At 37.5% G+C, this 72,089-nt stretch overlaps 1 protein-coding gene across 3 annotated transcripts; it reads right to left on the minus strand.

Annotated features, from left to right (window-relative positions):
* Positions 1–5,470: 5,470 nt before the first annotated feature.
* SLC36A4 (solute carrier family 36 member 4) lies at positions 5,471–50,210 on the minus strand. Of its 3 annotated transcripts, XM_060160207.1 has the most exons (11): positions 50,049–50,210; positions 39,159–39,282; positions 37,903–37,993; positions 36,360–36,448; positions 35,244–35,339; positions 33,112–33,196; positions 28,038–28,265; positions 25,976–26,074; positions 22,794–22,963; positions 14,436–14,605; positions 5,471–8,331 (listed from the first exon to the last, which is right to left on the minus strand). In XM_060160207.1, exons 1-11 carry the CDS (start codon positions 50,098–50,100, stop codon positions 8,024–8,026), a joined length of 1,512 nt encoding a protein of 503 aa, XP_060016190.1. In that variant the 5' UTR covers positions 50,101–50,210; the 3' UTR covers positions 5,471–8,023. The 3 variants fall into 3 exon arrangements, with proteins under 3 accessions (XP_060016190.1, XP_060016191.1, XP_060016192.1); XM_060160208.1 differs by lacking the exons at positions 39,159–39,282; positions 50,049–50,210 and having other exon boundaries at positions 36,389–36,448; positions 37,903–37,973; XM_060160209.1 differs by lacking the exons at positions 36,360–36,448; positions 37,903–37,993; positions 39,159–39,282 and having other exon boundaries at positions 50,049–50,182.
* Positions 50,211–72,089: the final 21,879 nt, after the last annotated feature.

A 72,089-nucleotide genomic window follows, 5' to 3' on the forward strand; every position in this document is an offset into this window, starting at 1 on the left:
TTAGAGGATTAAAATGACAATTATAGGTGATTGGGGATGTAAATGTTTGATGGCTCCATCTGATAAACCTGGATATTCAAGTCAAACATGGACCCAGAATTAATGGAGAGATTTAATGAGTAGTACCTTGAAAACTCTAAGTCCACAATCAAATCGAAAGCTGACAGCTTATTTGGGGTAGCGGCAAACAAATTCTTAATCTACTCTGGTTGCATTGTCTCTGTCAAGCACTTGTTTATATTGTATTGCTGCATCTTGATGTGGCTTTTAAACATACCCACGGTTTCTTTGTTTTGTTTTCTCTGAGGCATTTGTACCCTAGCCTGTTTTGTTTTGTTTTTTGTTTTTTCAATGAACAATTTGATTGCTATGTGTCTTGGCATGTTTCTCCTTGGGTTTATCCTGCCTGGGACTCTCTGCACTTCCTGAACTTTGGTGGCTATTTCCTTTCCCATGTTAGGGAAATTTTCGACTATAATCTCTTCAAATATTTTCTCAGGTCCTTTCTCTCTCTCTTCTCCTTCTGGGACCCCTATAATGCGAATGTTGGTACGGTTAATCTTGTCCCAAAGTTCCCTTAAACTGTCTTCATTTCTTTTTCTTTATTCTGTTCCATGGCAGTGAATTCCACCATTCTGTCTTCCAGGTCACTTATCTGTTCTTCTGCCTCAGTTATTCTGCTATTGATTCCTTCTAGTGTATTTTCCATTTCAGTTATTGTATTGTTCATCTCTGCTTGTTTGTTCTTTAATTCTTCTAGGTGTTTTTTCTTTAATTCTTCCAGGTCTTTGTTAAACATTTCTTGCATCTTCTCTACCTTTGCCTCCATTCTTTTTCTGAGGTCCTGGATCATCTTCACTATCATTATTCTGAATTCTTTTTCTGGAAGGTTGCCTATCTGCACTTCATTTAGTTGCTTTTCTGGGTTTTATCTTGTTCCTTCATCTGGTACATAGTCCTCTGCCTCTTCATTTTGTGTATCTTTCTGTGAATGTGGTTTTCCTTCCACAGGCTGAAGAATTGTAGTTCTTCCTTCTGCTGTCTGCCCTCTCTGCTATTCTTCTTAATTTCACTTTCCATTTTTAGGTATTTCTACAAAATGATCACCTTGGCAATCACTTTTCCCAACAGTGATAGCTTCTGATTGTTGATTTGCACTGGGGTCCCTCTCTGGCATATACTGTGATGCACTTTGACAAGAGGTAGCTTCTCGGAACAGCCAGAGAATACTCTCCTGCATGAGAAGATTCCAAGAAACTGAATGTATGAGTCTTAGCAGCAAGGATCCATTAGGCATCAAAAGTTCAGGAAAATACCCTCAGGTATCAGGACTAGATATTATATTTTAGACAGATACTTTTTTAGGCAGAAATTGTCCACTTGCATTCTAAGTCAGATGTAATCTTTTGTACAATAGGCAGAAAGTGTAACCTCATTTTTTTTCCTACAGAACAATCTGCTTTTATAAAACATGAAGACATAAAGGCTTGCGAAGAAGGATTTTCAATCTTTTCCTACGTATAGACTTCACATCCATTCCCAGAATCTCCTGAATATGTTTTTAAGGCTTGACTATTTCATAGGGTTTTCTCTAAGAGACTCAGACTTGAGTGCTTTATAGTTCTGTAGCTGGCTGAGCTCACATACAAAGTGGGAAAAGAGTGTCGTCGGCCACAGTCATTCAATAAATAGACACAGCGTTGGAGGGGCCAGTACAAAAAGCTTGACTTGGCCCCTGCACCTGAAGATTTTATTAAGTGCCAGAACTCTAATATGGGTTTTTCCTTGTTATTTTTGTCATTTCATTCATTCATCCCACAAATATTTTTTGAGCTTCTCCAATGTGACTGACACTCTTCTAGGCACTGGATATTCAGTAGGGAACACAAATGACAAAATTGCCTCCTTCATGGAACTTATATTCTCTAGGGGAGGACAGACAGAGAGGGAACCAAAAACTGAATATATGTATCTATACACACACACACACACGGTATGCTTGTAGAGCTCCCAATTTAATAGAGAGATGGACACAGAAAATGAATTACCACAGTGTGGAAAGTGGGTTAATGAACCCAAGGTCATTTGCTAGTGTGAAGGAAGGAGTACACAACTCGTTCTGGCTGGGGGAGAGGATAGATGGAAGGCTTCCTGGTAGATGGCATGCCTGAAACTGAATCCTGGCCAAGGATTGGCCAGGAAACAATGGGGGGGGAGGGAGTAGAAGGAAGTAGTTTCAGCACGAAGACATGATGAAGTCATGCAGATGAAAACCAGATGGTGTATGGTGTGTTTGTGGTGCAACCAGCAATTTGGTGTAATTTGGAGGCTGAGGCAGGGAGTGAGTGAGGCCCTTGATATTTGCACAGCTGAGGTTGGGGAAGGAGAGAAGATTTACGGCAGGGGAGTCTGTAGCACCTAGTCTGTGCCCTCGTGGAGTATTGTTAGGTACTGGAGCTACAGCAGTATGTAAGGCACTGTAGGTCCATGATCTGAAGGCACTTGCTTCTGCACTGCCCATTTTTTGTTCACTTTCTTGTTCTACTGAAGACCTGCTCAGCCTTGATCCACGCCCAGCATACCTTTCCTCTCCACTCAGTGCAGGCTGGGTGGTCAGTGTCCAGCCCTCGTCCTGTAGCCCGGATCTAGATCCAGGATGGAGGATGGGGAAGTTACTCCCTAATTCCTTGGCAAGATGAATGTATTAACTTTCATTTGAGAAGCATTCTATTATCTCGTACCGGTGGTCCTGTGCTTCATGGCACCAGGTTAACAGTGAAGATCAAAGACCTTCATACCATTTAAGCCTTCAAACAAATCTGTCTCCATAGGGGAACTCTGAACCAAACCTGTTCTTCAAAAACTGATGTACCTTTTCTAAGAATTCTTTCCCCTGGGGTCTGTGGACCCCTTGAAATGTGAACCCCATAAATGTATATGCAAAATTTTGAGATAAAGTGCGTATCTGTTAAGAACAAACACTAAACATTTTACATTAAAAAAAAAACTAATTTTACAAGGTGGCCATATTTAATTTTTCTCCTCCAGCAAGTATTCCACAGGGTATTTCATTGCATTTATACCTGTATGTTATGTACCCAGTCCTATCCCCACTCTGTATTTTTTTGTTTGGCTGTTTGTTTTTTTGTTTTTCTTTGGTCTTTATGTTCCTTCTGTTGCTTGACAAAAACATGTAACTACTACTACTAAAGCTTTATAAACTCCTTGTTCCTCTCTCAAAATCTTATTTCTTTTTCTCTCACAGTCTTCCTTTAACTAGTCACTTAAAAACAGTAAAACCCATCTCTATCTCCTAGCACTATGGTTCCACTTTCTGCCGATCCTCCTTTCTTGGTCCAAAAGCATATTTTTACACAGCTGTAGTTAAAAATTAATTGTATGTATTTATTCTTTATCAAATTACTAATCTTCAATATAACATTAGTATAATTAACATGATCCCCATTGTATGCTAGGCTAAGATATCAGAATTTATGATTTCCTTATTGTTGAACATTTAGGTTGTTTTCAGTTTTTCACTATTAAACATAATGTTGCCAATGCACCTTTAGGTATAGGGTCTTTCTCTTCTGATGAACTATAGTATGTCCTTTAATTAAGTTCAAAGAGCAGAATTATTGATGTAAAAGTGTAAATACCTTTATGGTCTCTGACTTGGGGTTGGCATAATGCAAGCAAAATGTATTAGTGGAGCTGGTACATATTCTTGACCTTAAGAGAGTGGTAAATGACCTCATGGATGCAGCATCTGCAGACTGCCCTCCCTGCATTCACTCTGAAGGAAGTTCTGGTCATGGTTTTGAGTACGACCTTTCATTTTTAGTCAACTTCTGCTCTTAAATCCCAGAGGTGCATAATATCAGCTTCTAAGATTGAGGGTCACATGACAAGGAATTAACCACAAAGACTTATTAAAATGTTATTATGAGAATATACTAGTGCCCTTTCCAGTTTATGACCTTTTTCAATGTCATTTAACCTTATAAAAGAAAAATTTATTTTAAAAGGTATTTGCAAGCAAAATAATATTTTATTGAAAATTCAGAAGTTACAGTACTTTAAGACATTTTTTCATATTATAAAGAAAAATAAGTTAAAAGAGAAAGAATTAACTCAAGTGCACTGATATTTAGTTTTCATTCAAACAAACATCATTTTGAAAAACCAAAATCCATAGCTTAATTTATTCACGGTATAAACACATATTTTCCTATTTCTCATCAAGAAAACTAATGGAATAATCTTCAGAGTAATCTTTCAACACATCACCTTCCTGGATCCAATTTAAATGGCAAATTAGTATCTAACTCCACAGACTACTGGAGTGTGTGTATGTGTATACATAAGAACTAGGTAACCTTGATATAAAATTTTAAGAATGAGAGTGATTTGTCACTTCATTTTATCATAGGGCAATAAACAGCATTTCTAAAGCATGTTTTCTTATCCCCTAGGTCAAAACCAACCACTTTCAGAAAGGTGTTTAGCCTAGTGAGCACTAGTGGCATAAGTAAGATTAATTATGGTTAATCATACTGCCAAAGTGTTAGCTATTACAGTCAGCCATTTAGTATTAAGAAGTATCTTGTTATGATTTTTAGATCAAAGTCTCTCAACTTTTCTTATGAAGGGGAGCTAGTTGAGCCAAAAAGATTAAAAGACTCATTTTTTAAAAACTCATTTTATAGTATCAATGGTCTATATTTTTACCAAATTATTTTCTCAACAGAACATATTCATTGAGCCACTGGTATCACTTACATAATTTTATTTGTTATTTCCATTAGCTCTATTATGTATCCTCTCCCTTTCAAATGAAGAAAGGAGTGGGTACATACTTTCAGTAAACAAATGCAGTACTAAGCTGCTGTACTGCCATCTCTGGCATGTCAGTCCCAGAAGATGCCACGGGGAAGCTACAGTGAGCATGTCCACAGTTGGACATGGCACTAATGTAGGAAGTCAATTAATATCCCAATTAATATTTGTATAGTACTTTACAGTTAGAGAGCTTTTCTGTAACTACTATGAAAACAGTGAATGAAATCACCCCATGTTAGGATACTTACAACATGCACGTTTCATAAAATGCTTACAAAAATGTTAATTGCATCACATAGGCAAAAGGCAGAAATTGTTTTAATAGAGGAGAATCCAGAGAGGACAGAATTAAAACATAATGTAGCACTTGCTAACACAGTGCTTTTCTTCATTTGGTAACACCATACAAATTTGTCTTTAACTAAGAAAAAACTAGGTCTTACTTCAGTTGTGGAGAAATCTGGCCATGGCGGGACAAGAAAATACTCTGATAAAAAATAAAAAAGGTCTGAAAGCCACTGTTTTGACAAGTTGACTCTGAAACTGGTGAAACACTTTTGGCTGTTAAGGGAACAGTGATGACTGACTTAGCTCAGAGGTCATCAGAGGTGAATACAGCTTTCCTTCACCCCCCCGCCCCCGACTCCACTAGTAGAAAAGGCTCGTAGGCACCTGATTAGCTTTCAGAGAAGAGGGTGCTTTACTGTGGTGGCAGATGAAATGCTGAAGTCATTTAAGCAATAATGTAATGGACCAAAGATACTGGATACAAAATTTGACAGGTGCAATCACTCTCATTTTTCCAGGTCCCAAAGTAAAATCAACAGCTGGTTTAATCAAAATATCTTCTCCAAGCATCTTAGAAAATGTTGTGACTCATTAAAACTAAATTTTCAGAGGAAAAATACTGCTTGATTTTTTGCAAATAAAACACATCATTAAAAATCCTTAAGTAAGAGTGCGTTTATACATCTAAATAGTATTTCTTGTTAAGAATTAAAACCGCTCTCTCCCTTCTTAGCCCCTCTTCCTTTCTGCATTTCAACTTTTCTCTTGTATTTAAAGTACTGATAATTTAGTGAATTGAGTACTGTATGTCGAGTCAGCACTCATTGCTTAAGGAAGCCTGGTTGATAATGTACTCAACATTTGTTCATTGAATTTAAAATTTATATATTACTATTATCAGCTATTTGAAATTTCATTAAATGTGATAAATTCCATAAGGAAAATAAACAAAGGCGAAAGTATAAAAATAAAATATCACACATAGACTAGAAATACTATCTGAAGACAGCTGACAAAAACCTAATAGTGCTTTCTATTAAATAATAGTCTTCAAGTCATATTATACCAAGTTATACATTAAAAAACACCTAATTTACTCTTAGATTCAAGATTATATAACATTAGTTTCAATGACAATTACTTTGCCTATAACTTCTTCCGCATTCTCCCGTGACTAAAGGTTCAACATAACAGATTTGACATAAAAGTGTCACAATTATTGGTGATTCTCAATGCAAATATTTTTTAAAAAGTTTTGATTCTTAAGAATCTGTACCAAAATAAAGCTTCTGATATATCTTTGGATTATACTTGATGACTCAATGATGTAAGCAAAAAAATACTCGAGGTAACATTTACATATAAAAATACAGAATATATACACTACTGTGATCTTGGTGATATCTTACAGTATTACAAATTAGAGTATCACCAACCTGACTAAAAAGTTCGATGAGTTTTAAAGTATGAATTAAAAAAAATATATCAAGATTCTTAGTTTTAAACTTAACCATTTTCATATTCCATGCCCACTGAGATTCTTTGTTTTGGTTAATAACTGGGCTTGAAGAATATGGAGGAATAAAAGGTATTTCTCTGGAAGAAGTCTGGAGTGTCTCAGTATCTAGCAGAGAGTTTATTATTGTCTTGATTTTTTCCTAGGCCTGAATCTTTCTCTTATTCTGCCCATTCAGATCAATGGAAGGCTATGATAAGGAAAGCCATGAGGCCGAAAAGAGTACACAAGTCCTGTATTGTGTCAGATCTCTATTTTTTGCCATTAGGAAAGATAGTGCCTACAAACCTAGAAAGAAAGAAACAATAAGGAGAGCTGAATCCACACACAGGACAGCTGGGCACCTTCTACCATCCAGCAGTTAAACCAGCAAGGCATTTCTATTCTGTTTAAAAAGCATTGCTTCTTTCCCATGTTGAGGCTTACATGGCCATAGTGCAGGCTTTTTAGAGTTCCCTGACTTTCTGCTCAGGTCACATATACTTGTCAAAGATCATGACTTACAAAATACTGAAATATAATTAAACAGACTTAATACTAAAGTTAAACAACATAACTGATTCTTTTTCTAGGATGTGAAGTGAAAGATAAAAAATCCTGGACTGGGAATCAAAAGATCAGGTTCTCTTCATCTCAAGGCTGAGTGGTCTTGATCAAGTTACTTAACCATCCTGGCTATTCATTTCCTCAGGTAAAAAAAACAAGGGAATATGTATTGGATAACTTTTAAAGTCTCTCAAATTTGGTTGAAACACTAAGTCAGAATCTTGCACAGTGCCTTTTGGTTTTCAGTATGAAGATCAGCTACCATTAAAGAATAGTGTAAAAATAATTCTGGTTTGGGGGATTTTCTGATTCTTACATTATGGCTAATGAGAGTTTTCTAAACTTCCACGGGGAAAACGTAAGTATTTGGCTCTCTGATAAAAACATAATCGAGATATTTCTACATTATATACAAAGTATACTTTAAAATTCATTGGGATGGTCAGATTTTAGTCACCTATACTTCTTTTGTTCTCTTATTGTTGAAACCCTGTTCTCTCCTCAACTGGGTGGCAACAGAGTAGCATGGAGGTAAAAGAGAGAATCCTGGTTAAAGTATTTGATTGAGAGAAGAATAACAGAAGCATTTTCATTCTTTAATTTTTTTAACATTTTAATTTTTTCAATTTTCAGAACTAAAATTTTTGAAATTGCTGCTAATACGTAAAACCACAAGTCTGTCGTAGTTTATCAGTATTGGTAAAGAATTATAATTTATTGCCAAAATATCAATGTTGTGCCGAAAGAAAACGGTTTTTAAGTGTATGGCAATGTGTTCCAATGTTCTTATTTTCATCATTTTCAGACTTGAGGCTCATAAGTCTGCTTCTACTATTTCAAACCAGATGTAATGCATGTCGAATTCAAATTTAAAGAGGAACTTTGTGGAGTGCCAGTGAAAACTTTGACAGTAGGATAAATAATTTCTTCAACAGTCACATATGCACCTAACAAGAAACCAACAACTCCAGTGAACGCGATAGAAATATTTTTCAGGATCATCCATATACTGTAGTGCTCCTTAGAAAATGTAAGAATTTCAACCAGAGGCGGCAGGATCAAGGCCAATGTGCTGCTGCTCACAGCTCCGACGAAGGAAATCACAATGTCTAAACGAGGAATCAGAATCGCTCCAGCACCTAGAAAATTGAAAATACAAATTTTCCTTATGTAAATATTTAATACTTATATGAACACTAACTGTACATACATTCACTACATTAAAATTAATTGATGAGGGGCTTCCCTGGTGGTGCAGTGGTTGGGAGTCCGCCTGCCGATGCAGGGGACGCGGGTTCATGTCCCAGTCCGGGAGGATCCCACATGCCGCAGAGCGGCTGGGCCCGTGAGCCGTGGCCGCTGAGCCTGCGCGTCCGGAGCCTGTACTCCGCAACGGGAGAGGCCACAACAGTGAGAGCCCCGCGTACCGCAAAAAAAAAAAAAAAAAAAATTAATTGATGCAAGTAGGCACTACTAAACTATTGCTTGTGGCAGAATCTGTCACATTCTGTTCTGAGCTAAAAAAGAAAACAAAGAGAGAAACCAAAACAGTGAGTGATATTTCTCGGACTTTGACTTATCAACAGAGTTTCTTACATAAACGACTTTTAATTTTTGCTATGAAGTTCTGGGTGAAGAATGTATTTTCATTACTCTGCCATATAGCTCATTCTATAAAGCACAAAACCTGGGGTGGTGTGATATAAATAAATCATTAAATAAATGAGAGAGAAGAGATAGCTATTCCTTACATTAGAATTCCAATTAACCAAAATAGAAGAAACAATGGAAATAGAAAATCATTATTAAGCAAACACCACGGTAATAACTGTTGCAGGAAAAGTCGCTGAAGGATGCTAAAATTAGTGGGCAAAAACTGTATGAGAACAGGATATCTCTCTACAAGATATTTATCAATTATAAAGGGAAAAAGAGTACCTTTACAGTGGAGACATCTGACAGACACCACCTTAACCAAGTGATCAACGTTAACATCACCAGTAATAAGAAATACTGATGCCACGATGTGATGTACTGAGAAGTGCAAAGCATCACCTGTGGCACTCTTGTTAAAAATGCCTAACTTCAACCTAATCATAAGAAAGCATCACACAAATCTACACTGAAGGAAATTCTGCAAAATTACTGACACTTCAAAGACATCAAGGTAAATAAAGAAAGATAAAAAAAGATAACTGTCAAGACTGGAGGAGACTAAGTAGACATGACAACTAAATTCACGTGGGACCTTGGATTGGCTCCTCGATCAGAAAAAGGGTATCAGTGGGAAAACTAGCAAAATCAAAATAAGGTCGATTAGTTAACAGCAGTGTATTAATGTTAATTTCCTTAACTATACTGTGGTATGTAAGTTGATAACATTAGAGGAAATTGAGTAAAAGGGCTTATGGTAATTCTACTTTCTTTTACAACTTTTCTAAGTGATTTCAAAATGAAAAGTTAAAAAAAAATAATGTACCATTATTGTCAACAGGATTTTAGTCCAAGCTACCATCAAGTCTTCTGCAAGTTTTGATCTGGAACTTTCTTGATCTTTATCTTTATCTTACCAAATACCGATAGAAGGTTTGCAAAAATCAAGACTTATATTCGGGACTTCCCTGGTGGCTCAGTGGTTAAGAATCCGCTTGCCAGTGCAGGGGACATGGGTTCCAGCCCTGGTCTGGGAAGATCCCACATGCCGCAGAGCAACTAAGCCCGTGCGCCACAACTACTGACCCTGCGCTCTAGAGCCCGCGTGCCACAACTACTGAAGCCCGCGTGCCACAACTTCTGAAGCCCACGTGCCTAGAGCCTGTGCTCCACAACAAGAGAAACCACCGCAATGAGAAGCCCGCGCACTGCAACGAAGAGTAGCGCCCGCTCGCCGCAACTAGAGAAAGCCCGCGCGCAGCAACGAAGACCCAACGCAGCCAAAAATAAATAAATAAAATAAATAAGTTTTTTTTAAAAAGACTCATATTCTTTCTCCAAATTGTCCTTAGATGGTTCATTGAATGATCTGTTGAGGGTTGGAGCTGCCATCAGAAATAACAGCTGAGTTTGCTCACATGAAAGCTGTGACAACTATATCACCACTGCCACCAAAGGTGACTACGTAACCACAGTTCCAGCTGTGAGGACTCTAATTATGTATGTGTTGGCTTTCTTTACTTGTCTTCAAAAGGTATCAGTTTTCTCTCCAATCTTTGTTATCCCTCTTTTATTTCTAAGTTTACCTCCTTTTGCTTTTCTTTCTTCTCTGTCTTTGTCTCTTACTGAACTTTCTGTGGTATATATACAATTTAATTCATGCTCTTTGTAATTAAGTCTTGAGTTTGCAGTCTACGCTTCTTAATTTTCAGTTTATGGTTTTCTCCCCTCCCCTATTCTCTTTGTGGCCCTCGATGTTTTTCAGGAGGATGTGGGATTAATTTGGAAACACCACATTTCTTAGAACCACAATTATTTACCACTTTTTATTTAAATTATTACAAAAGCTAAAACCCTAAAAATTATTTTGAAATCACAAATCTAGCTGCACACCTACAAGGCTGAAGTACAAGAAACCTTCCTAAGTAAAACAACTGAATTTGAAGAAGTTGGAAATCTAATCTAGAAATACTTTATAAAGTGGACCCCTGTTTAATGGATGCGTGCTACATCCTTTTAACACTTCTCTCAAGGGAACTATAAAGTATAACTCTCAAACACAATTAGAACCTTTTAAAATTCATTGACTATACCCATTTTGTGGAAACATGCTTCACCTACTTATAGTAGGTGGCAGTATTTAAAAGGACAACCATACAAACATGACTACAACCTTGCCATCTGAAGAATGGAATCTATTTTTCATCATTAGTGTTTTCCGATAATCCAATATGTTACTAGTAAATCAAGTGAAATGTTGGAAAACCATGCGGAGGAACACTATAGTATTTTAGAATTTACGCATTCAGACTAAAATTCCACTTATCAAACACTTTTAATTTTTTTTTTTTTTTTGTGGTACACGGGCCTCTCACTGTTGTGGCCTCTCCCGTTGCGGAGCACAGGCTCCGGACGCGCAGGTTCAGTGGCCATGGCTCACGGGCCTAGCCACTCCGCGGCATGTGGGATCTTCCCACACCGGAGCACGAACCCGTGTCCCCTGCATCGGCAGGCGGACTCTCAACCACTGCGCCACCAGGGAAGCCCTATCAAACACTTTTAAATCATGAAATTTATTGATTAAAGTCATTCTTTCAATGTTATATAACCAATAGATATCTGCAAGTAAAAAATGGCTTTAAACGTTATTTGGTAATGTTATTAGTCAGACAAGGAAGAGAAATATATACACTTTAGGCAAATCCAACATAGAAGAACTCAAAAATCACAAAAACAGTAAGTCAAAGGAAAGCTTGGGATAAGGATAGTTTATTCATTACAAATATTCGCTATAGGATTACTATAAATAGGTTGCCCCATGTCATTTACAGACAGTTGTTATGAATATATCTATTAAGTACTAATTAAGCTTATCCAGTATTTCCCAAAACTATATTATAGAGAAAAAGAATGTATCCTTAAGGTACAAAGTTTCCTCTAACATGAAAAAAAAGCCTATTTAGGTCCATTTTTTTGCATCTAAATGGTGAAAGCAGATATATCAGAAAATAAAATGCTTGATATTGTAACATCAACAACAAAACTGTGAGAAACACTCTAGCACATAAATTTTAATTACACAAAGAGTGAATGGTCCTCTCCATATACCTACTGACTCTTAAGATAGAATATTAGGGTACAGAATGGTACTTTTTCTCATCTGCAGTGACAACTAACTTAAATGAAGGATTTTAGTATGTCTTCTTAGTATTCTACAAACTACCAAAGATTTATGCTTTATGTCGTCACAGTTTACTAAAAGTAGAAAGCACACTCTCAGATCCAAGGGCTTTTCAAATTAGAAATAGTAGAAGGATCAATGAATTGGACAATAACAGAAATAAGCAGTATTTAACATATTTTGCAGGTTCAATTCAAACAGGGAATCAAAATACTCGTGTCAAATCAAAATTTAACAGCTTTTTCTACAGGTCTGCTTTTAAAATAAAAGGCATTTATTGTAGTCCAAGGTGGCCTCTGGCCAGTTTCTATCCACTCTTCTCCCTCACCTGTGCAATGCCTATCTAGCAGGTAAGTGCCTACAGGGAAATGCAGGAAGAGTCTGACCCATCCTTTCAAGCTTTTGAGTTCCACCAAGAAGATACTGTGAAACAGTGATTCAAATACTAAATGGAGACTTGGACATAACCAGTATAACCCAAGCTGATGAGCCCACTACTTTGAAGACCCATCCTGTAAACGTGGATTCAGTACTTGGAAGGGATTATGGGACGCTGAAACATGCAAACCCAGCTGAGCCTCCACTCTCATTGCTAGTGCTGCACTGCCTGCTCTACAGATATGACAAGGTCCCATCAGCTCTCCACGCATTCATCAATAAAGAGCCTGACCCAGAATCTTATCAAGTGCTTTGGAGAACAGATTCAAAACAGTCCCGTCATGAATATCACTTGGCTTTTACTTTAATTTGGAAGGATGGGCCAAAGGCGTAAATGAAGCTCAGTGTCCAATGATGTGTTTCAGGGAAGTAGGACAGAATATGGCACGCTCTGTGTTCTCTTTGTTCAAAGTATGCTGTAAATATAACCCTCATATATGGTTAAGTAGGTTTACCTACTTTTAACTAAAAGAAAGCAGCAGCAAAGAAAAAGCTGCAATCCTCTGCGACATGAACTCAGCTCCTGAGGAAAAGCCCTGGCTTCTGGGAATAAACCCTGGTAACAGATGTGCAGTATGGTCTGTACCTCAGCAGACAGGCAGCTCAACATAATGACAGCAGCCCATGTGCAGAAACGGATGAAGTTATGAAAATTCAGTAACTAACTCTAGAAGGAGACATACTATCAGAATAGAACTGTCTTACATCTACTGATAAAAGGACTTTGACTGAAATAAGTCTTTGTATTTAGTAGTTATCAAAATGTAAATAAAAGCAATGTGTAAAATATATTCCAAAATGTTTTAAAGTAACTTTTTCCTCCTGTATGTTTCATTAGTCGTCAAAGTATGGGCTTATTGACGTCATTCCTCAATGTGATTTCCCTTCTTAGTTTACTTATTTCATTTAAGTGATTACTTTGAAAAATAAGTTTTATCTAATTTTCCCAGTTTTGCTTTTTCTTTGAACACAATGTAATACACCCAATTCTTTAAATCTAGGCATAAGCTCCACCCCAAGCTGCTCAATGTAATTGACAGAGTTGCCCAGAATTTCTAGTTCTAACATTCTCTAACCTTGAGTGGGCCAAGATGGTTATTCACATCTTCTATAGAATTTCCAAAGCTGCTTGTTCCCCCAAATCCCCAGTAATCTGGTCCATGGTATCATTCTAAGCCATTCCGTTAGTTCAGTGTTGCAGTCATCTTTCTATTTGAGATTATCATAAAAGTGGTGGCAATAAAACAATTATTTCTAACTACTTTGTTAATATTTTTAAATGTCTTATCTTCATTTCACAGTTGAGGAAAGCAGGACTCAAAGGTGGTTTGTAACTTACCTAAAGACACCAGCAAGTAAGTGGGAGGCCTGAGTTTGAACCGTCAGTTCACTGTGACTGTAAAACTCATACTCTCTCCACTATCCCAAACTCAAGCTCCCTCTCCACGAGCCTCCATCCTTAATTCTACCTTGTGGAGGCATTCTACAATGTTAAACTTTAATAAGAGATTATACACACTCCTTCAAATAATAAGTAAAATAAGCCACTGAAATTATTAAAGACCAAAACAGAAAAAAACCCATTCGTATAGGTAGACATGGAGAGTTAAAATGTTAAATATACAAAAGTTAACAGATACAAAAAAGTTGAGGAAAACTAGAAAACCAAAGTAAAATGTGTACCAACAATATAAGGGGTCTTTTATGCATCTGATTTAAATATACTTATATTTCAATCATGAGTGAGGTCATTTCCAAAATAATAAGTTGATTAGTTGTTTTAAGTGTGATAGGAACTAGTTTGTGCTTTTCTTCTATAGATATAGAATAACAGAATTTTAAACCAAAATGTATCCCAGCTAGGTGAACAAAATTGTTTTAAAAATATAAAAAAATATACTTTTAAGTAGCTTCATTATAAGGAATTCAACAATAAAAATCATTATGCTATAAATATGCAGTGATACTTACAAGTAATAGTAACCAAGAAGGACCTTATAGCAAATTCACAGATTTGCTTCCATTTAGCATGAAATTTGGATGTGATCACAGGGATAATTATCTCTGCTGGAACATAGAACTGAATTGAATATGTCACAAAGATGCCGAAGGAATAGAGAATTTTCACTGATTGATATAACCTGTTAAAAAATTTCAAAATTTAGTCATTCTTTTATTTCCAGCTTTACTGAGGTATGACTGACCAATAAAATTATAATACATTTAAAGTCCACAACGTGATGATTTGATACATGTATACATTGTGAAAGAATTCCCACAACTGAGTTAATCAACAAACATATCCATCACCTCACATATTTGCCTTTTTTTTCCGTTTTGGCGATAACACTTTGATTCTGCTCTCTTGGCAATTTCAATTATATAACACATATCAACCACAGTCAGCATGTTATACATTAGATCCTCAGACCTTATTCACCTTTTAACCGAAAATTTGTACCCTTTTACCAAACTCTCCTCTTCCTCCCCATCCACCAGCCCCTGGCAACCACCAGTCTATTCTCTGTTTATTTGAGTCATTAAAAAGAAAGTTAGATTAAGACAACAACATGCATGAACCTGGCAGGCATTATGCTAAGTGAAATAAGCCAGAGAAAGACAAATCCTGCATGGTATCACTTAGATGTCAAGATTATAAACAGTTTCCTAAGCTGTCGTCAAGCAAGAAGGAATTCGGTAAGTCTCCTTCTATAATGTATTCATCATAGGAGTGAAGGAGGAAGGAAGAAAGCTGAGTAGAAATAGATTTGAGGGAGGGGATATGGGGATATACGTATACATATAGCTGATTCACTTTGTTATACAGCAGAAACTAACATAACGTTGTAAAGCAATTATACTCCAATTAAGATGTTAAAAAAAAAAATGAAGTCCCAAAAATACAAAGTGAAAAAATTGTAAAAAAAAAAAAAAAGAGAGAGAAATAGATTTGAAAATACTACAAACAGCATAATTAAGGCAAGAAGGAATGCCTTAGGGCCAGCAACAATACTATCTTAATTTTAAAATGATTCAAGATATATTTCTCAGCTTGATGCTTAAACATAAATGGTCAAGCTACTGAAATGTACAAAATAACCAAAAGATTGCTTCATATACTCTGATACGTAATTGTGGAGAATTAAATGAATATTCTTATCAGTTTATTATTACAACATTTCTTTTTTTCTAATTATATTTTAACTTACATGTTTTAAAAATATGATTACCAATATATCTAAAAATATATCATTATGTATATAAATATAATTACTTTTCTATTTATATAAAACAAATTGTATGGGTTAAGAATCTGGTTATTATTAATACCATTCCGTAATAATTATATGTAATTACTATCACTTGGCGCTACACAGAGTAGAAATGGGAAATAAAATGGTTTGGGTCTTTTAGAAGCTGGTATATTTACTAATCATCCACCAAAGAGTAATATAGAAATGAGTGTTTAAGAGAAGCGCTATAGTCTTTTAAAATCAACTCTTCCACTTTTACTTCTTTTTTAAGAACCCACTAATTTCTATGTTTGTTATCTACATTTTCAAGTACTATTTTTCTCTACTCAACTTTTCTATATCTTATCAACCTTTGTTCTCATTTTGGTTTTAAGCATGCATCTGTGGTAATTGTCCATAGGTACTAAGATTTAGAAATGAAGAGTTGAAAGAAGAATCTACCCAGTAAACTGTCTCTCAAAAGGATAAAAAAACTTGCTTAAAGTGATAGGAATTTTTTTGATGATATATAAGAATATAAAACAACTTTTAAATAACATATGGTATACGTTAAAAGGTATTTTAAAACTCAGTGCCAGGGACTTCCCTGGCGGTCCAGTGGTTAACACTGCCTTCCAATGCAGCAGGTGTAGGTTTGATCCCTGGTTGGAGAACTAAGATCCCACATGCTGTGGAGTGCAGCTAAAAATTTAAAAGAAAGAAGAAAGAAAGAAAGAAAGGGAAGAAAGGGAAGAAAGGGAAGGAAGAAAGGAAGGAAGGAAGGAAGGGAGGAAGGAAGGGAGGGAGGAAAGAAAAAAAGAAAGAAAGAAAGAAAGAAAACAAGTCTTAAAAACAAAACAAAACAAAACTCGGTGCCAAAGTTCTTGAAAGTTAGAGGCTATGTTTTATTCTTCTCTGTATAACCCCCCATGCACTTGGCAGGGGATAGATACTTATTAAATGTTAATTAAATTAATATTAATGATCAAAAATGGGTATGGATAGGTGATTCTTAGAAACTACGTCAAATCATTATCACAAATAAAAATACTTCAAAAATGAAATGACTCTTGCTTGAAAACAAAGTCTGTTATACTGGTAGCAAAGAAATGTAGTATCTTAGTAAAGAGCAGAAATATATTTTTTAAATAATTATTTTGCAGTCAATATATAGAATCAGATTATGGGGGAGAAAACAACTCAATAGTCCAGTGAAAACATAAGTTTTGAAAACAGAGGATTTCAAAAACTGCAATGTTTCTATTCTTTTCCCCACATTGGCTAAGAAATCAATACCTAAACAAAATTCATAGATAAGAATATCTTAATTTTTTTAAAGCTAACCTGGGAAATAGGTGGCTGACTGATTCTCTTTCTCTCAAGGTTGAATACAGAAGCTACTCTTGGAAAGAATCTAGTAAGTCACTTTCCCTCTTGGACCTTTCATGACTGTCAAGAATCTCGAGGGTTAAGATCTGTCAAGAAGTCTTTGTGAGAACTAGCTACAATCCTGTAGCATGTTCACTAGAATGTAAGCACTACGAGGGACAGATTTTTTTATCTGTTCACTGCTGTTATCACTAGTGCCTGGGAACACTTCCTAGTACAAAAAACACATACAATAAATATCTTTTAGATGAAAAATGAATTTGATAGACGCCCTACATTTTAAATGTAATAATATTCACTGTGAGGAAGAAAATGACAGATAGAGGAAAGGAGAGGCACAAGCCGTTTGGGCCAGGATTCCTAGATACAGGCAACTTTAATATTGGAAGATCATGAAGAATTACTGAGGGAAAGGACAGAGGGAATAGCCCAGAATATACAAACCTTCTTTTTCCAGTTTCCCTAAATTTACTGCTCTACTTCTTTGTTTACTGTGCCTCTTGGTGAGTCCATTCTTGCCTAAATATTTTCATCTCAGGGGACAAACTCCTCAGAGTTCAGCTCCCTGATTGTGTGGTAGGGTCAGTTAAGGTGTAGTGTAGCTTGATTACCTGCCACTATTTGTGAGTTTTATTTCCCAGAATACTCAGCCTCCTATAGCTCCTATATGCTGCAAGCATGAGCTCAGACTGAAGGTTTGTTCTGTTTTGGGGGGAAAATGAAGTCCCAGTTCAATATTCTAAATAAATTAAAATACCTACTCCATACCTTCCTGGTTCTTATATGCTTCTTTCCTATTTTTGGTTGAATCTCCCCTATCCATTGTGTGCTTCTTCACGAAGAAGTCACCTAACTGCTTCTCAGTGTTTGTCTATATGAAAACCTAATATCCTTGATATCTGTTAGTGGAAGTGTGTCTGCTATTTGGGTTACTTTAGTGGAAATCTTGGAAAACCTCTGCTAAAACATCATTCAACTAAGACTAGTAGTAATAAGAGAAATGCTTTTATGCCTAGAATACTATTTAACAAACGTTTACTAAGTGCCTCTTAAATGCTGAGTAATGCGCTAGATTGTGGAGATGCATCACAAACCCAGAAGATGCAGGGTTCCCGCCCTCAAAGTGCTAATGTTCTAGCTCAGAATTGTGAATTTACTTCATTATCATCTTTAAAATACACCCTTTACTTCAAAAGCTAAATGCAATATATTGAACAATATTATTCGTAACTAGTTTTAAAAAATGATGCCTCCCTAAGATTGAGGGTAATAAATAATAATAACTTGAAGCCTCTCTAATCCATACTTGCTTTATTCTGGGGCTGCTTGCTAATTCAATCTTTTCTTGTAGAGCTACCCCGTATGAACTCTGAGACTTTAAGTCAATGTGGCATCAAAGGCCCTTTACAGCTTCCCATAGCCAGCGGCTATGAGTTCCCTAGGCTCTTGTGACAGTCATTGGATTTCACGCCCAGCCGACAAAGAGTACACTGTATGTTCTCTAAATTGCTAGGCCTATGGCCTGAAGCACGGGTGGGCTGCATTTCAAGAAAGGAACATTAGCTATAACCCCATGACTGTTCTAGTCCAAACTTCTCATTTTGGAAGGCTATCACTATAACAGACAAGCATCTCCTCTCCAGCATCCCCCAGCCATGGCTAGTATTTTAACTGTCCCAGCTGAAGACCATAAAGAAATAAGACTATAGGCCACAGAAGGCATATATACACAATGAGAAGGTGTTACAAGTTCTCTAAAGGAGAGTATCTTGACTTGCTTTCCTGTTTTTTCCAGATTTTTGTTTCTTAGGATACAAGGCTCTCCTCTTCTAAATAAAAAAGCAGGTGTCTAGCTAGGCTTTCTTGAATAGAAACTACGATCTGATAGTCCCTTTTTAACCAAGGCTTGCGACTAGTTCCGTTCTAACTGGGGAGCCACAGCAATTAGGGATAAGGCAAGAGGTGGGAAGGAGATGCAGAAAAAGGGAAGGATTAATTAAAGCTACTGCAGGGACAGTATCACTCGCTCAGGATTTAATTGTGAATACCAAAAGCACTCCCTCCACAGCCTTGCCCACTGCTCCTTCACCATGTTCTTAATTCCCTGCGGACAGGAACATCTCAACTTGACATGCATGCACTCTCACCTTCGCCCTTAAGACTTTCGGTAAATACTTTCGTGAGTAAGAGTAGGGAAGAATTCTGAGATTGTTTCCCCACCTACATTTTATAGTTGACATTAAAAGTACTTGTCAAATTTATTTATAAATTTGTTTTCAGGATTTAGTCTGAATATTATTCCAAGTGGAGAAAAATACCATCCTATTTTCTAGACATTATATTGTCTTTGAAAGAGGAACTAAGCTACCATAATTTTTAGCCTTGATTCTCTTATATTAAGCTACTTAAGTTTCTACTCCACATTAAACTGTTACAAAAAAAAAGAAGCACATTTGAAGGAAACAAAATTACATAATCAACTATAAAATAGGTTAATGAAATAAATGCTGAACAACCATGTATCTTGTTTGTAGTCATGTCTCCAGCTTGAAACAAATGTATGATATTAAAACATGTTCCATCTTGAAATACCTTTGTAATGTCATAGCTAAAGTAAAACTACAATTAAAAATAAATAAATAAACACACTGCATGTATGCCTCTTGTGCAACCTGGAAACTATTCTAGGTACTTTCTCTCTGTCATAAATAGTTCCCTACATACCTTTGTTCTAACAACATTCTGGACTCCAGTGAAGACCCAGGATTCAAATGATTACTGAATAGCAGTCAAACTCTCATTAGGAAGCCAGCCAAAATATATACTATTTATTTTATTTTTTTAATGGGAAACAGTGCTTTATTTTTTCTTAACATCTTTATTGGAGTATAATTGCTTTACAATGGTGTGTTAGTTTCTGCTTTATAACAAAGTGAATCAGCTATACATATACATATATCCCCATGTACGTATACCCCCTTGCATCTCCCTCCCACCCTCCCTATCCCACCCCTCTAGGCGGTCACAAAGCACTGTGCTGATCTCCCTGTGCTATGCGGCTGCTTCCCACTAGCTATCTATTTTACAAAATATATACTATTTAAACTTAAGGTTTCACAGACTTCTACCCAAGCAGCTAAAGGAGTGGTGTGATTTCAATTAAATCAGCATTTATTCTTTGCATTTATCAAAACTAAGGAGTTACCTTCCATTTCATAAATAAGGTAGCAAGTCTGCATTGTAATGACTGCCAATATCTTTTTTAAATCTCCAAAGACCAATCTCTGGAAGAAGAAAAAACCCTGTATATTGCTTCATTTAGCAGAATATGGTTCTAATATTAAAGAAAATATTAAGATGTATATAATATTAATATGAATATTAATACTATTTACTTACAGTTGACCCTTGACCAACATAGAGGCGAGGGGTGCCAACCCAACCCGCACAGTTGAAAATTCACATATAACTTTTGATTCCCCCCAAAATTAACTACTAATAGCCTACTGTTGACTGGAAGTCTTACTGATAAACAGTCAATTAACGCATATTTTGTATGTTATATGTATAGCTACATATATTTTATAGATTTATGACATACCTAACTTTTTAATTTTTTTGATATTTCTAGGCTATGTAGTTTCTGAGTTTTTTCAAATTGTCGCAAATCTCAACAAGTTTTTCAAGGAGGTGGGTCAAAAACATCTTGCTGCAATTTATGTCAAAGAGTGTTCTACCTGTGTTTTCCTCTAAGAGTTTTATAGTGTCTGGCCTTACATTAAGGTCTTTAATCCATTTTGAGTTTATCTTTGTGTATGGTGTTAGGGAGTGTTCTAATTTCGTTCTTTTACATGTAGCTGTCCAGTTTTCCCACCTCCTAGAGTAATGAAAATAAAAACAAAAAGAAAACCATAAAGAAGACGAAAAGACAACCCTCAGAATGGGAGAAAATATTTGCAAATGAAGCAACTGACAAAGGATTAATCTCCAAAATATACAAGCTGCTCATGTAGCTCAATACCAAAAAAAGAGACCACCAAATCAAAAAACAGGCAGAAGACCTAAATAGACATTTCTCCACAGAAGATATACAGATGGCCAACAAACACATGAAAAGATGCTCCACATCACTAATTATCAGAGAAATGCAAATCAAAACTACAATGAGGTATCACCTCACACTGGTCAGAATGGCCATCATGAAAAAATCTACAAACAATAAATGCTGGAGAGGGTGTGGCGTAGGGAACCCTCTTGCACTGTTGGTGGGAATATAAATTGATACGGCCACTATGGAGAACAGTATGGAGGTTCCTTAAAAAACTAAAAATAGAACTATCATATGATCCAGCAATCTCACTACTGGGCATATACTCAGAGAAAACCATAATTCAAAAAGACACACGCACCCCAATGTTCACAGCAGCACTATTTACAATAGCCAGGACATGGCAGCAACCTAAATATCCATCAACAGAGGAATGGATAAAGAAGATGTGATACATATATACAATGGAATATTACTCAGCCATAAAAAGGAATGAAATTGGGTCATTTGTAGAGACGTGGATGGACCTAGAAAGTGTCATACAGAGTGAAGTAAGTCAGAAAGAGAAAAACAAATATCGTATATTAACACATATATGTGGAATCTAGAAAAATGGTATAGATGATCTTATTTGCAAAGCAGAAATAGAGACACAGACATAGAGGACAAATGTATGGATACCAAGGGGGAAGGAGGGATGGGAGGAATTGGGAGATTGGGATTGACACATATACACTATTGACACTATGTATAAAATAGACAACTAATGAGAACATACTGTATAGCACAGGGAACTCTACTTAGTGCACTGTGGTGACCTAAATGGGAAGGAAATCCAAAACAGAGGGCATATATGTATATGTACAGCTGATTCATTTTGCTGTACAGTAGAAACTACCATAACATTGTAAAGCAACTATATTCCAATAAAAATTAATTAAAAATTTTTTTCTAATATGTTAATTGAAAAAAATCCACATATAAGTGGACCCATGCAGTTCAAACCCATGTTGTTTGAGGCTCAACTGTACAATGTGGCCTAACTGTGTTCAGAAAGGACTTGGGGCACATACAGTATTAAAGGTGACCAGTAAAACAGTGAGGGCCATGAGTGATGGGTTGTATTATTTAATCAGGAACCCAGAGTGTTGTATTTTTGACAGCAAGGATAAGTATTAAATTTTTTTAATAAGGTGAGTGTATATTAAAAGATTCATGTTTTGTATGGACACCAAGGGGGGAAAACAGCGGGGGGTGGTGGTGGTGGTGTGATGAATTGGGAGATTGGGATTGACATGTATACACTGATATGTATAAAATGGATAACTAATAAGAACCTGCTGTATAAAAAAATAAATAAAATTTAAAAAATCCAAAAAATAAAAATAAATAAAAGTCATGTTTTACTCTTATATGTTACTCAAATTTGGAACACCCTATAATTCTGAATCTTTTAAAAAAATCCCACAAGAATATGTAAAATCACAGGTGAGCTCTTCTGAAGATTATGAAAAAAATTTAGATTACACAAATAAAGAAATCACAGTAAAGATTTTAAATGTTTAAATCATAAAACCAAGAATACACCTTTAGCATGAAACATTGGTAAATTATACTACAAAATACACAAACTAGGTTAACAAACTCTTGTCTACCTACCACACATCTTGGGGAAGATTTAAAGTTATGCTGCCTTTGATTTCATCGTGGAAACACATATATCCTAAGGTAGCTAATGTTACATACAGAGTTGTAACAATTCCCATGCCAATATTCAATGCTTGGGTGAAGCGTTTTGATTCTTTCATTTGGTTTTCCAGTGGAAGGACCTAAGAAGAGAATGCAAATAATTTAAAACAATCTAATATCCCGTCTTATATGTACACAAATTAATCTTTCTATAGTTTATATGCAAACATAATTGTTGATGTATTTTTCTACGTGTTATATATTTTTTCACACTACAGATTTTTTTATTCTTAAAATAAAAAGATTTGAAATCAGCTCTTAGTAGGCAAAACTATCTGTCAGGTTTTTTAAAATAAACTTCTTACTCTGGAATAATTTTAGATTTACAGAAAAGATGCAGAGATAAACAGAAGACTCCCATATATTCCTGACCAGTTTCCGCTATTGTTAACATTTCACACTACCTAAGTACCTGTGTTACAGCTAAGAACCAATATTGGTACATTACTATTAAACTCCAAACTTTATTTGCATTTCACTAGTTTTCCCACTAACGTCCTTTTTCTGCTCCAGGGTCCCATCCAGGACAGCACATTGCATTTTGCTGTCCTGTCTCCTTAATCTCCTCTGGTCTGTGGCAGTTTCTCAGTCCTTCCTTATTATACATTACCTTGACAGCTTTGAGGAGCATTGGTTAGGTATTTGGTACACTGTCGCTCTATTTGGGTTTGTCTGATGTTTTCTTCATGACTAGACTGGGAAAATAGGTTTCAGAAAAGGATACCACAGAGGTGCAGTGCCCTTCTCATCACCCATGCTATCAACGTGATTTATCACTGGTGAAGTTAATTTTGATCACTTGGGCAAGACAGTGTTTGCCAGGTTTCTCTGCCTGTAGAGATTTTTCCTCCTGCCTCATCATACTCTATTCATTGGAAGTTAAGTCACTACAGACAGAGGGGATTAAATTAGAGCTCCAGGAGGGGGGGTATCTACATAAGTTATTTGAAAATCTGCCCTATGTATTTATTTATTTAATCATTTATTTGTATAAGTATGGATTCATGTATATTTGTTTTATACTTTGAGTATGAATCCCAAACACTATTATTTATTTTGTTGCTCATATCGTTCCATCTTTGGTCTCATGAATTCTATCAGGTTGGGTCCTGTGTCCCTTTGACACGCATCCATTCTTTCGTTTTTTGAGCACTTCCATACTTTCTGGCACTACAAGATGCTCCAGACCCACATTGAATTTCCTTGCTTCAGCCCTACAATCAGCTCTTTCTCCAAAGAACTTTGGTTCCTTTGTTGGAGAACTGTATTTAGAACTCAAGATCTGGGCGCTGAGTGTGCTCATTGCTACTGGGTGCCACTGCTTCTAGTTCTCTCAGCAGACAGAGTTAGGAAATATATGGATGTATACTAACCCATGTATATACATGTCTATAACTGTTCCTATATCTATCCATCTGTATCTAATGTCCGTCAATTTAATAAGATGAATATTTTCATTATGGGGAAAAAAAAACCTTTAAAGGAAAAAAGGCTAACTGAAAGGTTAATTTTTTAGGCAAATATTTGGAGATTTTGACCATACAATTTGACCATGCAGTGAAAGACACTAAGTAATAATAACGAGTATTTACTGAGTACTTACAATGTGCTAGGTATTTTTCAAAAGCTTTGCATGTAATACATCACATCGTATTTACAATAACCTCATGAGATAATAACTAATTTCATCTCCACTTTTCAGGTGCGTTAGTCAGGTCTACGTGGAAATTTTAAGTGATTAACAGAAAACAGAACAGTGAACAATTTGTATGTTCCGGAGATAACCCAGACCTGAAATAAGAAGCTAAAGCCAAGAACGGTGTCAATGCAGCTAGAAAAGGAGGAAGAGAAGGAAATGAACATTTACAGAGGCTCCCTCAAGCAGCATTAAGTGTTTTACACATAATCTCCTTTATGGAATAGATTTGGGGAAATATGAAAAGAAGACTCAACATGTCTTAATTACTGACTGGAATGGGGAAACCAGGGACACAGTGAAAAGAAATACTCCAACATTTCAAGCTTGAGTGACTGGAAGTAAAACTAAAATAAATAGAGAAATGAGAAAGTGAAACTGGTTTTAGATTAAAAAAAAAAAAAGGTTATCTGTCAGACTTCGGAGTTGTTGAATTTGAGATGTCAGAGGAACAACACTTAACTGGAAACGTCCAACAGTTAACTAGAGCTTACTAGTTAAAGCAGAAATGAAAATCTACACTTATGTCTGTAACACAGATAAGTGGAGCTGTAAGAATTAGTGAGAATTCTATAAAGGAGAATTCAGAGAGAGCAGAAACCCAAGTAAAATGGCATAAAATTGTCTTTTAGTTCTGTTTTGTCTGCAGTTCATATAAATAGATGTTTATGAGTGGTTTTGCTCCCATACCAAACCATCAGGCTATGAAACATAAGGTGTGGAGTACACAGCAATATTCAACTTTCCCCAAATCTACATATTCTAGGCTTGAAATGAACTGGAAGCATCTTTAATGGAAATATTTAGGATCTCAGAATTCTCAGGATGTTTGTATCTCTTGGTATTAGCTTTATGATGACATCATTTCTCAAAACAAGTATGATACGTATAAATCTAAGAAGAGAATTTATATTTGACTCTTCTTATGCAGTAGTAACTTTGTAACAATTTCAATTCATTTAAAATCATCTAGTCTATAAAATATGATGTTTGGGATTTGTCTGAATATAACCCAGACTTGCTAGAGTAGACAGAATACAGGTCAAACAAAATTAGCCATAAGTTAATGGTTTTTGAAGCTGGGTGATGCTTACATAGGCGTTCATCACACTATTCTCTAAGTTTTGTATAGGTTTGAAAATTTCCACGATAAAATGTTAAAAAATCATCTATTCAAGTGTTCTCACTTTACAGATTAAGAAAAAGTGATACATCTAAGATAAAAGTCTTGGTAAGTAGAAGTAAACTATAATTCAAGTCTATCGTACCAAAATGCAAATCGTTTTATAGGAATAAAAAAATAGAAACAAAAGAAAAACAGGCATTTTTAAATGTAAATAAGCCCTTGTATTAACTTAAGATTTAAATAAAACAGTAATAAAGACTAAATCCTTACCACTCCTATGCCTTCAAAAGCAAATACAGCAGTACCAAAAAAGAGAGGGTATTTTTTCCAGCCAGCCACTACTGGAAGGTTGTGGGGATCTGGCATATTCTGGAGAAAGAAAAAATAAGATGTCAATAAGTTACATCTTTACTTACTTGAAAGAATTTAAAATGGAAGAGCGAAATCATATACTTCTGAGCTTCACAGCAGCAAACATGTATTATAAATGTGAATAACTCTTTCAATAAAAACTTTAAGCATCCTATGTTAAACGTAGCCAAGCCGTTAGGATTTCACTGCCAAAAGCAATTGTTTCCCTCAAGCCCATACATTCCATCTGAGCTAAATGCTCCTGATTACCTGTTTCCACCTGTAAGTCCCAGGCTGTTCTCACTGGGTATGGCTCCTGCCACAATAGGAAATATATAAGCATATTCAACGTCTGAGCTGAGAGCCATATAGTCAGTTATCAACCACTGCTGACGGTATCCAATGAAATTCATTCCCCACTCTACTTTCCTTGTTCTTTTGGTCTCTAAGATTTCCCGACTTTGGCTTTCTATCTCAATATCGCTGTGCTGTTCTCTAGAACAGGTCTCCTCGTGGTTTCAGCATCTTACTCTTTGACCTGACAGTTGCCATTACCCTTATTACTTGTGCCTATGCCTTGACTCTGGCTTTGATTTCTTGGTCCTGACTCATAGCCTTCTTCTAACTCTCATTATCTGGAAGCTCACAGACTGCACATCTTGTTCAAGATCCCTGGGTCCACACTGGCCACTTCTTCCAGCTAGCCCAAGTCTCCTCACCAGCCTGTGTTCTCTGCCTTTACCTGACTAGAAGTGGAATTCAAGGCCAATGAAAGAGGATGAACAAAGAAACTGAAGTGTGACAGCACAGGGAAAATTTGGGGAATAGATTTAGAAGATCTGAAGCATAGGTAGAACTGTGTGATATAATGGTGAAACATAAGCTAGGGTCAAAATGAAAAATTTATTAAAATGTTTGGATTATTGGATAACGCTAAACTGTACTTCAAGGTTCCCTCTACCTAAGGAGCCTCCTTTTCACATGGTTCCCTCTACCTAAGGAGCCTCCTTTTCTGCTCCACTAACTCCTACATGTCCAGCCAAGGGGTCACGAACTCCAGAAAGCCTTGTGAGATCTTCCTGCCTGTCCCCTTTCACTCTCACATGCTATAACAAAGAGTCTACAGGCTTTGGAATTAAGATGGGGCAAAAAGGAAACATAGATCCATCATAAAAGAATTTGTAATGAATTGCTAATGGAGATTTTAGGACAACTGCTTTGGCAGCAATGTATAAAATGGACTGTATCAGGAAAAAATAGGATTCTCCACCTTTTTTGAGTCACTGGCTCCTATGAGAAATGAAAGCTATACAGCTGCTCAGTAGAAAAATGCATATATACATACAGAAACACTAAATCTTATAAATAATTTTAAGGGATTTGCAGATCCCCTGAATCCCATCAATAGAATATTTTAAAGAAACTTGGCTAAGGATCTGCAGACTGCCAACAATGAAATGAATTGAGGTTATTGCATACATCAGATAAAGAGGTTACAGCCTAGTGTAGTGGCAGTGAGCTGAAGTGGTGGCAGCAAATAAAGATTCAGAAGAGAAAGAAAATTATAAAATCACGTCTATATTCCCGTCTCTTGTGATTGGTTTAAATCTTAAAGGAATAAACAGAACACTAATGAGTTCTTTGTTTCACGTTAGGTAGTGCACTAAGGCACGATCCTAAATCTCACAGCTCTAATAAGTCAGGTATTACTATCTTCTGAAGCAACATCATACAGCCCAGAAACATACTTACCAGGATTCAAAACCAGATCTGACTACAAAGCCTATGCTTTCAATCTCTGTGTCATATATTGCTTATTCAACTAAACAGTATCCCCGAGAAGGAAACCAGAGTTCCCTGATTATCTCCTGTGTGACACATATGAAGTAGAGTCTTCACTTATCATTACTTTTACCTCCAAAGTGAAAAATATTTACTTGTTAAGAAACATATGACACGGTTAAAAACATGTTATACTTACCCTAACAATGTACTGATAAATTATCACAAGACTCACAGCCATGGAAACGTTGGCAAGGAATGAAAGCACAAATAGATTCTTGAGCTCACGAATGAAGACCAGAAGAATCAGAAATGGAAGAAAGCAAAGCATATATATCCTTAGGTCAACAGTTCTTCTCTCACATGGATCTGATGAATTGGTACTATTCAAAACAAACACTTTACTCTCCAGGAACCCTTCATGAACCTATACAGTATTACCAGGAGAATAAGGAAGAGGGGGGGAAAAGACTTCCATCAACTTATAATAATAAAGGAGAAATATGAAGAAAATTATGATCTATATACACTCTATGATAAATTCATTTACAATAAATAAAATACACAGTTTTAAGATACTCTAGTGTCTTAGAAATACATATATCAAATTTAAGGATAATTAAAATAGGATAATCTTCTTTGCAAAATAACTTTATCATACTGTGAAAAGAAAGTTCACTAGAACATTATGAGGATGGATTTACTAATTTATTGTGAAGCTTTGTGAATGCGGTGCTCATGATGCCTAGAAAGGCTCAACTGCTTCTCAGATAATCAAAAGTGGAAGCATGCTTGTCCAAAATGGCCACTGGGTATTCTACTAACATACTTTTCTCAAAGTAAGAAACAATCTCTAAGTACCTCTTAGAAATGTACAGTACTCAAAATTAAATTTAGAAATCAGAGCCTAACTTTAAAGGTATTTTATAAAGCAACTGCTGATGAATTATCATCACTGTCAATAAATATTTGTTAAAAATCAACTATCTTCATGCATGCTAGACACTAAATAAATTTTTATTAGAGCAAAAAACTTCTACAAGATAAATCAACTTTGCCTCAGAATTTATTCAGCCACGTCTACAAAACTATATTCAACTTTCAAAAGAGATTCAATGATTATAGGCTCCATTTATTAAAAATTGTCCTTGATTCACTTAATCACATAATCCAACTTAGAAAAACAGAAATGAAATTATAGAGGACTTTAAAAATAATCTTTAAAACTCACAGCACAGGCAGATCAAACTATAATATAAATTCCAGTGAAAATCTATTTGCCCCAAATACTGTACCCTCCTTTAAACACAATGGAACGCAAAGACTTATCAAGTCTCTGGATACATAAATTCTTAAGAACCAGACCCTATAGTAATAACAGCAAGTATTTTCTGAGTACTTTCTATGTGTCAGGTACTGAACTAAATGTTATACAACATCTCATTTAATCCTCAAAACAACACTCTGAGGTGGGTGGTAGTATTAATATCAATTTATAGCTGAGGAAACTGAGGTTTAGGGAGGGTAAAAAAAAAAAACAAAACACCCTATATAATATCAAGCCAGTAAGTCCTGGTTCTAGGATTCAAACCCAGGCCTGAGATCCCACAATCTAGCTTGTGACAGGTACATGTTTACCTGACCAAAATGCTGCAATCCTTAAAGAGGGGCCCTGCCCAAGTAGCCACCTGGCCTCCACCTTGACATCTCTCTCTCTCTCTCCTTAAATACAGTAACAAAAGGCCAAAAAGTCAGAAGTACAGAACAAAATCCTGATATGAATAATAATTTAAGTGTTTAATTTTACACTTATCCACAATAAGCAATGTTTAGTGTCACTACAAATGTACATATCATCTTAAACTGCAGGGAATATATCTACTAGTTTTAAGTTATATTGGCAATTTATAACTCACACAGGACTAACAAACTCTCAGGTTACACCATGTACCATTTAAGAAATGCATAGCTCTCATTTATATTGTAATTGTCCATTAAAACTTTTAATTTTATTTTCTATAATTTGAAATAGAAGCAAATATGATAATTCACATTACTTGGCTTTTAAGAATGTATTTTATTTGTTGACCCAATTTCCTCTGTAATCAAATTATTTACAGCCAAATACTTCTGTATCAAAGAAGTACGTCCAATAATCAGATTAGATAATGATCAAAGTTAAGCTCTAACAAGGATACCTGGTAAGAGAAAAGCAGTTATATAACCAATTTTAGAAAGGACTGTTTGAGTCTTTAGGTGCTTGGGAATTTGAAATCAATTCTACCACAAATCTCTCATAATAATTAGTATTCTTTGGCAGAAAGATGATTATAAAAATTCTCAAGATTAAAAAATAAAGTAAAATAAAAATGTAGATACATACCCAGAGCAAGATTCAGGTAAACATTTGAATCCTTTGGTGCCCTCTAGAGACAGAGACTGGCTATCTAATAGGACTTCCTATGATCTCACATGTTTACCAAAATGCAAAACACTGAAATAAATATTATAAAATAAAATTACTAAATTCAGTTGTTTCCATTGAGATCTCAAATTTACTAAATTCTACTATTTATTAACTTTTCAATTCAGTAATTTAATGGTTAAAATTCCAAAGGCAGATTATGTTCTTCAGCAAAGCTAAAATGTAGAATTAAAGACACAATACGCTACATTTGCATACTGCATATAAAATGCATAATGCATTTTATAAAGGCTTTTGCAAACCTTTTGTCAGCTGAGCCTCACAATAAATTTATGAGGAACATGGGGAGATTCTGCTACCGTTCCCATTTTACAAATAAGGAAACCGAGGCTTGAACGAGGCACAAGAGGGTCTTACCCAATGTGTGAGTTAAAACTGAGAGCACGGATTTGAATTCAGGTCTTCTGACTCTAAAGTCCATGGTCTTTGGTATCACAACATTTTTTTTTCTCTGAATGTAAAATCCCTTCCCAACTCTTCATGCTCATACACACTATTTTGTCTACCTGACATTTTCTTGAGTGTCTTAGAGTGAGAACAGAGAGGAGCTACTATAACCACCACGGACTAGAATCACTGGAAGCACCACAGTTCTTTTCCCCCTGTCGATTGTCCACAGTGGCTTAACGGGATCAAGAACAGCCATGTGACAGTTACAAAGCAGGAGATGCATACGTTTGTATGCGAACTAAACTCTTAATTCTTTGATTCGATGAAATACTGAACCTTTAATTTTATGTAGATTAAGGAGGTAAAAATCTTACAAATTTTAACTGTAAAAGTAGTAGCAATTAGTAAGGTTTAATCAAACCATGTGTCTTTTATTGGAGATTGCTATCAAGTGTGAGAACACCTCTGCAGAGAGGGAAAATCTCTGATGATGCTGTTTCAATGACCATCTGTCTGCTCTGCAGAGGTGAGGTGCTCAGCGTTGTGAAATCAGCTTTTCAAGTCTCAAGTCTGACTGAATGTCTTTTTCCATATTGCTCTTCATGCCTCAAAAGATCTTTCATCTATCTACAGCAAGCTTCTCCTTACCTTCCAGAGAGTCACTTTTTCTATGGGTAGAATATGTGCAAATGAGTTAAATTCTTCCATTCAACTTTGGAAGCATCTGATATCATTTCATAGGAGAAAGTCACCAATCCTAAGCTTCTATTTATTTTATGTACTTAACACAGTCTACGTCACACACATACACACAACTAAAATCAGACAATGTCCTGCCCAGTGATGAACAATTAATATACTGTGTGGCAGCTATGTCAGGCACCTAAGTTTCTGCCCAATTCACATGACCTAGGGGACACTGCTCATGCTCTGTGAGACTAGGTTTCCTCATTCATAAAATGAGTGTAGAATTTATATTACAGAGTAGTTGTAAAAAATTAAAGGATATATATCATAGCTTATAAATATAATATTATAAGGCATTATTAGCATTATTTATAACTTTAAATCAAGCTTGTTGGTAGCTCTCTTAGGAGATGATAGAAAAGATATAGTACTACCATGCTGCACAACCCTAGAAAGGCACCATTTCCACTGTATTCTATGTAAATGACTGCTAAGATGGTATGTCTATCTTGCCAATAAACAGCCTCTTAACTTAGTTAGCAGCCCTAAAAATATGTGACTTGTGGAACTAAATACTTGTAAACTCAAAGGCACATCATCTATAATGAGTCGTGCTGATAAAACCATCAACTCTCTTATTTATAAGAGAAAGACTCAGTGACCCTTTCCAACATTAAAAACCTAAGCTGGTGGCTTTATTAAATTTTGGCCTGCAGACCAAACCCATTCTACCACCTATTTTTGCAAATAAAATTTTATTGGAATACAGCCATATCTAATGTATTGTTGTCTATGGCTGAGTTGAGACAGAGATCATATGGCCTGCAAAACAGAAAATACTTATTATGGCCCTTTATAAAAAATGTTGCCAAATCTTGGTCTAAATATAAAATGAAGCAGTTTATAACTTAGAAAAATGAGTCAAATATATACTTAGATATATAGATTCTGTAGAACACATATTCTGCATTGAAATACTTATGAGGAGTTCTACATATTACTATATATAATGCCTACTACTGCACCATGCACTTGTGTATACTAATAAATGTTATTGATTAAAATAAAGAAGAGCAGAGGGTGAAGTAGGAATAATAGGCCAACTACCAGTTAAAGCACATAAAGAAATGTGCTTTGGCATTATTCTGATAGGGGAGCTTTTTTATTTCAGTGCTTTGCATGTTTGTTCAAATTGACAGTCTCTACCAAGACTGTAAACCACTCTTAAAACAAACCTTTATAATATGGAGAGAACTACAGAACACTGTACCTTTCTGGACACAGTATGTTTTTAGACAATGGCAATAATTATGAGATTTTAATAATGCCCACTTTTTAACTTCACTTTTTAGGCTGCTGGCTAATGCCTTATATACTTTTTTATAAAATATCAATGTAAAAAATATGCTACCAAAACATCCGTGTATCTGCTTTTGAGGTCTAAATTCCAAATAGCCAAGAATCAGTAAATTATGCCTGTTTTGATCTGAAAGAACAAGCATTATTGATATAATAGCAAGTAACGTAAAATTCAATTATAGCAGAATCCAACTTGCAAAAAAAAAAAACGACTAAAGGAAAATCTGAAAGATACATGATTTATGAAAGAAACACATTTTCATATTCAACCACAGCTTACTCAGAGGAAATATGATGCCATAACCATGGCATCAGAAGAAAATGATTTCAAAAACTGGAGAAAAATACTTACTTGTTTCACATTTTCAGCTAAGAAGACAATATAAACACTACAGAATCCCAGCTGTGTTATCACCAGAAAAAAATCAACCACACTCCTGAAAAGAGATACCCACAAATAAGTATTAATAAGAGCTGCTAAGATGTCGATGTATTTTTTCTCTTTTTAACTATTTTAAAACATTTCATAATAGTATTTATTCTTTTTACTTCATTACAATAAGAAATAGGCTTAAAGCATTTATTTTCTACAAAGAGCACGTATTTATGATCTGTTTATCACTAGAATTATTATTAAGCAAAAATATGTTACATAAGTTAAAAGCCCATATTTTCCCATCATTTCCTTCTGAAATTCAACAGTTTAAGAGTATCTGTCTAGGGCTTCCCTGGTGGCGCAGTGGTTGAGAGTCCGCCTGCCGATGCAGGGGACGCGGGTTCGTGCCCGGGTCCGGGAAGATCCCACATGCCGCCGAGCGGCTGGGCCCATGAGCCATGGCCGCTGAGCCTGCAGGTCCGGAGCCTGTGCTCCGCAACGGGAGAGGCCACAGCAGGGAGAGGCCCACGTACCGCAAAAAAGAAAAAAAAAAAAAAGAGTATCTGTCTATAAAATGATTTCATGAAAACATTTCATCAGTTACTTTAAGCCCATCTCTCCTACTTCTCAAGATCTTTTTCAGACCAACCCAGTGTATTTCCCAGCAAACAGGATGAACATATTCCCTACTATCCAAATCACTAATAAGAACAGGAATGGGAGAGGACTGGGGGCATGGCCCTAAGTCATTCCACCAGAGACCTCTCCAGGAGCTTAGCTCTGTTCATATTCTTTTAGATACTCTAAAAAATTCCAGCTACATAAAATAGCACATGGGAGTAGGAAAGGGAAATCACCGGTCAAATGAGCTTTATTTGGGTATTATTATAATCAAAAGTCGGCCTACATGTTATTAGTATACAGCCCATACCTTTCCCTATTGTTCTGGGAACAATTAGTGACACAAGAGCTTGCACTTACTAATTCGTTATAGTCTCTTGTTTGACCATTAATGTCAAGCAACCTAGTCTAAAAAATCTACAGACCCTCCTCCTCCCATTTGAAACTTGAAGCGCCCGTGCCCATCTTCAATCTTGCCATAACTCTCTAGTTCTTTATCGTTCTTCAGGGATCTCATTTAGTTAGTAATCTTGGTACCTTGAAATGAATTCAAGTTTCTTCTCACTGATGAATTACATATAAGGTATTCCCTTAAGATCTCTTCATCCACCTTTGATTTTAGTATCCTTACCAACAATCATTCCAGCCACTTCTATCTGAAAGCCATTCTTTTTGATAGAAAAAAATAGACAAAGTTGCCTATAGACTGGGGGCAAAGAAGGAAGAAGACAGGGTTCTGGGGGCAAATCCCTAGGGCATTAGGCTCTGTTTTCTTCCTTCTCCTACACAGCATATCAGGCTGTGAACTCTGAGCAGCTCATAAACACATCTAACGTCCTGAAAATCCCCAGAAAGGCCATATTGAACCATAAACTACTCTACTAACACTGCTCTTTTCCTTCTTTTAATTTCCACCGCATGTATCATTTGTACCATGGCCAGCATGTTGTGAATTGCCTGTGCTTATTTTCCAGTCCTGTATTTACCTGATTTTGATTAGCCATGTCCACCAATAATAAAGTTACATTTAAACAATACAAAAATAAAAACAAGATTATGCTAAAATACATACTTTGGATGTCTTAAGAACATGTAGCTAAACACCACAATTTTATTTGAAATAGAGATAGCAACATTTCTCTTGCTCTTTTTCCTTTACTTAATTATTGATCATGATTATACCAGAGGTTAGCTAGGTGCTTTCTAAATATCATTTTATTTAGACTACCATAATAATACTTCACAGGATTACTCATTTGATAGTGAAAAACTAAAACAAAATAAAAATACTTTGACCCAGGTCATAAATTTGTAAGATGGTAGAGTTGAGATTTGAATCCAAGTCTGTCTAACTCTAAATATTGTTTCCTCCCAACTTTATCACACTTTTGTTAATGTATCTTGCCAGGTTAAAATACTTAAAATTAATGTAAGTTTAAATATTATTAATACTTAAAATAATTACTAATAACATAGCAAGTACTTACCGTCCCCATGCTGCTTGCTTCTGCAGACAACTCCAAGGACTTACTTCCATAGCAAAACTCACAGTGTCACTATACCCTAATGTTGACCTTTTAAACCTGAAATTTAATGACATTACATGCATATGAAAAAGAAAAATTTTTAATTGGTCCATAAATCCATTTCTTGAAAAGAACATCAGATAAATGGGCTATACACTGACAGAGGAGTTTTTGAAATTTTGAGATCTGCATACTTCTAAAGTTATGTCATGAAATTAAAAATTTTTATATACCCTTCTTACCGGTATATTAGTTTTTATCCACTGTTAAAGTTTATGTATTTGTTGTATAACGTAGTATTTGTGTTTCACTGATTTAAATGTTTCAATTATCTAAAAACATCAACTACACTGTTCATGCTTAAATTATTCCATTCTTAGAATGGCATTACTTAATACATCTGTACAGGGCTTTATAATATATTGTTACACAAACTACCCTATTTAATCATCAAAATAGCCATGTTGTCTCTCCTATTTTTTTTAAGTATATATTGTTATTTAAAGATCATAAATGACGTGCCCGAAGTTTTAAGAACATTTAGCAACAACAAAAAAGAGTTAAGATTAGAATGTTAGTTTATCAGAATAGACAATATTCGTTTTTTTAAAAAGTTGGTTCACTATCCAATAGAATCATTTTATGATGCAAAAATAAAGAAAACAAAATATTGTTTCACTGACTATCTACCAACCCACATATCAGCAAAGAGCAGCAAAGGCATTACACCCAAAATGAAATTACTAACAAATTAAAGACCATTATTCTTTAACTAAAAGTAGCCCTGCTGCCTCCACTTTCCCCATATAACTTCCCTGAGTTTTTTCACTTACACTAAATAAAAGAAACCATTCTATTTCACTTCTTTTAAAAGAAGTATATATATTCTGACTAGATTGCAATCATATGAAATCCTATGTTTTCCCATATTCATTATCCTAGACTTGTCTATGTAACAGATTATAGGAAATACAACTTCTAGTTGCAAAGCACAGTAGAAATATAAGACTATCTGATACTTTAAATAAATATATAGATTTAAGATAAATTAAATAGACTTGACAAATCCACATTTACCTCTGACATAGAAAGTGACTGCAACGTACCAAAATGTGCATACAGTGAACAGAAATAATTCCTATAAACACAAGGCTGATTGGTCCAAGCTGTGAGGGAAACATTTTATAATATTTAAATATTTCAGTTTAATAAAAATCAAGTTACCTTATAAACAATGAGACAACAGACTACTAATTTGCAGTGAGTAAATATTTGTTAGACAAAATGATTAAAGAGTCATTTGCATAAGGGAAATTAGTGAACCTGATACAGAAAGAATTTAGTAATATTTAAGACAACCACATATGATTCCATCTTATCGACTTGGCTATCCAAAGCTATGAATGTAGAGTAGAGGTATGCAACAAAGTAGAATAGAATACAACATCATACTTAACATCGCATGGCAAATCTGTGACTATCAGTGTCTCACCATTATAAGTATATGCAACTATGAATCATTATCTAAATGACTAAAAAGCACTGTATCATCTGGCATTGTGGGCAATCTACTTCTTCCATAGATTGCTTGTTGAGAATTACGTGTGAGAAACTGTGCCTAGAAAATAATTATTTGAAAAAGTGGTACATAAAAATTTTCAAGTACTTATTTACTAAAAATAAAATGATGCCTGATTATTGAGAGAGAGACAAAATGCTGCCAAAGTTTATTTTTATAATCAGAAACTTTAAAGTTTCTCTAAATTAGGGTGGACAAAGTCCAATGCAGAGAAAGATGATAGTTACAACTGTTGTTAAGAAAACTGGTCAGTTAAAAAAAGTTAAATATAATTTCACTACTTCATAAGTGAATTCTCCCCTACCAGGATTCTCTATAATTACAATAATTGGTTCTAACAAAACTTTGAATATTTGTTTTCAAAAGATATTGTTATTCCTAGGGGCTTCCCTGGTGGCGCAGTGGTTGAGAGTCCACCTGCCAATGCAGGGGACTTGGGTTCGTGCCCCGGTCCGAGAAGATCTCACATGCTACAGAGCGGCTGGGCCCATAAGCCATGGCCGCTGAGCCTGCACATCCGGAGCCTGTGCTCCGCAATGGGAGAGGCCACAGCAGTGAGAGGCCCACGTACCGCAAAAAAACAAAAACAAACAACAAAAAAAGATATTATTATTCCTTTTCTTAACTATTATTCTTTAAGTCTGAAAACTACATATTTTATTTGGAATCTAAAAAACTATAAAATTTCACCAATACAAATACTCTATAAATGTTTGTTGATATGAACATATTACTTAAATTCCTGAAAATCCAAAAGAATAATAAGATATAACCATATCTGGAAAAATCAAATAGTGATTTAGGATCTTTCTGTCAAATATTATAAATAAGTAATTAAGTAGAAGTGAAAAGAGTAATTAACTCTCATTTTTAGATATTATTATCACAGTTCACATAATTTTATCAGCAACAGCTAAATGATTATCTAATTGTCACCTGACCAGGTTATATTTGACTAGGTCAGATGTTAACTTGTAATTTTTGCTGTAAATTAAGACTGATAACTGTATTTTAACTAGAGATTACAAAGATGAGTCTTACCACTATGCCTGCATTTTTTATTGCCAGTGGAAGTCCTAAAAGACCAGTTCCAATATTTCCCTTAAGAAGATGCATAAGAGTTTGTACAAATCTGAAAAGTAAAAGTTGTAAGATTTAAACATTTTAGAACAAAAGCTATTAAAATCACATGACCATGGTTTTCGCATTAAAAGGGAACTAAAAATTAATCTAGGCAAGGAATCAAATTAACATTTCCATTCAACCAGAAGTTGAATGAGCCAAAAGTTATATTTGGTTCAAGTCCTATCTTTGCTACTTAAAAGTGGAATACAGAGGGTTACTATGGAGATTAAATGAGTTATTTAAGTGAAAGTATTTTTGTATTTATTAAAGTAATAAAGAAAAGGTAATTTTCTCATAAGATTCTTTGCTGCTATGATATTCAGAACAATGTTGAAGACTATATACAGCTAAGCTGGTAAAACAGCAATTTGTTGCACTATCTATGTAATCATGATATTAAACATAGCTGATCTATGATTATCAACCTCAGAGGAAGTTAATTAAAAGAAAAAACATACAATTTCTAAAACTATGTGTATCATCAGGTAAGATAAATACTAATTAACTTTCAGACAACATGAACTCCCAAGGGATTTCACCTAAGAAAAGTTTCCAAGAGGCATTTGAAGGAGGTCTCTTGACCAAGAAAAAACAAATTAAACTAGGAAGAATAGCACAAATTTTTATCTTATGAAACAAAAATGCTTGCCTAAAAATTTTTTTACTTTATTCTTTTTTGATCAATTAAAATGTTACTTTGCTTAACTGTTAAATCACTATTAGAATAATACCTTATTCAAATCTATTCATGATGACAAAATAACAAAAAAAGTTTAAAAAATGTTCCACTGCTTCCCTGGGACCATGACTTTGTTTCATACCATTCACTCAACATAAAGAAGTGTTTACTACCTACTTCCCACGGTCTAACTCCTAACCATTTCAGAAGCCCCTTCTCTTAAAATTTCTCTTCCTCTCAATCTGATCTCCCTTCTTTCAAGATCCATAGCATTTGATACATATCATCATTTTAGTAATTCCTACACACGGCTCTGTAATTTAGATGTGTTTCTTCCTTCCCAAATAGACTATAAACGCCTTGAGGGTGAGAACCGTATCTTATTCATCTTTGTGTCTTCTGTAGTATCTACTTAAGTGCCTGGTCCATAGCAGATGATTACAAAATATACACTGAGTGAAAAGAGAAAATGACATTTAACCTTAACACTTACGAAATACCCTCTTGACCATCAAGCTGGTAACGCTTCTGAACAGGCAGGAGCTCTTGCTCGTGTTCTTCATCTGATGTCCCATCAAAGTTTTGCTCATTTATTAAGGGTCTCATTATATCCATATCTTTAAAAAGAAAAAGTGCTTCACTACCATTTTAAAACTTGGCTTAAAGCTGGTATAAATAACAGTTTTAATAGGACATGCCATTTGTACGCATCTTTACTATTTCCACCCTAAGTTAATTCACATTAATACTTTTGAGTTCTACCGTATTTAGAAAGAAACAACTAGACTCATTTGCTGGATATTTGGTTTGGACTAAGCAGTGCAAAGTGAAAAGCATAAGTATTCAATGCAAAATGTTTTCTGTTTTGTCTACCTGAGGTTTATAGTAAATGATGATAGAATTACGGGGTGAAAAATGTGAAGAAATAATAAAATGAACTTCCATCTCTTGTTAGCTTCAAATCATACTGAGTACATAAATGGTAATCATATTTTTATTTATTTTTATTCTTAAAAATTAAAAAAACTTTTTAACTGAAGTAGAGTTGTATAATATTATATGTTACAGGTGTATGTATAGTGGTTCACAATTTTTAAAGGTTATACTCCATTTATAGTTATAAAATATTGGCTATATTCCCCATGTTGTACAATATATCCTTGTAGCTTATTTTATATCTAATAATTTGTACCTCATAATCCCCTACCCCTATATTGCCCCTCCCCCCTTCCTTCTCCCCACTGGCATCCACTAGTTTGTTCTCCATACCCGTGAGTCTGCTTTTTTGTTATACTCACTAGTTTGTTGTATTTTTTAGATTCCACATAAGTGATATCATACAGTATTTGTCTGTCTGATATAATACCTTCCAAGTCCATACGTGTTGTTGCATATGGCAAAATTTCATTCTTTTTTATGGCTGAGTAGTATCCCATTGTGCATACATACCACATCTTCTTTATCCACCCATCTGTTCATAAACACTTAGGTTGCTTCCATATCTTGGCTATTGTAAATAATGCTGTTGTGCACATTGGGGTGCATGTAGCTTTTCAAATTAGTGTTTTGGGTTTTTTTGTACATATACCCAGGAGTGGAATTGCTGGCAAGCATAATTTTAAATGCTTTAAGAAGATTATAAAGACATTCCAATCTTTAAATTTTTAGTACCACAATCTATTCTTATATCTAGCAATTTTTAGCATGATTTTGCTCCTTCTGAGGAGAAAGATAACACTAGTCATCACTGTCTGTCTTGTTCTCGTAAAATTCACTAAATTCAAATTTATTGAGATGACTGACATGCATTAGTAAGGTCTGAAGTATAGGATATTTTAAAGAAGTGAAAGTTTTTTCCATTCAAATACATACAATAAACCTACGTAACAGGGAATTGGGGTAACCTAAATGATTTAGTTGGAAATGACTGATTGACATAACTTTTTAAAACTTATTTTGTAATAATTTCAAACTTACATTAAATTTGCATGAATAGTACAAAAAACCCTCCCATGTACCCTTTACAGGCTCAACAAATTTTAATATTTTGCCATGTTTTCTTTTTCTCTCTCAAATGTTTATCACTTGTTATTAACTATTTGAGAGTACATTACATATATCATGCCATTTTACCCTATCACTAGCATGTATTCCCTATGAACAAGAATATTTTCCTGAATATTCACAGTAATCAAGTTCAAGTAGTTTAATATTGATCAATACTTTTACTTAAGCTACATTCTATTTTCCAGTTTCATCAACTGTACTAATAAGGTTCTCTTAGTAATATTTTTTTTGGATCATGTATTGCATTTAGTTGAGCTATTCTACTAGCTACCTTTGCCATTTTATCTTTTATGGTGCCCTTAATCCTCTTTTTTTCTTATTCTTTTTTTTTTTTTTTTTTTTTGCGGTACACAGGCCTCTCACTGTTGTGGCCTCTCCCGTTGCAGAACACAGGCTCCGGACGCACAGGCTCAGCGGCCATGGCTCACGGGCCCAGCCGCTCTGTGGCATGTGGGATCTTCCCGGACCGGGGCACGAACCCGTGTCCCCTGCATCGGCAGGCGGACTCTCAACCGCTGCGCCACCAGGGAAGCCCATTCTTATTCTTTTACTATCTTGTTTATCAGTTTTAAATGGTGTCCTCTGACTTCCACCTATACAACAATTAATGGTCTAATTCTACTTTTGCCTTTCTGTGTCTCTTCTTCTCTCATCTTTCAGTTGTATTCTTTCTATCTACTTTGGCAATTTACAAAATGCTTTACATACTGTTGTTCAATCATGTCGCCACTCATGTCTTAGACTTAAATCTACAATCAGTGTGTTAAATGCTTGTGATCAGTCCTCTGCCGAAGTTTCCTCAATCATCCCTTTGCTGGAAGAAGTTCATTCTCCTGTAGAATGTGCATCAGAACCACCTGCAGGGCTTGCTTAAACACAAATTGATATACTCCATGCCAAAGCTTCTGATTTTAGCAGGTCTGAGGTGGACCTGAGAATATAAATTTTTAACAAGGTCCCAGGGGACTCTGATGTTGCTGGTCTGGGGACTACACTCTGAGAACCACTGCTCTAGTAGATTGCTCAGGAAGGACTCATGAGCTCAGTATTCCCTGAATTTTTGTATGTTTTAAACTATATTCTATAGCCTTGATATGAAGGACAGCTAGACAGAACATCCTTGGCTCATACTTTCTACCCCTGAGTTTTTTGGAAAATGCTGCTCTACTCTTACTTTACCTTGTATGCTAGTCTTGAGAAGTATTATGTCAGACTAATTTTCTCAGCCATTACATAATTTGTTCTTTTCGCTTGAGGTCCTGAGGAATCTTCCCTTGTTTTAAAAGTCTAATGGTTTTATTATATGTCTTAGGGTTGAGCAGTCTGAGTCAAAAGGGTACAAAGTAGGTCTGTTTGATATACAGATTTAGGTTTTCTTTATTTCTGGAAAATTTTCTTGGATTATATCTTTAAGCATTTGTTTGGTTCAAATATTTTGCTTTTCTTTTTTAGAGATTCCAATTACATGCTGGATCTTTGTTGTCTGTCTTCCATTTCAACTACTTTCTCTAGAACCCTTTTACTGTCTTTCTTTACCTCATTTAAATTCTTCTTTGAAATTCAATGACTTAAATTTTCATTTCAATATTTCCCTTAGGCACCTTGTAATTTATTCTTTATTTATGATTTCTCCTATTGCTAGGCATTTCATTGACAGGGATCCTAGTTTGACAGGATTTCCTTCTGTTAGCACAGTGAAGTTCAGTTTATTTAATGGATGATGTTGAGTTATCAGGGGTCATAGGGAGTAACTGGCATGTCTTCTGGTTCTTTTCCATTTCTGCAGAATCTTCAATTTCCCCCCTGTTACTTTCCTTCTTCTCTTTACTTCCAGGGATCTGAGGGGCATTTCCACTGCTTTTTTATCTCCTTCTCCTCCAGAGGCAATGTTTTGCTAAGGCTGCCTCCTCTATGCCTGCTAATGTTCAAATTCCTTCCCTGTATTCCTGGAATACAGGAATACCCTGTGTTCCTTCCCTGTGAATTACCAACTCCCCGACCTGACCTCTGTTTAGACTTTTAACACTTTAGTTTAGATTTTCTCTTTCTAAGGGAGATTTTCACTGTGCTTCTTCCAAGCCTCCTGCTCCCCTTCCTCTTTTCCACAGAGATTCTAAAGACGACTCCTCCATTCTCCATATTTGCAGCAGTGACAGGAGCTCTGTTTGAAATTTTGTTTATTTTTCTATTTACAGATTATTTGAAGTTTGTGGTATCCTTGGTCTCCTATTAATGCTATAAGAATAATTTCATGAATGTGTTTACTTGTGCTCCTTGTTGAATTAACAGGTTTTGGGGGAGGATATATGAAGAGATTAGGATTTAGGCAGCTGCCATTATCCCAGTGCTATTTGGAACTCAGCACAACAGTTTTTCACAAGAGTAAAGTTATGCTTTAAGATACTGAAAGATTCTTTAGCTTTGTAATATATTTTGAAATCAGGAAGTGTGATCAGATTTGTTCTTTTTCAGAATTCTTTGGGATATTTAAGGTCTTCTGTAATTAAAGCATTATGATATTGGCATAATGACAGACATACAGACCAACAGAACAGAATAGAGAGCCCAGAAATCAGTCTATGCAACTGATCTTCAACAAGGGTGCCAAGAATACACAATGTGGAAAAGACAGTGTTTTCAACAAATGGTGCTCAGAATACTGGGTATCCACATACAAAAGAATGAAATTGGATTTTTATCTTATACCATACACAAAAATCAACTCAAAATGGATTAAAAACTTACATGTAAACTTGAAACTGTAAAACTTCTACAAGAAAACATAGGAGGAAAGGTTTAGATATTGGTTTTGGCAATGATTTCATGAATATGTCACCAAAAGTACAGTTAACTAAAGCAAAAACAGGTAAGTGGGACTACATCAAACTAAAAAGCTTCTGCACAGCAAAGGAAACAATCAACAGAGTGAAAAGTCAATCTAAGGAATGGGAGAATGTATTTGCAAACCATATATCTGATAAGGGGTTAATTTCCAAAGTACATAAGGAACTCCTTCAACTAAAGAGCAAGAAAAACAAAAACAAATAAAAAGAGAACCTAATAACCTGATTAATAAATTGGCTAAAGATTTGAACAGACACTTCTCCAAAGAAGACATACAAATGGCCAACAGAAAAGATGCTCAATATCACTAATCATCATGAAATGCAAATCAAAATCACAGTGAAATGTCACTTCATACATGGTAGGGTGGCCGTTATCAAAAAGCAAAAGGCAAAAAAGCAACAAGTAAAATTAATTTTAATAACATTTTATTTAACCCAATATATCCAAAATATTATCATTTCAATGATAATGTAATCAATATAAAAATTATTAACAAGATATTTTACATTCTATTTTTCATACTAAGTCTTAGAAATCTAGAGTGTATTTTATAATTACAACATATTTTAATTCAGACAAACCATATTTCAGATCAGATACACATATGGCTAAAGGCTACCATGCTGGACAAAAGTAAAGTTTTGTGCAGAGGCATGACATGATCTGATTTATATTTTACCCAGGATTCCTCTGGGCCTATCTTTTCATGTAGAAAATGAGAGTAGTAATTTCTACCTCACGGGGGTTTTGTGACAGTGAAATGGGACAATATATATGAAGCATAGAGCCTCATCCTTGGCACATAATAAGTAATCAATAAATATTAGTTTTCTTCCCCTTCCTACATAATGAAATATTAGAAAAAAAATTTGTTTTACAGGATTTTAAAATATAAATCTGACATGAATTTAATTCATTTACTACTAATAATTAATAATTCTGAGCACTTATGCGCTACAAATGGTGCTATAATACTGAGTATGCATACAGACAAAATATGTTATGCCAGACAGAAGGAAATTGAGACTAGTGAAGGAGACAAATACTTAAAAACCTAACATTGGATAAGCTTTAACAGAGGTAAGAACATATGAAATAAAACAGGAATACTCATGCAAAGTAATTAAAAATTACAAAATCCAACTTACATTACACATAAAGTCTATTACTTGCCAATGTCTTGCCTTTGGCCAAATATTGAATTGGACAGCTCTGAAAAATGCTTGTGATTACTATAGTCAAGAATTAACAATGCTTTATATGGTGTTAGAGAATGTTCTGATTTCATTCTTTTACACGCAGCTATCCAGTTTTCCCAGCACCACTTATTGAAGAGACTATCTTTTCTCCATTGTATATTCTTGCCTCCTTTGTCACAGATTAATTGTCCATAAGTGTGTGGATTTATTTCTGGGCTCTCTTTCTGTTCCATTGATCTGTATCTGCTCTAGTGCCAGTACCATACCGTTTTAATTACTGTAGCTTTGTGGTATAATCTGAAGTCGGGAACTGTGATTCCTCCAGCTTTGTTCTTTTTTATCCAGACTGTTTTGGCTATTTGGGGTCTTTTGTGTTTCCACACAAATTTTAAATGTAATTGTTCTAGTTCTGTGAAAAACGTCATTGGTATTTTCAAAGCAATTGCACTGAATTTGTAGATTGCACAATGGAATACTGCTCAGCCATAAACAAGAATGAAATTTTGCTATTTGCAACAACATGGATGGACTTGGAAGTCATTATGCTAAATGAAATAAGTCAGACAGAGAAATGTAAATACTGTATGATATCACTTATATGTGGAATCTAAAAAATACAACAAACTGGTGAATATAACAAAAAAGAAGCAAACCCACAGATATGGAGGACAAACTAGTGGCTACCAGTGGGGAGATGGAAGGGAGGAGGGGCAATAAAGAAGTAGGGAGTTAAGAGGTACAAACTATTAGGTATAAAATAAGCTACAAGGATATATTGTACAATGTGGGGAATATAGCCAATATATTATAGTAACTATAAGTGGAATATAATCTTTAAAAATTGTGAATCACTATATTGTACACCTGTAACTTATTTAATACTGTACAGCAACTATATTTCAGTTTAAAAAAAAAGAATTAACAATGCCTTATAAAATAAATTATTAATCAATAGATATCAAGCTACCTAGACAAAATTATTTCTATTTACAAATAGAAAAATATAAATGAATAAGAAGTACTAGCTTCATTCAATATTATAAACCATACATTATACACCATATGTATACATTAATGGTGCATACAATTGGAACATTCTTAGGCAGTGCTTTTTATGCTCTCTTATGTTGCCCAGGCAATTGTTTCAACCTGAATTTTCTAACCTAAAATCAACCTAAATTTCCACCTGTTGTCAGAATAGAGAAAAATCACATTCATTTAGCAATATGTATTGAAACCTTTAAAATGTTTATCCTTTTCACCGAGTAATTCCACTTCTGCAAATCCAGTATATGGAGAAAAGGATTTCTGCACAAAGATCTTAATCAAAACACTATACTGGGGCTTCCCTGGTGGCGCAGTGGTTGAGAGTCCGCCTGCCGATGCAGGGGACACGGGTTCGTGCCCCGGTCCAGGAAGATCCCACATGCCGCGGAGCGGCTGGGCCCGTGAGCCATGGTTGCTGGGCCTGCGCGTCCGGAGCCTGTGCTCCGCAACGGGAGAGGCCACAACAGTGAGAGGGCCGCGTACTGCAAAAAAACACAAAAAAACAAAAAAAACCACTATACTGAAAATTTGGAAACAACCTAAATGTGCAACAATCAGGAAACTGCTAAATTCACTACAGCAGTGATCCCCAACCTTTTTGGCACCAGCGACCGGTTTCATGGAAGACAATTTTTCCACTGACTGGGAGGGGGAGGGTGCAGCGATGGTTCAGGCGGTAATTCAAGCGATGGGGAGTGGGAGATGAAGCTTCACTCACTCACCTTCCAGAGGTCCCCATCCTCTTTGAAATAATGTGCAGACCTTAAGGGAACCTGTATCTTAAGAACTCTACCAGTGCTTTTCACACAGACACCCCATTTTTTAAATTCTTTTTTAAATTAAATAATATTTGGTCATTGTAGAAAATCAGAAAATATAAAGATAAGCAACATTTTTGAAAATAAAATGACCTCATCACCTAGAAACTACTGCTGGCAACATTTTAGAGTATACACAAACACATACACTCACTCCAGTATATTTTCATTCAGTCCCATGGCTTTAAATATTATCTTCATGATGATGACTTCCAAATTCATATCTCCAGCCGAGACATCTCCCTAACTCTAGACATAAATCCACCTGCCTACTCGACATTTACACTTTCATATCTAATAGACATTTCAAACTCAGCATGCCCCAAACTGAACTCCTCATCTTCACCACCAAACCTGCTCTTCCTGGCTTAACCCATCTCAACTGGCTATGGATTACTGTATAACAACTTATCGCTGCCATCAGGATGCCTCAGTTCTAGGCCATGTGGGCCCTTCCTTACAATTGCTTATCCTTGCAACATGGCAGCTGCCTCTCCCCAAGTAACTAATCCAAAAATGAGAGCCTGGCACAATGCCTTTTAGGACCTAGCTTTGAAGTCAAACATTATCACTTCCACCATAATCTATTCAATAGAAGCAAGTTACTAAATACAGCCCACACTCAAAAGGAAGGAAATTAAGTTCCTCCTCTTGACGACAGAAACATCAGAGAATCTGTAGACGTATTGTACAACAACCACAACATCTCATCTGATGGCAATTTCATTCTTCTAGACACTCAGGTCCCTGGAGTTATCCTTGTCTCTGTCTCACTCTCACCCCTCATCTAATCTGTTAGGAAATCATTCTCATTCTACTTTAAATATATATCCAGAGTCTAACCATTTCTCTCCACTCCCACTGCTGCTACCACTACTGCTGTGAAGGACATGTACACCTGTCTCCTGAATTGCTGAAATACCCTGCTTCTACTTTAGCCCCGTACAGTGCACTCTTCACACAGTATGATCCTTTTAGAATTTAAGTCAGATCATGTCTCTCCTCTGCTGAAACCCTGCACTGGCTCCCCATTCTCTCAGAGCAAACGCCAAAGGCTTCACATGGAACTGCAAGACCCTACATCAGAGGCCTCCAACCCCCAGGCTGTGGACCGGTACCGGTCCACGGCCTGTTAGGAACCAGGCCGCACAGCAGGAGTTGAGTGGCAGGTGAGCAAGCAACGCTTCATATGCCGCTCCCCATCACTCCCGTTACTGCCTGAACCATCCCCCCACCCCACCCCCCGCACTCACCGGGTGGAAAAACTGTCTTCCACGAAACCAGTCCCTGGTGCCAAAAAGGTTGGGGACCGCTGTCCTACATAATCTGGCCTCATCACCACCTTGATCATTCTGCTTCAGCCTCCTTGCCCTCCTCACTACTTCTGTCTTTACTCCAGCTGTTCTTTCTGCCTAGAAGAGTCTTTCCTCAGATATCCACTTGACTAATTCCCTCACCTTTTCCAAGCCTTTGCTCAAGTCCCACCTATTCAATAAGGCCCATTCTGACTACTTTATAAAATGCTATAAACTGCCTAACTCCCACGCTCTCTCTGGATTTCCCTTACTCTGCTCTTTTTTCCATAGCACTTTTAGCCTAATGTACTTTAAATTAACCGATAATTGTCTTTACTGTTCATTGTCTGCTTCCTCTTACTAGAATATAAGTTCCATGAGAGCAGGAATCTTGATCTGTGTTGTTCACAAATGTATCACAGTTGTATCCCAAATGCCTAAAGCAGTGCCTAGCACATAGGAGAAGCTCCACAAATATGTGTTGAATTAATGAAGAGACATAACTTTAAAAAATTAAAATAATTTAGAAAACTTTTTCAGTTAGTAAAAATACATATGGCGAACATCTTCCCACATGACTTTAAAGGGCTATTCAGTATATGACTACATGGCTATATCACAATTTACCTAAACAATTTCCTTTAATTGGACATTTAGATAGTCACCAGCTTTTCACATTTATAAATAACGTAATGAACATCTATTGATATGTTACATGACTTATTTCCTTGGGAAATATTTCTAGAAGTAGAAATGCTGAGTCAAACGATGTGTGCATTTTTAAGGATAAGTATATTATACTGCTTTTACCAGCAATGCATGAGAATGCACATTTTCCCACCTTTAGCATTCTGCAAGGCACCTTGAAGAATGCAAAGTAGGAGGGAATTTGCCCCATCCATGTTGGAGTTCTGGTAAATTCCCACCTCGAATTTAAAACAGATAAACCTGGATTCCTATCTGGGTACTGCCATTAATGAGCTTAAAATTATTCTATCTATAAAACAGGGATAATAATTGCACCTACCTCCCCATTGTTGTGAGGATTAAAGGAAACAAAACATATGTAAAGCACTTACACTGCTCGACACAGCAAACATTCAATAACATGTTACGTTTATTTCTACCATTACTGTGACTTGAAAGAAATCAACTGCAAAGTGCCCTGCACATTATTACAGGACAGCAATCTGTTACTATAATAAAGTATTTCTTTAAAGCTCAACTTCTTTTTTAATCATTTAGCAGCGAATTACAAATATTCCTAATACAATGCATCTAACTGGGAGGAACAATATTATTACTACCTCGATCTCTATTTTTGTTTTACTTTTGACAGCGGGAAACCATAAACAAAGTTTCGCATTCCCTGTCGCCAAGGAGACAAGACACCAGAGGAAAGCAGGCAAACAAACTCTGCCAAGTGAGCCAACTACACGTCGTATCTCAGTCTGGTCAGCACGTCACACTCGCCACTCCTGGGGTGGCAGACGGTAAATTAAGGATTCACCAGGGACTCTGAACAGGGCTGCCGTGTCTGAAAGGCCAAACCATGGCAACTTCCTTAAAGCATCGTTGGAAAAAAACAGAGTCCGCGAAGGCTCTGCATTGCCTTTGAAACGTACACCAGCGCACGACAACCGTCAGCGCGCGCTCGCGCGCGCGCACACAAACACACACACGTACATTTTGACGCCCTCTGTAGGGCCTAGCTTTTCGCCTGACCCAGCTCTCATATCGGACAACTCGTTCCTGTGCAGGTGCTGACTCGGAGGTCAGTCACCTCCTAAGCCTCGGCTCAAACCAAATGTCCCAGGGAGGTCTGCTTTGATGGTTTTACGTTCAAACCTACGCCAGACCCCCAACCCCAAGAACCCTGACCCCCAAGAAACCCCAACAACGACCGGAAAGCCACTCCGCGTTTCTCCCTGTCTAGGGACAGGAAACGCGAACCCTGACGCGTGGGGCAGGGTGGGCGGCCGCGCGGGCGCCCGCACCGCCCCCAGACCCCCGGCCGAGGCCGAGCGCGGGCTCGGGGCCTCGGCGCTTCCCGCGGACGCGCATCCCTGCGCCACGTCGGCCAGCGCCCCCGCCCGCGCCCAGCACCCACCGAGCTCTTCGTGCCCAGCCGCCTCGGCCGCCGCCGGCGCCGCAGCTTCCATCTCTCGGGAGTCTCCAGGACGCCGCCGCCCCGGGACGCGCGCTCCTGCCGCTGCGTGGCTAAGGCCTTCCCGGCTGAGCGGGAACCGCGCCCGGCCCGGCGCACCGCACCCGCTCGGCGGGGAGCATGCGCAGTGGGGCGGCCAGGCCCGGCCGAGGCGCCGGGGCTCGAGGAGCCTTCCTGGGGCGTTGGGTTGCGGCCAGTGAGCAGCGCTCGTGGTAGAAGACCCGAGTGAGAGGAGGTCCGGCTGCAGGAGGGCAGGGTAACGGGAGAGGAGGGACGTTTTGGAGATAACTGGGGGTAGTAACTTAGAGCTGGCGGAGACCCAGGCCTATAGCTCCCTGGTGGGGATGAGGGTGGGGAGGGTGTCTTTACAGATGACCACGAGCTCAAATTCCAGGACGCCATATACTTGCAAGGCTTTAGCATTCTGCAAGGCACCTTGAAGAATGCAAAGTAGGAGGGAATTTGCCCCATCCATGTTGGAGTTCTGACTAGTTGTTTTTCCGTCTCTATGCCTCTATTTAGAGATAGAGGGTGCCCTCAAGTAGCGTTTCATTTAGTCAGATAGTTTAACTTTAAGGATTTTTCAGTGCCCTTCAGATACTTGCCGTTAGCCGCAGTGTTGAAAGGAAATTAAGGTTAAGAGTAATTATACTGATGCAGTGTCAGATATTCTTAAGCACTGTACATGCATTGTCTTATTTAATTCAGATGACAAGCCTGTGCGATAATTCTAATGTGTATATCCATTTTACAGATGTGGGAACTAAACGCACAGAGCTAAGTAACCTGTCCAAGGATAATAAAGTAGTAAATGGCAAAGATGGAATTCTGTCTGCAGCCAGAGCTGGGGCTTACAATATGCAGCTGGCCCCTCAGGTGGGTACATCTGAAGCCGGCTTTTGGACAGAATGAAAGTGCTTTAATTTTGAAATTGCTCTTTTTTTTTTTTTCATTTCATAGTTCTTTAAAGCCAGGACATAAGACTTTTTCTTTTTGTCCGTTCTATTTCAGTAGGGTCTTCTGAGGAAAGTTGGTTTGTTGTTGTTGTTTTGATGGGGGGGGGGTGTGTGTGTGTCTGATTTCTAGGATCACTGATACAACTACATGGTGATAGTGATAAATATTTAAAATGCTAAGATTTAAAAAGTACGCAGTTACATAATATCTGTACCTTTCCTCCTGTTGCATCTTTTGTGACTTTTACTAGTGGTTTGCCAAAACCCTTTGTTTTCCTTAAATCAACCCCAGTCATTCACAAACATACATTTGCAAACCCCAAAGAAAGGTTTTCTGTAAAATGTTCCTGACACTTAACAAAGATGTAGGGGAGATAGAGAAAAAAGAACTCTATCGTGGTGGATCATAACTAGAGGAATAGTCCCTAAGCCGTATCGGGGTGGGGTACCTAGTTACAGATCAGTGGGAGAGAAGACAGGCATCGGATAGGTAACTGTCCAAGAAACCACCCATTGTAGTGAGAACACTTGGGACAGTGTCTTGAAAGAGCAACATTATCCTTTGAGTGTTAAAAGGGATCAAAAGCCATTGTCCTCTAATCTCAGCATCAGGAAAAGCAGATCTGGCAGTGTGGAAGGGAAAAAGGTCTGACCTGTAATGGAGGCCTGGGCCGAGGCAGGCAGCCAGGCTCAGTGTTTTTACAGACTGATATGGAGATAAGCCAAGTGATAGGGATGACCGTAAAATTCAAGACAATTATATGGTTTCATATTGCACTACTTGAGAAGGTATTTACTGTGACTTCTGCTCCAGATCTTGTAAATTGGAAGAGGGTATAGGGAAAAGCTATATTAGAATAAAGGCATTATAAAGAATCTGACTATTTGAACCCTGGCGATTCCTTTCTTTCTTTTCCTCACTTTAACTTCCTGGATCATATGTCAATTACTTCCTCCTTTGTAACTACCATACTTTGTTCATATCTCTGTTGTAACATCTCTCCCTGTGCCTTATAATTATTTCCCTGTCCGAGTCTTATGCTATACTGTGAATGCCTGCAGGAGAGAAGCTGTATCTTTGTCTGTGTCTCAAAAGGCCTAGCAGAGTGCCCTGCATGTATCAGTGGTTCAGTAAATAGGTGTTGAAAGTTGTTGAATATAGCCTCATGGATACATGAAGGGAAATATTTAGAAAGCTTTAATTTATCCAAACACATTTATGGAACACCTCCCCTGTGCCAGGGACTATGCTAGATGCAGGGTCTGAAATGGCAAAGAATATTGGTATGAACTGGAGTTCATAGTCTAGTATAGGAGGATGCAAAAGAAAAGAACTAAACAAAATATTAACTATGTAATTACAGTGTTGGTGAAGAAAATAGTAATAGGGTGCTACTGGAGAAACTACTTCAGATTGAGTAGGCAGGACAGTCTTCTCGGAGAACATTTAAGCTGACACCTCAAGATTAGAAGGAGTTAGATGTATGTAGGGAGAAAAGCAGTTCAGGCTGTGAAAATAGCCTTCACCATTTCACAGATGGAGAAACGGCTGTGTTTCAGACATGTTGATTTGAGACACCTGTGGAACATCTAGATAGCATCTTTTATACAGTAGTTAGATCTCAAAAGTTTCTTCATGTGTAAAATAATATTTCCAACCTCACAGTTTGTTGTGAAGATTTAATGAGATAAAGTATCTAGAACATTAGTCCGTTGCCTAGTTCACAGAAAGCATCAAGTAAACTGAACATATTAATTAGGAGTTTTTTATGGTACTAGAGAGAGGGACCAGCTTAAACTAACTTAAGACAAAGGGGGACTTTTACTGAGATCCCCAGGACAGAGATTTGACTGGGATCAGGAACAGCTGATTTTGATGCCTCTGAGACTCTGTCTCCTTCTCCTGCCATTGCTTTTCTCTGTGCACCTGCTTGTATATCTGTGCAGTGTTTTGCTGCAGAGGTCCTCTGCTTCTAAGGTTTACCTGGCAGGAAACATGGTTCCTAAACCCTCGCAATTTCTATAGTTTACAGTTCAGGTGTCCAGAAAGACACTAGTTTCTTTTTTTTCAGTTTCAGTTTTTAAATTTCTCAGGAAAGAATTGTGATTAGATCAACTTAGATCAGGTTCTCACCCCAGACTGGTAAAGAGTGAGGGGTGAACAAAGTCATATATGTGGTAGGGACTGATGAAATTATTGCAGATGACAGTGTGAAGAAGGTAACAGTTTCCAAAAAAGAAAAGCTGAGTGGACCAAATCCTCAGCATTTACTCTATTTTGATTCCCTCTGTGTAAAATATTATTTATTATGTATCTTAAATATGTTTTACCCTCTTATGTTTTCAATGTATATAGAGATAATTTCTCACCATCTTCTAATTAATATCCACTTTAATGACTTCTGTATTCTGTTGAAGAATTTAGGAAACATGCTGACCAGCACTGGTCCTCTTAAGAGTTTCTTTGTTGGAGTAATTGTTGCTGATAACCGTACTTTTATTACCAATAAGTTTGTTTTATTTAACTCTTTATGACTGAGTTAGTAGATTAAAATTAACTGAAAAATGTGCCTAGGAGAAAGAGAATGCAAGTAGTACAAGATAACTAAAAACACCTGATATTCTCAAATAAAAAATTTTTAAAAGATAGTGCATCCATAAAACAAGAATAGAATGCCACGGAAAAAGGAATGTTCATGGAACAAAAAGTAGAACAAAAAGACAAAAAGAAAGGAAAATAGAAAAAATAATAAAATTAAGGATACGTCTAGCGGGTTCAAGGAGAAGGGAAAAATCAAAGTAATAATACAACAGAATTTCTCAGAATTGAAGGGTATTTGTTTCCAAATTAGAAGGATTGCCCAGTACAGCACTGAATACCTAGTACAGCAGATGAAAACAGACTTAAGCCAAGACATATCTAAATTGTAAAATTTTAGAACACTGAAAGGAATAGGGAGATCCTAACAGCTTTTTGAGATAAAAAATGAATAAATAAAAGGTAAGGAAGGGATCACATTCGATTGCAGTTGCATCTAACTGCCCAGTAGCAACAACAAAAGCTGGAAGACAGTGGAGCACTGCATTACAACTTCCGAAGTAAAACACATCCAACTTAGAACCTGATACCTAGCCAAACTATCAATCAGATGAAAGCATAAAATAAACACATTTTAAGATATATAAGAGCTCAAAACATATACTTCCTATGTTCCTTCTCTTAGAAAGCATGGGAGGAATGCTCCATCAGAATTAAGGGGTAAACCTAGGAAGAAGTAGACATGGGATCCAGGAAAGCAGGGATCCAACACGGGAGAGGTGAATCCCAAGAAAATGCCAAATGCCAGGGTCCCAGTTGTGCAGCAGTCCTAGAGAGTAAGCAGTCCAAATTGGGGCAGGAGAACAGAAGGTACCAAGAAGGGATACCTTCAAGCACAAACCATTGATAAAAGAAATACAAGTACAGTGCGCCATTTTCCTTGCAGGGAATAATATGTGTCAAGTCATAATAATAAAAACACAAAACATAACTTTAACAGAGAATGTATTACAACTCTGTTCGAAGATGTGGGTGTGGTGGGGAGAAATATTCTCTGTGAAGGCTGTGTAAAAGAGCTAAATCCTCACTTTTCAGAGTTGTGAGAAAATAGGTAATATCTAAAGCTGAAACATCAGTATTACTGTAAGAGTGTTATTTACAGATACGGAGGTAAATACCAAATGAAACTACCAGAGGAGTTTGAAGTGGTTGCCTCTTGAGAAAGGGAATTGTAGGGAGAGCTGGTTTTTCATTATGTCTTGTTTGATTCTTTGAGTACATGATAAAAACAAACACTAAATTTACAAAAAGGGAAAGTCATGGTCCCTGCCAAACACTAATTTTTGTCAAGACAGGTGTTCAAGAAAGTCATCTATATGTGAAGTTTGTTATTTTTTAAAATTTACGTTTTCCTGTTCTTAGTTGATTTCAAATACTTCATTTTTAATGTCAGTTATCTCTGTGACTGGGGAGACAGCAGTTTCAGAATTTACATTCGAATGACTGGGAACAACTGAAGAGAGGAGATTTTCTCAAAAGTCCTTTGAAATTTTATAGTCAAAATGAGAGGGACCCGTCTTGAGAAAGATGGCTGGCCTACAAGAAATAGAATTTTTAAATATCAATTTATCCAGCTACTGCTACATCCTGCTTTTAGATTATTTATATGCAAAATTGTATCACCATCATAAATAATGTCTTTTTGTCATTTGGATTGGGAAAAGGTAAATTCTCCACACAACGTGGCATTTATTGAAGACTCTGAATTGAATACTTGTTTCATTAATGGACCCAAGAAGGACTCCCTAGAAAAGCTTGACACTTCAGGACAAAGGGAACCCAAATGAACTGGGTGTCAGTGGAATTACCATTAAATCCCAGATCGACCACACTTAGGGTCCTTTCCCAGAAAGCTGAAGCAATACAGTTAAGATTGTGCTTGAAACATGTACCACTGAGCATACGAGACAATATTATCGGAAAAATCCTCTTGACAATAAGCAGACCACTGAAATACATTTCTGAAAATGTTCAGAAAGTCTACATTTATAAAGCTTTGAACGTTTCTGAAAAATTCTTGGATTATTTACCACTCACGCCCACAAAGGTAGAGCTAGAATTTGAAACCTGGTCTGTGTATTCTTTTCTTTGCTGTAATAATTATAATTACATACCACCTAGGCACCAGACAAAATACTATGTGCCTGAAAGCGTTCTCCACTTGTCTTCCATTTCCCCCCCAGATCCTCTTTCCCACTTTTTCCATCCTGTTCTGGGCCCCAGAAGGCTGTCCTGTATAGAATGCTTCAATGGGCCTCCAATTGGTTTTGAGGTTTGGAGATAGTGGAAGGAGGTCGATCCTAGGACAGAGGTGAAGGAGGTCAGGAATTCATTTTTCTGGTACCCTCCTTACTAAGTCCCTACAGGTTGGCTGCATCCCTCTAAGAAAGTCACAGCTTCTGTCGGGCAGCCCTCTCCAGGGTCCCGGTAAACACTCCTTCTTATTGCCTTTCCAGGCATAGAGGCAGGAATGTTCCTCCTCCCCACTGCCTGCCCTCGGATACCACATCATCCCCTGTTGATGTTCTTGAAAAGCTGCCCATATCATTGTAAATAGTTCCTCTCCTCGACTCTCCTCAATTAGCACTTTGTATGAGTATGTATGCATATGCCAGCTGTTTCCTGGTGAGACCTTTATAACTGCACATACATAATCTCATTTATTTCCCTAAGAAGACTTCATGTATTATCTCCATTTTACAAATGAAGAAACTGAGAGTAATAGAAGTTAAACGATTAGCTCAAAATCCAATAGTACTGTCAAGTTTCAACTACACTGTCTCCAGAAACATTTATTCAGACAATGGGAAATCACATCCGTATCCCAGAAAGTTCTTAAAATTTGGAATCCTGTATGGCTTTCGTTACCACCTCAGTAACTTTCTTGGGGGGCGGTTATTGATTCAGGCCAATAATCGTCAGGTAGGAAGGTGGCAGTTAGTGAAGCAGCTGTTGCCTTGATTTTGGCGAAACACTCAGGCTTCTGACCAAAAAAATAAAGCATGCTGGGTAGAGCAGTACATGGGTACCAAGTGAGGGCCCCTATCATATGTCACTCACCCTGCCTATCCATCTATCATCTCCAGGCTCTTCCCCTTTCTTCAGGGCTGTTAAGTTGGGAATAGAATTTTCTGCAGTCCCCTCCTCTCATCTTCCCTTCCCCATGTCCAGTTCCTGGAGGGCCCTACTGAGGATATACTGTCCTAGGGCTGTATATTAAATTGTAAATTATCCTGGAAAAATTGTCCACGGAGGCTCCATTTTTCTGCCATTTGGCAGTGGGGCAAAGATGGGGTTAAAAAGAGGGGGTAAAGTGATAAGAGCTAGGTTAGGTTAGTTCGGTTTGGTCCCTTTAACTAGATTCTTGCTCTTAACTTTTTCTTCTAAGTCATATTTTAAAAAGGTAAGAAAATGAGTTCTCACATCACAATGGTCTAGTTAATTTTGTTGAAAGTACTCATAGTAATAAATGTAACAACAAGGGAATCTAACTTTCATGGAGGCAAGCCCCACGCTAAGTGAGTTTCACTCATAAATTACCCCATTTACCCTGCACAGCAACCCTACGAGGCAGGTGTTGTATTACCCCATTTTTTAGCTGAAAAAAAACTGAGGCTTAGACAGATGAAGCAACTTGCCCAAAGTCCCACAGCTGAAAACCAAGTTCAGTTGCAACGCTGGGATGCATGTTGCAAACCACTGAGCCTCCCAGCCACTTGAGGGAGGGCCTGACTCCTGAGCTGGCAGGTTGTGGGTGCATTTCCACGCTGCAGGCCACTGGTTGGTGGTGTGATTGAGTCATTAGTGCGTTGTATGTATTGTCTGTCTGTTCTCACAGAATGAAAGGTAAGGAAGATCCTCAGGAAATCAGGTAATTGGGCTTCACTGTTGGGGCTTAACTGACATAAATGTCACTACCCACATATTCAACATTGTCCTCTGAAAATATTACCCTGTGAAGGGCAATAGAAAAAGTGACTTACGGCAAGTGCTAGGAAGCACACACTTATTTTCCCACATGCTATTTATTCCTTTTGGTATTTAATATAAATGGTAAGAAGGCTTAAAACTTGTACTTAAATAAATCCCAGGCGTCCTTCCAAAAGGCTTAAAAGAAGAAGAGTGCTTTCAAAACTGTGCTGCTTTCCATTTTAAGCATTATGTATTGGTTAAATATTAACCTATAAGGAAGTTATTTAACCTTCATTGCCTTCTAATGAAACTATTGTCATGCCAAGTACAGAAGTCTGGGTTTTCTCTGGTCACTAAGAATTCAGTATCCTCACGTGTAAAATTTAACTGGATAAGCCCCCTCCGTTTCAGGATTTAACATCAGGGTCTGGTTTGGGATTTGATTTGATAGGCCATACCCGTCAGTTTTTGTGTAGCCTACTTTTTATCACAGTTCAAAGGGAGTATGTGAAAGACTTACTTATGGTAAGTAGGTCACCAGAGACACATGTCAGGCCTGAGGAATCCTAGAATTTCCACTACTTAGAACACTCTCCACGGTGATCTGAGGAGCTTTCTCACAACTTAATAATGTTGAGTGATACCAGCTGCATTGGGAAGGAGTAGAACCATACCTCACTAGGGAAATCTGCCTAGGAGATGCCGATCCCCAGTGGACCTCATTAGAGAAAATAAGTACACATAATCTGCTTTTTTGTAATGAAAAAGAGTGGCATGGAAGTTAGAAAGTTTCCACTCAGGAGACAGGAGATGTTCCAGCTAGAGGATTGCATTCCAGCTCATGTCCTCAGAAGTTTATAAGACAAGACGTCCTTAGAAAAAGGTACCCTTTTAAAAAGAAAATGTCACCACCCTGTTTCCTTTAAGGCCAAGCTGGTAGCCAACCACATTAGGCTCCATTTATATGGTTCTCTTTCTGTCAATTTTGTTTCTCAGTCATAATAGCCCATAATTGTTCATTGTTTGATTTTTCCCTCATAAAATGGCTAAGCACTTTGACCTGATTTTCTCAATAGACTGCATCCATTTTATAATAAATTAGATCAGTGATTGACTTCTTAAAGATGGACTATTGTATTAAGTCAGAGAAGTGAGAAATTGACCAAGGAACAGTTCATTTTGCATAATGTGTTTCCTAATTCATCCTCTAATCAGCTCTTTGGATCTACATTAATTGTGTCAAGAAATTCTTTACCATCTAACAAGTTTGACTTTATTGGCGATCATTCAAATGTAGCTCTTTGAGGAAATAAAAGACAAAGCTATTTATATCACAACACTTAGGTTTTTAAAAACAAGACTCTTAGTAATAATTTTCATTTACATGTCAATTACCACAACTTGATTCTGACATAGAAAACAAACTTACGGTTACCAAAGGGGAATGGGGGGAGGGATAAATTAAGAGTTCGGGATTAGCAGATACACACTATATATATATAAAATAGGTAAACAACAAGGACCTACTGTATAGCACAGGGAACTATATTCAATATCTTGGAATAACCTATAATAGAAAAGAATCTGAAAAAGAATATATATATGTGTTTATATATAAATATATAAACTGAATCACTATGCTGTACACCTGAAACATTATATATCAATTATATTTCAATTTAAAAAGGTAAAAACAAAAAAACTTGATTCTGGAATATAGCTCTCCGTGCATAAAATTTGCCTGGCCTCATACCTTCTGGACTTGGACTAGTACAGTAGGAATGGGGACAGAGTAGACTTCCCATTCATGGTGGATAGGTTTTCCATGCATAAGAGGGTACCTCCTGGAGTTGACCATAAATTACAGCCTCGTGCTGTACAAAATAGTGCCTTACAATTGCTATGCATGTTCCACAGCTTGATTTCTTTAAGCATGTCCTGAAAAAATGAAGCCACTAGCCCAAATTGGGCTGAATTCCAGGTTGTTACAACTGAATGGTCAAAGAATTTCCCCCAGAAAAGATGCTCTCCTGTACACTATCCAAACCAATGGAAGAACATGTCGGTAACGGCTGCTATTCACAGGAATCGGTTCCTTGCAGGACTCCTGAAACCCATTTAACGGGTTTATAAAGATTTGCTGCTGAACCATCTACTGTCTTTGTAATTATCTTCTTTTACTGTTGAGAAAGAAAGATAAACCAGGAAACATTTAAAAAGTGTATTTTACAACAGTACTTTCCACCAGGTCTAGAGTAACACACAAGCATATCTTAATACCTTAAGTGAATGTTCCTCAAGCAAATTGCTATCCCCATGCCCCCATTTTCCCTCCCCTTCCACAATTTATTAGTATCATTGCTATAACAGAGATTATTCATTGTCCCTTCTTTTTCTTTCATTGAAATACAACTTTTAACTCTGCACATGGGAACCTAGCCATGTGTGCTGTATGACTAGACTCTGGCCAATACGATCTGAGCAGAAAGAATAAGTGCAGCGTATGAGTCTTGCCCTTGAACCATGCACATAAGGGTAACACTCTAGGGATGACAAGCCACCAAAACAGAAGGAGCCTGGGCCCTTGATGATTTCCTAGAGTAGAACTAGTAACATCATCTTGGACTTCGTTGTGAGAGAGAAATCTTATTTGTATCATTGTTACGTTGGGTCCCTGTCACCCACAGCTAATGAATACAAGCTTTCATTCAGATGACTATAAGGTTTACGGTAAATCATACGAAGAAAAGATTACAGGCTCTTACTCAAGTCTGTGTTAGCCTGATAATGTCAGCAGAAAACTTGCTCCACACAAATCCTCTGTGAAATTTTGTGTTTGTCCCGATAGACAAAGGAAATCAGTTTACTTTTCTGGTTAACTTGGAATTTACAGAAATACTTACCAGAAGTTTTGATAGAAGGATGCCTCATTACTTGGAGAGCAAAAGAGCTTGGGCAGTATCACGTTCTATTGGTTCACTTCTCAAAGTTGGGTCCATGGACCAACAGCATCCTTGTCTTTCAATGAAGAATCTCAGACCACACCCCAGATCTACTGATCAGAATCTCTATTTATAAAACAATACAATGTGACTGGTGGCACATTCAAGTTTGAGAAGCATTGTTCTAGGAAATAACATGAGAGAGCCTGGTGGAATTTCTATATTCTATAACAGTAGTTCTCAAAGTGTAGTCCCTAGACCAGTAACATCAGCATCACTTAGAAACTTGCTAGAAATATAAATTCTTGGCCCCCACCCCAGACCTACTGACTCAGAAATGCTGAGGGTGTGTCCCAGCTATTTGTATTTTAACAAGTCCACCAGGGTAATTCTGATGCATGCTAAAGTTTGAGAGCCACCATTTTAAAGCTGTATTTCCTGAAATTTGTTTTTGGAATAGTAAAGTCAGTGTAAACAAATGTCATGTGGAAAGTGTTCCATGGTCAAATAAGTTTAACAAAACGAAACAGTTTTATTTAATGCAGAGTTTTCATAGTCTCTAATATGTTAATATGCATGGCCATATCCAAGAGGGTGATGCCGAATGCAGAATTTAACAAACACACTTGACATCAGAACCATTTTTCATGAATTAACTCTTACGACTGGTGTTCCATGGACCAAACTTTGGGAAATGCTTTTCTGTAGTTTCTCAAATTTGCTGAAATATTTTCAGGCTGAGGATACGGTTTACAACTGATTACATTTAAAGTGAAAGGTTCCAGAGACGCCAATCCAAACTCCAGGATTATTGTTTCTTTACCACACTCCTTTCCAGGCATCTGGCATCACGTGTAATCACTGAGATTCTTTATTCCTCTTTTTCTTACAACCACTCTCATCTTCAGTCCTAGGCTTACAGGATTTGGCATCCCCTAAAACAACATAGGGAACCCATTCAGCTTGAGGATTATCTGACATTTACTGAGCACTTACTCTGTTCTATGCCTCATGCTAAGTGCTTTCTTATATATTATCTCATTTAATCCTCGCAACAGCCCTGCAAAACAGATGTTATTATCAATATTTTAGAAATAACTGATGCTCAGAAAGGAAGTGAATCCCAAAGCCCCATAGTAAAAACCAGACCCAGGACCCCAATTCTGATCTGATGGATTTTAAAGCTTCTACTGATTATACCATTTCCACTGCATACTTCAGGCTGTCAGCATCACCCTGCCGGCTAAAATATTGACTCCATGCCGCTGTGTCTCTAAGCAATCTGATTATCCATACCAGACTAGGATAGGGCTTTTGGGTAATGTGTTGAGAAATAAGGGGAAAGCTCAGGTAATTTTTGAAGTTAATAGCTCTTCCACTTGGAACAAACCCAGGATGGTTCTACATACAAAACAATCTTCTCAAAATCAACAAGTATTCATTGATCATTGAGTCATGTGCGTGGAGGAGGGACAATGGTTCATTTGCCCAATCAATTTGGGAACACAAAACAGTCCACGTGCAAGAACACTTACCCATGCACAGCTGTATATGCCAAGGGCGGAACAACTGGACTGAACAACTTCCCAATGTGACAGGGGTTAAAAATAAGTAGAGGTGCCTTCTAGTTGGGCTGGTGATGCATTTCCCCTTAAATCTCAAAATCTGTAGTAGAGGAGGTATAGCAGTTCTGAGGAAGTGGGAAGCGGTGGCATTTGAAGGACCGTGAGAATACTTACTAGAGCAGTTCACCTCTGACTGAGCCTTGAAGGTGGAGTCAGGATTTGGAGAGGCCCTAGGATGACCCCTTGACTGGAGAGTCCAGAAGATGGTGGATGCAGTCAGTGTGACGACCGCCCCTCACTGACACTCCCAGTTCAGGTGTTAGCTTCAGTGTACAGGCAGAGTCCACGCCTCCCCATTGTCACAGGGCGGTGTTTACAAGAAGAGGCCTGACTCTCCTCAGCCGACCCAATGCATGACTTGCTCTTTTGATTGAGAAGCCTGCTCTCACGTTAGGTCACAGTACAGAGACTTACTGAATAGTTCAGTCACTTCAGGATTAATCCGGCACATCCAGGGATCTTTGTACTTGCTCTCAGGATTCACACCTTCTCTTTTGGTGCTTCTCTGTTGTTGAAAAGAGTGGCTGCCTCGACTCCATTTCCCATGGGGTGATCCATGCTCTGATAGCAAAGGTCCCAGTTTGCCTGGGATAGCCCCAATTTACTCCGTTGTTTGGAATGTCCCAGTTCGAATAGTAAGTTTATGGCCACCCTATGCACAGTGCTAGTCACCTTCCAACATGGGAGCATGTGCCCAGAGAGCCACTCTTGTCCCTTGTTCCAGCAAGTTGGATCTACATTTCTGATACCGTTCACAGGGACATAATGCCATGGGCCAATACTGTCACCCCTCCCAGGAGTGTGGATTTGGGTAAAGCCACTGCTCTTTGAAACTCATCCTTCGAAAACAATTTAAATAGCCACCTAGCCGACAGTAAGGACAAATTATAGATATTTTGACTTTTAACAGTACGTTACACTTTTCAAAAGAGCACTGCTAACACATCAGTCACAAATTGTGCCCTTGCTCGACAGCTCTGGTCCTGAATTCTCAGAGGAAAATCTTGAGTACCTGGCGTTACCACCCAGTGAACTCTTTCCTCTTTACCAGGCTCAGAAACAACTGGGGAGGAGCACTAAGCAAATGTCAGACGTAAATGTTACATTGAGCAAACAACGGGAGGGAAGAGTACATGACAAGGCAAGAGCAGCTCCACGCCACACAGCTGTTCCAAGGGCGAGCAGACCATGGTGTCCTGGCAGACGGTATGTACTCAAACAACATTAATGTCTTCTTCTCCCCGCTCTGATTGGAAATTCTCTTGCCACTTTTAATTTAAAGGGCTCTTAGGCTTCTCCGCTGCTCAGCTCTGAGACAAGACGTGCTGGGCATGAAGGCTGGAAATGCCCCTTAACATCTGCTTCTGGCTGGATTGGCAATTAACATGGATCATTTAGAGCTCAATTTAAAAGAGTAAAAATTTGTTGAGAATGTAACTGTGAGCAAGACTAAGTGGGGACTAGAGGGGTTTTTGTTTGTTTGCTTTTATAAATTTTATTTATCTATTTTGGCTGTGTTGGAGCTGCATTGCTGCCCACGGGCTTTCTATAGTTGCGGCGAGCGGGGGCTACTCTTCATCGCGGTGCGCGGGCCTCTCATTGGGGTGGCCTCTGTTGCTGCAGAGCACGGGCTCTAGGCACGCCGGCTCAGCAGTTGTGGCGCACGGGCTTAGTTGCTCCGCGGCATGTGGGATCCTCCCAGATCAGGACTCGAACCCATGTCCCCTGCGTTGGCAGGCGGATTCTTAACCACTGAGCCACCAGGGAAGCCCCGACTATAGGGTTTTGAATATGTTGTGGTCCTTGACCAGCACAGAATTCATCAAACAAGGATGCACTTACCAGGAGAGGTGAGGCTGGTACAAAAATAACTGGAAAATGAAATAGAATCTGACAAGTACCCTAAAAGGAGTAGAAACAAAGGGCAATGGAAACAAAAAAGAAGGAGAGAGTAGTTTTGACTTAGGGGAAGGTAAGGATTCATGGAGGTAGAATTTTTAAATTTATATCATCATAATAACAGCATCCACTAGTATTTATGAGGGCTTTTATCACTCAAGAGCTATTCTAAGTGCTTTAAATGTATTTTTATCGAAATTAGTCTCATTTAAGCTTGCCCTTGAAGAAAAGGCATAATTGAGAGAAACAAATGGAGAAGAAAGGGTATTCCTGGTAACAAAAGCAGACTAATGAAAGGTATGACACATCAGGAGGCATTCAGGAAACAGTAACTGTTGTAGTCAGTTTGCGCCAGACTTTGGGATATGTAAGGAGTAAGGGAGATAAGGCTCGAAGCAAAAGTAGTGCCTTAAATATCGCAATAACAAATCTAAGGTGTTTTCACTAGGCATTGAGGTTCCATTACAGCAATGACTCTTAGTCATCAGAATCCCATGAGGCGCTTTCTCAAAGTACACAGGCCCTTGCCCCAATGCCAGAGACTAAGGAAGTCTCATTTGCAGTTCAGTTTTTCAAAACTCCTGGGCAATTTGGGGAGACATCCCAGTTGAGAACCACTAATCTTCTGGGGACTGCTGTGATTAGATTTTTAGCTCTAGGAAGACGTAAGCAGCAACGTAGAGGATAATCACGTGGGACACACTCTAATCTCGGGGTGCTGAGTTAATACACCCCTGCAATACAAGTGAAGTGTGAGGAGGCCTGATGGGAGGTGACAGTGGGCATGCTCTGCTGAGCTGAACATAGCACAGTTAGAACCAGCTGGGTCTATGCATTGGCCAGATGGGGGGAGGGAATGAGATAACTCTGATATTTAAGCTCAGGCTAAGTTTGTACTGGTTGGTTGGTACTAGTCCTGGCAGAGATGGAAAAAACTGAAAAGGGATCATATTTGAAAGCTCAAATGATGAGTCTGGTTTTGAACATACTGAATTTGAGATGACCCTGGGCAACCTTAGGTGAAGGGTACCAGACAATCAGAAATGTACATCTAGCCCTCATCCCTGGAAACCCGTCAATCCTGGCAACCTAGGAAAGTTGGTCACCCTACCACCCTTAAAGAAAAGAGCACAGTGACCTTAGAATGATCATTAGAAAGCCTTAGATTTAACACTTTTAACTGTTCAAAATCTGTTCTAAGGAGATTTTTCACTATGATCCCACTGAAGGATAAAATAATAATAATTATTAACAATAGCTATAATAATGCATTCATTGAGCAATTGCTACTTTCTAGGCAATGTGATAAGTTAATGCAACAATGCTGTGAAATTAGTAGTATTATTCCCTAGCAAATGTCTAGCTCCAGTGCCATTTATCTGGACAAAAGTGAAAATCAAGAAACTAACAATTTATTCTATAAATTACAACCAAAGTAATTGGTAAACTTAGAATAGGAGGATACTCCCTTCACACAATTCCTGTCCTAAACCAATAGCACACATCAATTTTTATGGTAGAATACTAGAGGCATTGTACTAAAGTCGGGAAGAAAACAAGCCAGCTATCACTGTTATTATTTAATTTTATCCTAGAAGTTTTAGACTCTAAAATAAGAATATTTAAAAGATTAAATAAATAAAGATTGGAAGGGTGTCAACGTAGTTATTAGTTGCAAATCATGATTGTTTATCTGGAAAAGTTACACAAATCAGATGAAAAACTGCTAGCTCTAATAAAAGACTTTACCTATATATCCAGAAGAAGATGTTTTGATAATAGTAACCACTGGAAATTTCTAGTTGAGGGTTATGGTGGAGTTTTATTTTCTTCTTTTTCTTGTGTTACAGGTGACATGCTAGGGATTTGATGGGACCCAAAAGAACTATCCTGAGAAATTACCCTTCTCAGCAGTAACTTCCCTTAGTGCTATTGAGTGCAGGCCTTTGAAGAAAGGGGATATAGGGATTTAGGACAACCAATCTTCGAAGGGAGGGCGGGGAGTTTCATTGTCTGGACTGGAGGTAGCCCTTTTATGTTCAAGGACCCCAGAAATAGGGAACTGCTAGACAGGAGAGGCCCCAGGGAGAGAAAGATGGTTAGAGCTTTGGGTACGTAAGCTGCTAGACTCCTAAGCCTGCCCTAACTCAGAGGTCCATAATCATTCCAACCCCCTGAAGGAGCTGTGCTGGGGAAGATGAAGCACAGAAGAATTGTATTTAGTGTGATCATATAATTTATTGACAAACTTGGGACATTTTTTGTGACTGGAACAGGACGCGGTAATTACGCTAGGTGTCAGCTGAGATGGTCAAGCAGCGTATGTGCTTTGTGAATGCACATTGGGCCAGTGCCAGGGGCTGGGGTGTGCTCGTCCAGCCTGGCTGCCACTCTGCAGTGGTTGTTCCTTCTCGTGGTTCCAGCTGACCTTGTGGGATCAGGCTCCTGGTGACTTTAGGAATCTCAGCTTTTCTCTCATGGAGACATTGTTTGCTAATTCTTGGGTCCATATTGCAGGGAGGAACTGCATCAGATATATACTCATATATACATGTGAAAATGCACATATATGTATGTGTGTATATATATATATACACACATGTATATATCTGCACTTACATAAGGAGATATACTTAGCTGTATTTTTAAACTTTCATCTGAGAACATATGCCATTTCTATAATAATAGTACACTGAATTTTCCCAGGGCACATCAGTCTATGGGTAGAAATAAGGCCATCTTCTCATTAATTCCCAGTTTTCTCTGGCTCAATTTCCCACACACCGTGACCTCCTAGCCCCTGAGAGTCAGTAGGAGGTGTTATGTGTTAACAGACTGTGCTATCTGAGCTGCCCCGAGCTGCTGTGTCAGGAGCCAGCATCTCTGTTGCAATTCTACTGAGCATAGCGGCTCTCTCTGGGTGCCAAAGCTGGGCAGCATTGGAAACTGTTAACTGTGGTTACAGTGGGTGCCTGTGGGGAATACGTGTGCGAGGGAATACTTACTTTTTAACTGTATGATTTGTTGTGCCTTTTGAAATTTTCTGTATACTTATAGCATTCTTTCAGATATAGAAATAAGTAACAAGTTTAAGTAGCTGTGTAGGAGCCAGCTAGAATGCCTCTCTGGTTTCTGTGTTATATTCGGGTAGAATAAACCAAAGCAGGCCTGCTTGTGCCTCAGCGTGTTCCAAAACTGCCCTGTCGTTTTACTTCTCAGTCCTTGCTCTCCTCAGGGCCAAGACAGCATTTAGAAGACATTTACGGGACAGAATCAAATGCCAGCCACTTGCTCTACTTCTCTTCCTTCTGATGGTTAAGGCTTTGTGCCACAGTGAGTCAAACTCACTCTGCCTGGCTTTTCAGCCTCAGCCCCTGAAAAAAAGACTCCAGACATTTCCCAAGATGAGTGAACCACCAACAGGGGACCCGACCAAGGGTTAACATGAGTTTGAGGAAAAAGGTTTTTAAAAAAGAAAAGTGCTCTGAGAAACACCAATTATAAATGAAATTGTTTGTACAACCCTATAAAGGGCTCTTCGTATGCTTAGCCAAACTCCTCCTTTCCCAGGTAGGGTTAACTGTGAGGCCATGTTTATGTAGTTAGTGTTACGGTTACAGGAGCAGCATGGGGAAAGCTTAGCTCTTTATTAAAGGGGAAACTTTCTGTCCCTGAGAAGCCTCTAAGAAGTAGGGTTGTCTCAGGGGCCCTGAACACATGTAACAATGCCTGGCATGTAGCAAATGCTTAATACATGTTAGCTTTTAAAATTATTGTTGTAGTTGTTTCCATAAATTCAAGTGACTTAGAATGTCAAAAACTAAAATTCATTTTAAAAATCTGGAGTTTAGGTCTCTCAGGAGACCAACAATGACATCTTAAAGCCATGCATCATCGTTTTAGCAACAATTACTCCCTCCAGAATGGCAGGATCTTTCAGAAGATTCTCAGACCTAGTTGTTGGAAAGGAACAATGATTAAGGTAATACCGTGGGCTCTGCTGTCACCTAGTGGAAAATTAGATTATTATAAGCTGTCCTCAGCTATAACCTCATTGCGATCATTGCCAGCTAGCGCCCATTGACTTGCACTATACGGTTCATCACAATTACAAAACACGGACAGAGTCCATGTCTGTGTTGCCACGCTTTTTTTTTTTTTTTTTAAATCCTCCCAAAAAGCAAAGGCTCATGATCTTGTGTGAGCTGCCCAGTCAGAAACCAGTGGCTGTAGAGAGCGTTCTTGGCAACTTCCAGGTCTCCTGGTCACTAGAACATTGCCGGATCCTGAGGACAGAGAGTCTGGCACGTGGTAAGCTTTTGACAAATAACTGCTGGATGAATCTTTGCCACGATCATAACAGACCTAAACAAACAAACAAAATATGCACACAACAAACAATGAAAACTGGAAGCTACTTAATCACATTCGCTTTAGAGTTTTTAAAGTGTTTTCATATATTATCTTACGTTAGTCTCAGAAAAACCTACACAATAAAGTATATTTTCCCATTTTAAAGACGAGAAAATTGCTGCTCGGGAAGGATAACACAGGAAGTCAAGAGGAAAATTCTAAGCTGTCTTCTGACTCCAAATTCTGAGTCCTACCCAGATGGGTACAATGCTTTGCGGAATCCTGTGGGTGGCTCATCAGGGGAGATATTAGGAAAGAAGGGAACATTCTGGTTTGTTTTTGAGAGAGGAGAGGAGAACCCTATAGAAGAGAAAGGGCATCCAGGACAGAAGGCAGGACCCTGAGGACCACAGGCTGCAAGGTAGGAAAAGACACTCTTTTCCCCGCTTAGGGCTGGCCCCTCCACTGTGTGGAGATCCCCTGCCCATGGGTTCCTCTGGACTGTTGCTAATCTGGGAATCTCCCCTTTCCACTTCTGCAAATTTCCATGGGCAGATCCCTTCCAGCTTTAAAAATCAAAAATAAAAATCTGCCTTCACCCAACTGTCACTATGATGCTACAGTTTTGCTCTCATTGTCTTCAAAATACGGTTATCGGAATTGTAGACTCAGCAATTTCACTTCTAGTGCACCCAAACCCAAGCATGATTTTGACACCAATCCCACTGCCTTCCCCCTGGGAGCTGCCGTTGACCAGGTCACCAAGGACCACCTACTTGCCAAATCCAGTGGACTTTGCAGATGTCTGCTTTACTCCTCGGGGCATTCACACTGCTGGCCATGTCCTCCATGCTGAAATTCTGTCCTTCCACAGCTCCTGAGACATGGCACCCCTGGGTTCTCCCTTCATGTGTGCCACTTCTTAGTCTCCTTCATTGTGATACTCTTATTCTCCAAGCTCCCCCCAGAAAAACTCAAAGTATCACCACCTGACACTTAATTCCATGTCTTAGCCTAAACCTCTCCCCTGAGTCCCTGTCTCATTGGATCTCTCGGAGACACTGTAAATGCACTGAATCCAAATCGTGCCCATCACCTTCTCTCCACCTGCTTCCCAAGCCAGGGAAGGAAAAGTTATCAACAGAAAAGTGTAATAGTAAAACAAAATTAGTGGAAGACCCCTGGGCTTAAAGGGAAAATAATGTCATCTTGTTGGGGAGAGAACTTCACCTAAAGACTTAAAAAGACTTAAAAAATTTGTTTCACCTTTCTCTTTTGCAAAAGTCTCAAGCTTATAGGAAAATTACAAAGTTAGAACAATAAATTCCCATATATCCTTCACTAAGATTCCCCAATTGCTAATATTTGCCACATTTGCTTTATCTCTCTCCATACATAACTATATGTATATATATTATAATTTTTTTTTTTTTTTTTTTGCACTATGCGGGCCTCTCACTGTTGTGGCTTCTCCCGTTGCGGAGCACAGGCTCCGGACACGCAGGCCCAGCGGCCATGGCTCACGGGCCCAGCTGCTCCGCGGCATGTGGGATCTTCCCGGACCGGGGCACGAACCCGTATCCCCTGCATCGGCAGGCGGACTCTCAACCACTGCGCCACCAGGGAAGCCCTATATATTATAATTTTATTGATGAATCATTTTAGAACAAGTTGCAGACATCACAACCATCTATTCCTAAATACTTTAGCATCTATCTTTTGAGAAGAGAGACATTCTTTTACATGGAGCAATGATCATTTAGAAAATGTAATGATGATATAACACTATTATGTAATAGGCAGTTCATAAAAATTTTTAGCAGTTGTCCCAGTAATGTCCTTTATAACAATGTGGGTTTTTTTCCCTAATAGTTCACCCAATAGTGAATTGTGGCTTGCATTTCATTGTCATAGCTCTTTAATGTCCTTTAATCTGCAATTTTTTCCCCAGCCTTTCTTTGTCTCTTCTGATGTTGATATTTTTGAAAAGCATAAACCACTTGCTTTATGGCTTATTCTTTTTTTCTTTTTTTTTTTTTTTTTTTTGCGGTACGCGGCCCTCTCACTGTTGTGGCCTCTCCCGTTGCGGAGCACAGGCTCCAGACGCGCAGGCTCAGCGGCCATGGCTCACGGGCCCAGCCGCTCCGCGGCATGTGGGATCTTCCCGGACCGGGGCACGAGCCCGTGTCCCCTGAATTGGCAGGCGGACTCTCAACCACTGCTCCACCAGGGAAGCCCTATGGCTTATTCTTGAATTTGGGTTTGCCTGATAATTTTCTCATGATTAAATTCTGGTTATACACTTTTGGAGGAATGTTACATAAGTGATGTTTTGACCTTGGTGCATCTTATCAGCAAACATGTGATACCAGTTTATCCCATCGATGATTACTTTGCTACAGTGTTGCCTACTGTAAAAGTAATTTTTTCCTCTTATAGTTAATAATCTGTGAGGAGAAATTTTCAGAATGTGTGAATATGCTTATCCCTAACAGACTTCCACGTAATCATTTTAGCATTCCTTGATAATTCTTATCTAAGCCAAATATTGGTATGATGGTTTAAAAATGGTGATTTTCTATTATTCCTTCTACATTTATTAGTTGACGTTCAACTATAAAGAACAGCCTTCCTGCCATCCTTATTGTTTCTTTTTCTTTTTTTAGTATAATTAAGGACTCATGGATTCTTGGTTGTTTTTTTTCCCAATGTGTTATAATCCATTACTATCATTATTCTTTATTATTATTATTTTGCTCAAATTGTCAATGAGTTGGCCAGTAGAAATCCATCCACGCTTCTTCCTCTGTCTTTTTTACATGCCCCATTTTTTGTACATTTTTTAATTGAAGTATAGTTGATTTACAGTGTTGTATTGCAGGTGTACAGTGAAGTGATTCAGTATATATATACTGAATATATATATAATATATATAAATATTCTTCCATGTAGATTATTGTCTTCCATGTAGATTGTCTTCCATGTAGATTATTGTCTTCCATGTAGATTATTACAAGATACTAAATATAGTTCCCTGTGCTATACAGTAGGTCCTTATTATTTATCTATTTTATATATAGTATTGTGTATCTGTTAATCCCTAACTCCTAATTTATTTCTCCTCCACCTTCCCCTCTGGTAAACCATAAGATTACTTTCTATGTCTGTGACTCTGTTTCTGTTTTGTAAATAAGTTCATTTTTATCATTTTTTAAAATTCTACATGAGTGATATCATATGATATTTGTCTTTCTCTGTCTGACTTACTTCACTCAGACATGAGTGTGACAATCTCTAGGTCCATCCATGCTGCTGCAAATGGCATTATTTTGCTCTTTTTTATGGCTGAGTAATATTCCATTGTATATATACACCACAACTTCTTTATCCATTCATCTGTCTTTGGACACTTAGGTTGCTTCCATGTCTTGGCTATTGTAAATAGTGCTGCTATTAACACTGGGGTGCATGTATCTTTTCAAATTAGAGTTTTTGTCTTTTCCTGATATTTTCCAAGGAGTGGGATTGCTGGATCATATGGTAATTCTATTTTTAGTTTTTTAAGGGACCTCCATACTGTTCTCCACAGTCAAGTTCCATATATATATATTTTTTTAATTTCATCTATTTATTTATTTTTGGCTGTGCTGGGTCTTCTTTTCTGTGCATGGGCTTTCTCTAGTTGCGGCGAGCGGGG

This window comes from Lagenorhynchus albirostris, chromosome 9, assembly GCF_949774975.1.
Source record: "Lagenorhynchus albirostris chromosome 9, mLagAlb1.1, whole genome shotgun sequence".
NCBI lineage: Eukaryota > Metazoa > Chordata > Mammalia > Artiodactyla > Delphinidae > Lagenorhynchus > Lagenorhynchus albirostris.

What these genes read in the sequence shown, in the direction of transcription:
- SLC36A4 (XM_060160207.1), bottom strand. Translation starts at nt 50,100, where the DNA reads ATGGAAGCTGCGGCGCCGGCGGCGGCCGAGGCGGCTGGGCACGAAGAG. An exon ending in GATGGTCAAGAGGGTATTTC is followed by an intron (nt 37,994 to 39,158) that starts GTAAGTGTTAAG and finishes TTTACTTTTCAG; the next exon opens with ATTTGTACAAACTCTTATGC. An exon ending in AATCTTCCCCAAGATGTGTG is followed by an intron (nt 14,606 to 22,793) that starts GTAGGTAGACAA and finishes ATTTTTTAACAG; the next exon opens with GTTATATCAATCAGTGAAAA.